Source organism: Typopeltis vanoorti, chromosome 8, assembly GCF_054136105.1.
Source record: "Typopeltis vanoorti isolate ZY-2024b chromosome 8, IOZ_Tvanoo_1.0, whole genome shotgun sequence".
NCBI classification, from domain to species: domain Eukaryota; kingdom Metazoa; phylum Arthropoda; class Arachnida; order Uropygi; family Thelyphonidae; genus Typopeltis; species Typopeltis vanoorti.
This window is the reverse complement of record NC_143556.1, coordinates 22,094,824-22,166,912: the sequence shown is the minus strand read 5'-3', so window position 1 is coordinate 22,166,912 and position 72,089 is coordinate 22,094,824. Positions and strand designations below refer to the sequence as shown.

The following is a 72,089-nucleotide window of genomic DNA, read 5'->3' as shown; positions in this document are numbered from 1 at the left end:
GCAAGTCAAGGCAACTCGTGGTAATGGTGGATAAGCTCTGATCACTATTCTTAATATTTACCCTTAATGCAAAGCCCATCTCTTGGAGGAGATGTATGATGCTATGTATTAAAGGAAACGGGCCACTCCCCAGACCGGTTTCGACCTTATCAATAAGTGAAACGGGCTCTAAAAATAAGACGATATCAAGAGATCGCCCGATCCAGCGTTGTTCCACTCAATGACAGGTTCACTCCATCATCAAGAAGAACTTCTCAGCGTTGGCTCTACCCAGTGACAGGCTCACCCCATCACCAGACAAAGCCATAATCTCACCGGTGGCCCCACTCAGAGACAGGCAAAAACCTGTTCCCAACCAGAGCCTCTCAGAACCCAAGTCTCACCCACACCGGTTTCGACCTTATGAATAAGTGAAAGGGACTCTAAAAATAAGACGATCTCGAGATATGAATAAGTGAAAGAGACTCTACAAATAAGACTATCTCGACAGATCGCCCATCTCCGCGTTGTTCCACTCAATGACAGGCTCACCCCGTCACCAAGAACTCAGCATTGGCTCTACCCAGTGGCAGAGCTCAACCCACCACCATGCAGAGCCATAATCTCAGCGGTGGCCCCACTCAGAGACAGGCAAAAACCTGTTCCCAAGCAGAGCTTCTCAGAACCCAAATCTCACCCGCATCGGGTTTGACCTTTATTGAGGTCTCATCAGTGGGAGCCAGGCTTAGAAATACCAAGATTTTAGTAATACAGAGCTTATAAGTATTTTACCAGAACAAGTTACCATAAGGTGTTTTAACCTTATTAAATAAAAATCTCAGGATGAGAGATAGATGTAGAAAGTATTTTACCTTGGGTATGATAAATGTTAAAGATACGAAGCCGTTTTAAACCTGGTTTTACTTATTTTCCCAAGTAAGCAAACAGACAAGTAAGTCAAGTTTGCGCCTGTAAGTATTGCAAGTCTAGGTAATCCCACACGTAGTGCAAGTCAAGGCAACTCGTAAAGGTGGGTAAGATCTGATCACTATTCTTAATATTTACCCTTAAGGGGCCACTATCCAGACCGGTTTAGACCTTTATTGATGTCTCATCAGTGGGAGCCAGGCTAGAAATACCAAGATTTTAGTAATACAGAGCTTATAAGTGTTTTCCCAGAACAAGTTACCATAAGGTGTTTTAACCTTATTAAATAAAAATCTCAGGATGAGAGTCATCTCCTCCAGGAGATGTGCTTTGCATTAAGGGTAAATATTAAGAATAGTGATCAAAGCTTATCTACCTTTACCACGAGTTGCCTTGACTTGCACTACGTGTGGGGTCACCTAGGCTTGCAATATTTGTAGGCGTAAACTTGACTTATTTGTCTGTTTGCTTACTTGGGAAATGGAATAAAACCAGGTTTAAAATAACTTGGTATCTTTAACATTTATTATACCCAAGATAAAATACTTTCTACATACATATATATATATATATCAGTGGCGTCCCGTGCCCATTTCGGTTAGGTGTGCTGTTGTTTGGGTTATGCAATCTGCGCTATAAATTTCACGTGTATTTCACTGTATGCATGGGCGTGCGTCCGCAGAAAATTTTCCAGGGAAGGGGCAAAGCTTGGAGACAAATAATTACATCAATAAATTTTTATAATTATTGATTTAATTAAATAATTACATCAATAAATTTTTATAATTATTGATTTAATTAAATAATTACATCAATAAATTTTTATAATTATTGATTTAATTAAATAATTACATCAATAAACGTCTTTTAGCACTTTTTGATGTAATTATTTGTCAATGAAACTATAAATATATTATTTTCATTTTACATCGCTTTTAATGATCTTTAATTCTTGGAAAAAAATGTATTCAGAATTAATAGAGTTTTTAGCACAAATTCATATATATAAAAATTGACGGGCATATTTTATTAAAAATCAACTAATTAATTAATCCCCAAATCCTAAATTAAATTATTTTAGTTTAAAAGCAAAAAAAATCATAAACTAACAAGTTAAATAATATTAAATGACATACACTTACATTTTAAAAATATATTTTTCTGTTTAAATTTCTTTCACTATAAAATTTACAAGTCACATTTCACTCAGTGACTCATTAGGCACCGAGGGCAAACGAACTGGTCTCTGTTCATAACAGTAATGAACATTTTTTTCACAAATTAGAAAAAGATGAACCAAACACAGCAACACGGGTTTTATTGCTGCAATAAAACACTTCTTCTATGGGTACCCCACCATGGGCCAAAACAGGCCAACCCATAATAAAATTTTAAGACAGGCAAGGCGTCCCAGTGTCAAGGATGTAAGATTACATATCTCAATCTCTTTTAGGATTATAATTTGGGGAAATTTTTACTCGATCCCGGGGAAAGTTTCCTTCCTCCCCGCCCTCTGCGAACGCCCATGACCGTATGATTGCATTTTTATCGATGTATGAAAGTTTTGAGAATGTATAGCACATCAGCGCTCATCTTAATTGGTTCAATGTAATTAATAGCAAGATAACTTTGAATACTTCTGCATAGAGTGGGGGAACAATCTGTTTGTTTTGGGATTTATTAGAAAAGATTAATGCAGTATTTTGTATAATTCATTTATAAGACATGTAAGAATAGGAAAGAATAAGTGTGAGTAGAAACACTTTCATTAATGGTAAACAAATTATTAATAATTATCATTTGTGATATGTGTGTCCTATAAGTTGCTGGGTAGAGCGAATAGCACGATCCTATAAAGTGTAAACATGAATAAGAGAATTTATGAAGGCATAATTTAAAAAAAAAACTTATGAAGAGAGAGAGAGAGAGAGAGAGAGAGAGAATTTCAGGAATATATATGGTTTGAAAGAGCAGCAAATCATCTAGTAAAATTTCCTTCATATGTTATGTGCATTTCTCTGGTTTGTGTATATTTCGCTCCGTTTTCCAATAATTTCATTTCGTTTTCTGAGGCTCAGTATACATAACATCGATCATTATCGGAATTATGCACACTTTCGAAAATTCTACATTCATTCGTTTGTTTGTTTGTTTTTTTAGTATCGGCGATTCTTCTGTCTTAACAATCTCACATATGCTGGTATTTTGTTGTTCATCAATAACGTCTTAGAATACACAGAATATACATTTTTATTCAGGAATAGATATTTTTTACTGTCTGTTGTTTCCGAAGACTAGAATAAAAATGTCTCTATACCGTTAAGGAACTTTGCAACCTCAACAGATGCTATACTGCACAAGCAAAAGAAAAACAATTAGCATTTTTATCCTAACATCCACTTTCAAATTTTCAGTTCCAGAAAATATGTATAACAGATGTTTGTACGGCCATCGGATACAGAAAGCGCTCAACTATGAGTTGAGCGATTTTTGTATCCAACGCTCACCCAGCCTCGCCTTCTCAGCGGTTTAAAAATACTAAAAGGCTAAGAATTTGACCTACTGTGTCCCCTTTACATCTTTTCGAAGGGCTCAAAGGTGTATGCATTTTGAAAGCACATCTGGACTATTATATATAAATATTCTTTTCCCACATAAAGACAATCGTTCAACGAAATATTTGATTATCTTTTTTTAATATATATATATAACCAAGCATTATAGAAATTGGTATGGAGTAGCCACGAGTGAGCATATTACACCCCCATTACTCAACAACTTGTCATATAATGTAAAAACATCTGAATAGTTACAGAACATTAATTACAGAATATATATATATTCTGTAATTATTCAGATGTTCTGTAACTATTCAGATGTTTTTACATTATATGACAAGTTGTTGAGTAATGGGGGTGTAATATGCTCACTCGTGGCTACTCCATACAAATTTCTATAATGCTTGGTTATATATATATATATATATATAAAAGATAATCAAATATTTCGTTGAACGGTTGTCTTTATGTGGGAAAAGAATTTCATTGCTCGGTCTAAGACCACCTCCCCACTTATAATTGATATATAATTGATATGAATGGGGTAAAAATCCTCAGACCACCCGCGCTACAAAAGGGAAGAAACTCGAAGGTTTACTCACTAAAAAGAGGAGGAATTTCAGTGGGTTTAGCAATGACTTTTGGCCAAATATTGTCACTGATTCAGATTATTTTTTCTGTCATCATTTTCACAGCTGTGAACGGAGTAAAAAAAAAGACGATAGCAACTGCAGTGCTGATACCTTCCCATTGCTTCCAAAGAACGAAGTCTAGGAAGTGCTGATTATCATGACGCTAATACCATAAAAATTACACACAGAGATGATGATTTTAAAATATTGCAAAATTTTGATGCAGAGACAGCAGCAGTAGAACAATCTATGATGTTTGATTAAAGGAAGTGACAGTATTTTTAATGTGGTTGTTTTACTTTGATACTCTTAATCCTACGTCAGCGTCAAAATATAGAAATTACAGGGACAGTCAGTTCGTATTTCTGGAGTTGTTGCTAAAGCTCTTTAAAAAGTCATTAGAACCAGTATGAAGAGGATAGATAGGGAAATGAAACTATCTGAAGGGACTAGATGCTTTCGGGTGAGATATCGGAGTAATTTACTTACCTTACATAACAAATTGTTCATTCATTTGAACAGGACACGGTGATGACAGAAGCCTTAGCAAAAGCGTTTTAAAATATACTGTATTATAGGTTATTAGCTAAGGTAGTGGTGTGAGAAGTTGAGAACATGCTAACTGCATGTAAAACAAAGTAGTTGTCTGACAAATTCTGTTTTCAGGACGTGTACAAGAACTCAGGAATTAAAAAAAAATTAGGTTTCCATTTCATTCTATGTCAATGATAAATTATTTTACTACTTTGTGGCATAATCTGAAGAGTAATTAAGGCATACGGAAACTGTAATCCTTTGGCTATTGCTACAATAATGAATTCATGATAAGCATACGGTTGTGGTCATTCTTGCTCTTTCAAATAATCGTACAGTGTAACTATACGCTCTCTCTCTCTCTCTCTCTCTCTCTCTCTCTCTCTCTCTCTCTCTCTCTATTTATCTATCTATCTATCTCAATTTATTTATCTATTTATCTATTTATTTATCATTTTTATTTATCTATCTACACAGTTTCAGGTACTCAAGATTGCCGACTGATCATGGATACCACTGCACTGCGCGTCGACTCTTCCCACCGTAAGGGTAGTAATTTTGAACCACCCTCTATGTCATAATCATTGTCTACAGACTTCCTCCAATAACTTTGCACAGAACTTTCATGATTTATATTAAACTTTAATTATCCTTTATATCAGAGTCAACGTAGAGTTTTGTCTGTATTCCTGCCATTATGTCAGTAATATTTTAGATAATTGTAACTCTGACTACTTCTGGTGGAAATATCTTGATTAGAATTTCAAGAAAATTAGCAGACGTAAGTAATAAATTTTATTCAAATTTTAACCGCAATCTCACTCAGTATAACAATGAATGTGAAACGCACAATTTGGCTGCAGTACATTGATGATGTCTTTACACTTTAGAGCCACTCAGAACCACAGCTCCACTCATTCCTTCAAAAAATCAACAGAATACATCCTAGTATTACGTCCATATTAGAAAAAGAAAAACTAAAAGTTATCTCCTTCCTAGATGTACAAATCCAACGCAAGGAAGAGGGATCCAGTTCCACTACTGTCTACCGAAAACGAACTTTTTTAGGTCGTTATATCCACAATATATCAGCCCACCATTCATCTCAAGAATATGGCATCATAAAATCCTTAATATCAAGAGCATACAAGATTTGACCTTCTTAAGAATCTCTAAAACAAGAACTGGAAATAATCAAAGAAACACCTCACGAAATGGATGTAATCCGATGATAACTCATACAATAATTAACGACATTCCTGTACAGCAATCAGAGCTCCACAGGACTCCTATACCATATATTAAAAGCATCTCTGAACGAGTGATAAAATTTATGAAAATATATTATCATATTATCTCGTTGCTATCTACAAACCTATAAAACAAATTCGTTGACCTGCAAAAGTTTGCAAGTTATAAATTTGACCAGACAAAGTGTTATATGAAGACAAATAACAATTTGTTTTCTCCTAAAGACAAAAACTACTACAATTATGCTATCTGGCATATACCAAGCGCCATATTCATGCAACGTGTCTTACTATGATGTCAATTCACGTACCTATGAACACCAAGACCATTCTGATTATCATACTTAACAAATCTGTCATGGAATAACATGGAAGTAAAAACACTAACCACACGGTCCGATATATATAACATGCACGTTTATACAAAGAAAGTGTTGAAGTCTTACTTCAGCGACCTACCCTCAGTATTATCAAGTGCCTTATTGTTCCAAAAGTGTGGAAAATGTTTTGGTAAATTTTATTATATATTTGCAATATCTTATATATTTTCTTTTATGTTAATTATTTTCATCCGAATAGTTCAATCCATGAACACGTAACTGCATACATAGAGGGATTCCAATATAATGAATTTGCTCTACTCTTTCTTGTACTGATGACCTCTTAAGATACTTAAGAAGTATAAACCTTCACATTTCACCAGGATTTACTAGCTCTTACTAGCTGGTGGCCAGCAGTAGTAGAATGCTCGTGGAGAAGTATTCACATCGAAGAAGCCTTTCTCACACCGTATGAAAGCAAGGAGGTAATCAGTCTGGTGGCTTGACCTATTAGTGTTAAATTTCCAAATATATTTGTCATGGGTGCTTCGGAAAGCAGATATTGGTGATATCTTATCTGTTAACGTGGACAAATTCTAAATCTTTAACCACTGATGTCACATTCATCAGGACAAAACATTCCCAATTAAAGACTGACTGGCAATTCTCTATCCCACATTTCCATTAGTTTCCTTCGATGAAAAGTCCATCCGTTCTTGAGAGAAAGTCCAATTCAGTCTGTTGGAAGCAACGCTTCTCATAATCTCACATAATGGTAGATTTACGCAAATACTGTTGCCAGTAGAAATGTAATACGAAGTTCTTCTCGGCGATTTCTTTCAGTCGCTTCAAACACTTGTATATCGACATTTGTATATTTTGATATTTGTACTCGAAATTTGTATATCGACAGCACACGAAGTGTGCTGTCGATATACAAATTTTTCATTCCTCGTGAAAATATATTTTGCAAAATATTGATAATTTTTCTAGTGTATTTAACAAATTATTTCACTGAATAACAAGACATCCGGCATTTCAAAAAAGGACATTTATTAATCGCGTGTAACAAGACAAATTGGAATTTATCTTCTTACATGCTTTATAGCAATATGTCTACAAAAACATCTGTCTTGGCAAACTTTAAAGATACATAAATACATAAATGAAAATTAACATATTAGTATACATTAAAAAACAGGAATGAGAGATTAAGAATACATGTATAACTACCAACCACTTGTAGCTATTGCAAAAATAATGGTAAGTTAAAAACATTACAAGAATTGTTCAATAAATTAATAAACTCATAAAATGAGTAATGAAGACTAACATTCTAAGAACCAAATTTCGAAATAAATTATCCCACTGTTCTAGAGATCATAAGTTTAACAAACGATTTACGATTCTAATAATATTTTCAAAATATGAAGCTTGCATTTAGGAAAATGTTCTAAAACAATAATTCAGTTAAGAACAGAATGCAAATCTTGAATGATTCACAGTAAGATCTGTTAGTTATACTTATTGTTAAAAACAAATTAAACAAAATGCATTCATTGGAATGAAGACATTTTAATTAAGTGATGAAAAGAAATGCAACTGAGATTATTGTCTAAGGCAATGTTATTTTGAGACAAGAGCGATGCATTCAATTTGAAACGATTTTGCTAATTTTCTAGGTGAGAGAACGTTTCTGAAGCCATAATAAGAAATTTTATTTAAACTAAAAAAAATATTTAATCGCAAAATATTTAATACATGTTTAAAGGTAAAATCTTTTATTGTATTCGAAAGGCAGAACAACTTTAGAGAACAGCTGTATGATCAAACTAAACATCGAAGACATTCCAGGTAATTAAAAGTGGATGTAGTTATGTAGATCCATTGATTTTTAAGTCTTAAACTTTGTTGCTACAAGTTCTACAAAAACTGTAACTCATTAAAATGAGTTTAATATTTTATCCCTTTTTAATAATAACATCATTTTCTACAAAAATCATATATGTTGAGCGATATTTCTTACATAATAATTAAAATTCGTGTTTTCAAGTTAAGTAGTTTCAAGTTATCTATAAAATTAACATGAAATTTTTCCTGATATTGAATTCTTAATTTCCATTCGAATAACTTGATCACGAAAACGTTTTCAAGATAAAATACTTTCTAGACACAGATATTTCTGAAATTAGAAAAAAATGGTCTTTCCTGACTGCGAGTGTGAAGATATAAATGATTATACCACTTACGTGCTTCTGAAAACAGTGTACTCTTATTTTACAGGAAAATTAGTTTTTATTGAATATGAACCAATAAATGCCTTTTCAGGGTTCGAGACTGTGAAAATGCCTTTCAACAACTCTGACAAGAGAATGGGTTTTCTTGGGTATGAAGTAACAAATGGGTTTTTAAGTTATCTGAATCGGAAAATGACTTTCCACAACTCTCACAAGGGAAAGGGTTTTCTTGAGTATGAACTAACAAATGGGTTTTCAAGCTACCTGACTGTGAAAAGGCCTTTCCACAACAATCACAAGAGAATGGTTTTACTCGAGTATGAACTGACAAATGGGTTTTCAAGTTACCTGAATGGGAAAATGACTTTCCCCAACTCTCAGAAGTGAAAGGTTTTTCTTGAGTATGAACTAACAAATGGGACTTTAAGCTACTTGACGTTGAAAAGGCCTTTGCACAATTCTCACAAGGGAATGGTTTTTCTTCAGTATGAACTAACAAATGGGTTTTCAAGCTACTTGACGTTGAAAAGGCCTTTGCACAATTCTTACAAGGGAATGGTTTTTCTTCAGTATGAATTAACAAATGAGTTTTCAAGTGAATGAACTGTGAAAATGCCTTTCCACAACTCTTACAAGTGAAAGAGTATGAACTTTTCTTGAGTATGAACTAACAAATGGGTTTTCAAGCTACCTAACTGTGAAAAGGCCTTTCCACAACAATCACAAGAGAATGGTTTTACTTGAGTATGAACTAACAAATGAGTTTTCAGGTGAATGGACTGTGAAAATGCCTTTCCACAACTCTCACAAGTGAAACGTTTTTCTCGAGTATGAACTGACAAATGGGTTTTCAAGCTACTTGACTGTGAAAAGGCCTTTCCACAACAATTACAAGAGAATGGTTTCTCTCGGGTATGAACTAACAAATGGGTTTTCAAGTTACCTGAATGGGAAAATGACCTTCCACAACTCTCACAAGTGAAACGTTTTTCTCGAGTATGAACTAACAAATGGGTTTTCAAGCTACCTGAATGTGAAAAGGCCTTTCCACAACAATTACAAGAGAATGGTTTTTGTTGCGTATGAACTAATAAATGTCTCTTCAGGTTACATGACTTTGAAAATGTCTTTCCACATATCTCACAACATGTTTTTGCTTTAGTGTGAACTAATACATGTCTTTTCATTTTACTTGAAACGGAAAAGATTTTGCCACACTTTTCACAAGAGAAAGACTTCTTACTGTGAACGATTAAATGGTTTTTAATGTTACCGGATTCCGTACTCGTCTTGCAAGAGAATGGCTGTGAAAGAGGGGGAACTAGTAAAAGTGTTTTCAAGTCACCTGCTTTCGAATAGGTTTTTCCACCGAAATCAAAAGACATTGTGTTCGATCAGCTTCAGCAATCACAGGCTTTTACAAAAGACAAAATGTTTCTTTTATGTTGGGTGAACGTTCATTTAGCTGATTCACCTAAACTCTCTGTACATTAGTGTTTCGTACTTTAAATTATGTGTTGTTAATCATGCATCATAAAGCTTTTCTTTGTAATTCTCGAAAACCAACCAATTTTACCATGTCTTGCTAGAACAATTTTTACAGACATTGCGTTGCGTAAGCTTTTTTGAGTAATCCTTTTATTCAATTGTGAGAATCTTCTACTAGACCTGGTTAATATAATGTACAATTTTCAATATTATTTTTTTCACATTAAGAGAATTATTCATGAATAACTTGTTGACTAGTGTTGAGAGTAAGGAATCACCTTCAGCTTTTCTTCTTTGCCATGTTTCAGCTAATTATGATTTAGTTTATATCCTAAGAAGGAAATACAAATTACAATAAGCAATTTTAACACAGACGTAAGTTATTCAAACCAAAAATGGTTTCTTAAGTACACCATGTTGAAACATATAATGTTGTGAATATATTAATTAAATATGTTCATTCCATTCATTATGTGAACGTTTCAATATTTTGAATACCGGAATAATAGTAATTAAGTTATTTGAATAAATATCAGCATACTAAATGCCTAATTTCATCAGAGTATAAGCAAAACAATTGCTGCTAACTAATAACATCCATCTATAGGAGTATTTAATTTCATATTCGCTTCACTTCAGTAATGAACACAAAATTACAATGCAGTATAAGCAATAAGTGTAACCTTCAAATTTATTTATAAAAAGTGGTTTATAAAAATGTAAGACACGTGACTATGCAAAGTTATATGAATTTATATGAATTAATGACATAATTTTAAACATTTCCTTTTGCCATTGAAATTAATTTTATGTTGATTTTCTTGATATTATTATGTGCAATGCCCCCATAATAAAATTTTTTAAACTTCTCACATGTGACAGGTCATCCCCGTACAATCTTTATCCAAACAGAGGTAAAACGTTTCTCTGTTATGGGCAATATTATGTTATCACTCTCAAGGCATAGTGCCCCTCCATCTTGTACTCTGTTAAGTAGTTATTACTGGAACGCTACAGAATCGATTTCCAGTTGTTGCATAAATTCCATTTATGCCTTACTTCCTTACATCTTTTTAACCAAGTGCTAGCACTCGAGTATATATCTTTTGCCATATTCACAGTTATTTCACAAAAGAAAGCAGCAAAAGAACACACTCAACATACGTTGTTGACATGCGAAGCCTCTAATTTGGGTAGCTGTAAATATGCTATAACCTACAATAACACCCTTCTCTTTTCATCTTTTCTGCATCTTAACTTAAAATGTAATATTGTTTACAACATATCCCTATTACCACAACGTCCTTTGTCAATCAATTCCTACTATCGCCTCTAATTTCTTAAGTTGAAAGTTTATTTGTACTGAAGACATGGGACTAATAAATCGAATAGTGATGATTAGACAACAGTGATGAACAAAATAATACAAGAAATAATATAGAGTTTGGTATGTTAAGGAAAAGACTTATGAATAAAGATAAGAAAAGAAAATGGTAACAGACTAGAACGAACTGTTTAATGTGTGTAAACAATGCCCGTAGCCACAATTGTTACAATAAAAGTGCAAATGGAGGCAAAATTAAGCCTATGTATCTATGAGGGCACGAGTGCGTGCCCTCATAGATATAGATACATAGGTTTTGTGACAAACAACATATACTTGAGAAATAATATATGATATTTAGAGTGGAATCTTATAATGTACGTTTAAAATAAAACTCAACTTCATTTAGTGCCATGAGATAGTTCCAAATATTTTTTTCATGTTTTTCGTAGGTGATTGGTAGTAAGTACTCATAAACATTGTGAAACATTTCTTTGATATCCTTGTGGACTTATATAACAAAACAAAACATCATGTTATTCTTTCATATATTATACTGTTTTTATTAATAATATATATAATAATAAAATGATAAGAATGACAAACAGGTCACTAATTGAATATGCTAAGAAATAAATAATGGTTTTAACTATGACTAATCAATTTTTGTTCGTGTCAAAGGAAGACTATTACTGTACTAAACTCCACCCCAACAGGCGTACACCATATTCAAGTAAAGAATATACCCATGGATAGTAGCAGCAGCTTAATATATTCCTTTAGTTACAAACATGAACTTATTTCTTCGAAATGAGATATAGGAAGTATTTTGGCTCGACTGTCAATATGCGGATCCAAATACTTTATACTGGTTTTATTTATTAAGCCACAGTTAAAATTTTGAATACCAGTACAATCCGTTTTGCGCCATTTAACAGTAGTGATTAATATATGTTAATGATCTGTGCAAATAAAAACGTTTTCACAAAATATTGTTTGCTGATGATACGATATTAGAATACACCGAAAAGAGGATATAGAAATTCGGATTACACATGATATTTTGAAACTAAATATGGTTTAGCAATAATGGTCTTAAAATCAATGCCGATAAAAGAAGATATATGTACTTACACTAACAGATAAGCTAGATTACAATATAATCTAGATCACGTCATTTATATACAATATAAATGACGTGAAACCAAACGTAGTTACATCCAAAATTATAACTGTACATAGTTATAATTTTGGATGTAACTACATTTGGCCAGATCAAGATAAGATAAGGAATTGTGACGTGATTGGTTGTTCATTGGATGACATCATTTTGTGTGACGTCATGAGTTTGGAATTTCCCTGGGGCCTATGTGTCAATGGGTTCAGTTCTTGTGTTTCGGTTCGCGTATGGAATTATGGGTGATGGTTGAGATAAGGAATCGAGTCATGGGTGTGTGTTATTTTCAGATGTAGATAAGTGACGTCATTTGTTGTTGTCAATAAGTGACGTAATTTGTTAGTTGTAAATATGTGATGTTATTGTTTTCAATGGAAAAGGGTGATATATTAGTGGATAAGGATTCATGTCGTGATTGGTGGGACACTTTTAACCAGATCAACATCAAAAGATAAGGAATCGTGACGTGGATGTGTGTTATTATAGAGTTTGAATGTTTGGAATTTCGCTGCCCCCCCTTCTGTCAGGGACATCACGTGGTGTTTTGGGTTCACGTTAGTATTGTGGGTGATATTTAGAGATAAGAATCGTGACGTTATGTGTTTGGAAATTTCTGGGGAGCATATGTCTCTCTGTGATATCACATGGAGTTTTGGTTTGCCTATGGAATTGTGGGTATGTTTTTGGGATAAGATATCTTGGAAATTTCCTAGGATGACACACATCCGTCATTGTCATCATGTTTTGTCTTTGGTGGTCTATAGATTGCTCTACTAATTTTCCAATACAGTTTGGGGTATTTCTTTCCTGTTAAAGGGTGGGAATTCTTAGAGTAGAGTCGTGATGGCGGCAGTGTTTAGGCTTTTCTGAATAATCTAATTATATGCTGCTGTCCCTCAAACACACCCACACATTAGACATGAAAAGTCTCTAATGCATCAATGTTGATACTCTGATATGTACTCTATGATTATTTTAATGAAAAAAAAACTATTCAGTATTAGAATTATGCTTACCAAAACATACAAGCAGTGATTATTAAAATTATAATTATCAATTGTTATGTTTAAGTTAAAAAAATTAACTTACATTTCTTTCCAGAATGGGAACATCTTGATACTATCTAGGTTTTTTGAATATTCCAAATTTTTGATTTTTAACATATATTCACAGCACAGAACACAAACACAAGTCTGAAAATGCAGTTGACTTTTTCATTATAGGTTACTGGGGCTAACATATATTCACAGCACAAAAACACACAAAACATAGGAGTTGAAAGATATTTCTATAAATAACCAGAAAAGCTAGTTGACTAATTAATTTAGATTACTATCCGATTGGTTCGCTATATTAATTCCTTCACACAGTTGCTCATGCTATGTTTTCCCAAGCTTGGTAGGAAAAGTCTATGCGCTGTTTTATTTAGAGTAAGTGTTATTTCCTATTTCGAATTCAGAGTGCTATTAGAGTATGGAATTCTGACAAGTGAAATGTTTTTTTTTTTCAAATTGATTGTTATTTTCTCTATTTTAGTTTTATAATTCAGTTTAACTGCATATTCTAACAGATTAACTGAGAAAAATTAATAAATAAATAAAATGTATGTGAATTTATTTTCCAACGCTGTAGATTTCTCATTAAGTCTTATATTAAAGATATATCTCTTATCCGGTCATCAATTTTGTTGTACGTAGGTGAGAAATCGTGTGTGTAGGTTGGAACTCTTCGTTCCCATGGGAAATTATTGCTGTAGTAAATTAATACTTTTTTTTTAATTTTTTTTTTTTATTTTTATTTATTTTTTAAAAAAAATCAATATGACTATTAATTTTACCTTCGATTACTTGTGCTCTTAACCTATTTCTGTAACTGAAATTTATTTACTTTATTTATTTTTTTCTTTAGCATTAGTAATTTAAGTAATGGATATGAGACAAACAAGGTTTTGAAATCACCGTAGCATTTTCTTTTAGAAACTTCTTTTGCCAGCACAACAAAAAAATAGTTATGTCTTATTATATCAAATGAATATTAGCTCTGCAATATATGTACTTTGTTTCTATGCTATCATTTATTTGACTGTAATATTATTAACAAATTGTATTTACTGAATCTAACATATAGAAATTAAACAAAGTGAAAAAGGTAGTATTTTTTTTTTCATATTCTCCTGATTTAATATTTGTGCTGATGTTCATAGTGTATGATTTGCCACTGGTGTTAACGTGTAATTCATGTGATTTTTCTCCCTGTGACATTTCAAAACAAGTTGAACTATGGTTTTTACATTGTTCAACTATGTAAAACTCATTTACATAGTTGAACCGTTAGTCCCAATTGACAGTTGTCCTCTCGGCATGGCATTTATTTCACAGTAGGGATATTTATATATATATTTTAACACAATTATTATATTAGATATTCTTTCAAATACAAATAAATAATTATTTATTCTTATTTCAAATGAAAATTAGCTCAGAACGAAGAAAGAAATAAAGAAAAATTGTAAAGAAAAACATGTTTACCCTCAAATAAATATTTATGATCATAGCAAACAAGAAATTCATCAGCTTTTTCAAAGTTTTGAAATTCATGCACATATTATTTTCATCATTTGCTTTCATTTAAAAGAAGAACGGATCTGGCTATTAAGTTCATTAATGTTTTTTAATTTTTCTCTTCCAATGGCGAGTATTTTTTAATATATTCATGTTGATTCACTTGTTATCTGCATGCTACAATACCTCTTTGTTTTTTGTCACTTTTCAGGTGAAATATTCTCCACTAAAATTCTGCCTATTAATTTAATACCCATTTCCTTTTGCTTACAAGAGTTGACACAATTTCACTGAATGGATTTTCAAAAAAAAACGTCTCTGGTTAGTTTGTGGTATGAAATTTCACAAGGAAAAAAAATGTTATGGTCTTACTTAAATTTGCATAACACATCAACAACACCCATTGTGTTCATTTAAATTTATACATTTTATTTGAGTGAAATATTATTTAAAAATTATATTTATATTTACTGAATCTAACACACAAAATTAAATAAAGTGAAAAATACAATCTATTTTTTTGTTCCTATCTTCTTATTGTTAAATTTGCACTGTTGTTCAAAGGTTCTTGCTATGCTTGTGGAATTGCCATCATGTGGTTTTTGACAATGTGACTCTCATCTGAAAGTTAATTTTCATTTGGTGATCGTTGGGAATTTATTACTGTAGTAAAATTAAGGGTTGCATATTTATTTTTTTGAAACCAATACATATATTTCTGAGCATTATTAAAAGCACAGAATCTTTCATTATGTTTCCAAAAGCATTTAAAAGTACACGTTATGTTTTCACGTTTTGGGCATCCAATTTCATTTAAATCAAGAACAGGCCTCCCTATTAACCTCATTAATGTTTTTGAGTTTTCTCTTCATTTGGCAAGTAATATTTGATATTTGCATGTTGATTCTATCACCCAATTTGTATTTGATATTTGCATGTTGATTCTATCATCCAATTTCTTAGTTTGTCCAGAGATAGTGAACCAATTTCCCACTTCAGCTGATGGTTATATTTTATTAACCAAGAATTCTGTTTTAACTCTTTCAGTTAATTCTTTCCAACTACAAGGTGATTTTGTCAATGCATATCTTACAATAATTGCATCCAAAATACAAATTTCTTTAGGAAATAAATTTGAAGTCTTATTCAAAAGAAATTGTATGCCAATTATACCAATGATAACCGAAAATTCTTATTTTTCACCTACTGTAGATTTTGCGTATTCATTTTCCTTCATTCTTCTTCTTACATTACTTCATTTGGCACCACAAATATATAGTTATTTGTTATAATTATTATTATTATTTCACTGATTATTAGCTCTGATCTTATATTTTATGTTAACTTTCTGTTACAAAACTCTGAACAATTAGAACTTTTCACAAAGAACCTTTCAAAGAATTTTGTAATTCTTTGAAATTACAAAGAATTACAAAATTATTTTTACCCATTATTTTTACATTACTAAACACGAAACACCACAACACAATACAACAGCTGCAGTGGATGAATGATTACCTTATGTCCAAAGTCACTCGACTGTATGGTTTTTTCTTATAGTACTGTTTACTGCTACTATGCACTACCCTGACCATTCCTTCAAAAATGAACATTTTGTGCAGATGACTCAATGACATGTTTTTGCATGCTCTTGGATATACTGTTGGTGTGTTTTTATCTTTATTTGTGTGGGGAAAGGTAAAATTTGTATTTGTGTTATCTGGAGAGTACAAATATTTTTTCTATACCAAACTTTAAGAGTTTATGTCACGTTTTTGGGGTAATTATCTGCTGTCTCTCTGTAAAACAACCAAATTCTAACAGTTTGGATTTTCGATTGTGAACGAATTGTTTTCAGATAACTCAAACAATTTCAATAGGTAGCATTAGACAATTTCTAAAATAATCAATTACATGGATATCAGTTTTCAACCCCCCCATTCCTGGCATTAATTTCACAGCAGTGATTTTTTTACAATAATTAAACAGAATGCATTAAGGTACAAAGTTATGGATTTAAATATCAAATTCTAATCAGAATAATTGAGTAAGAAATTCACTGTGGAAAAATACTACAGCAAAAGCACATCTTTGTTCATTTCAGTTTACAATTGAATATTTTATTTGGCTGAAATACTATTTACAAGTATATTCACAGAGAAAAAAATCGAAACATGTAATTATCTAAAAATATTTCACAATATTATGGATATTATTTCTGGGAAAACTCCCTTGTTACTCCTCTTAATAAACTATTATATTTACGGCTATTTTGCCTGCTTCCATTTAGGAGTGCCCCTGTTTAAATGTTACTGGGTTTTTTACTCATTAATTCTTAGGGCATTGTAGATGTACATTTACCAATAAATATATGTAGCATAAAGAAAGAGAAATTTACACGTACCTTTTTCTGGGTGTTGTGGCTTTTCTTCTTTCTATGATGTCTAGATTACTGTGTGTGTGTCGGGGGGGGGGGGTAGGCAATGTGGGAGAATTAAATAGAAATGGAAAAAAAACGGGTTTTTTGAATAATATATATATATATATCTGCTCCCATTCCTAGTAATATAATATATATATGCATATATATTATATTACTAGGGATGGGAGGAGCGTTTTTTTATATTTATATAGGGTAGGAAAGGGTGAAGGGGTTGAAAACAGCATCTCATTTTTAGAGGGGGGGGTGCAGTCCATTTCAACTATACTTGGTCGTCATCTGAACACATGGAGGAAGTGGACACTATGTCAGGTCAGGTAGGTGCTTCTGCTTTTGAAGTGTTGGTGTTACCACCTATTGGTCAGGGTTGTGACCTCAATTTTATGTTGTGAAGCTTCCAAACCTTGGAGATTATGTAGGGCCTGTGGACGTTGATAGAGTTCGCGTCACATTTTATGGCTATTGTTTCCGATATTCTATGCATTCTTTCATTGTGTTGTCTGTCTACTATGACATGTCTACATTTCACAATACTTAGTTTACACTCTTAAAATATTCCAAAGAGTTCAATAAATAAAATTTTCATTACTCACTGTTTCTTGGTTACATTACATCAAAATAGCTGGTCATGCAAGAGTTTTTAGATCATATACCATGGTAAGCACAGATTCATACATTTGATATTGTGTCAGTCTGGAAATGACACCATGACTCCCTAAACTTTCTGTGTATTCTTTTGTCAACAAATATACACAAACAGTTTTCATAAAATGTTCGTAAATATCTCAAAATAAAGAATCTTTATCGAATTGAATAAAATCTTGACAGTCTAATTTTACCATTGATGAATTTAAATGATTAGCGATAATTTTACTCATGATACAAATAGCACGTTGAAAATCTCTCAGCTTCTTAACAACTGATAGAGAAAACTTTACTTCCATCAGCTCCTGTATCACTGAGTATTATTCCCCATCTTGGCATTTCAGAATATAACACTCACCGAGGTCCATTTCATAGTCAACTCTTCTTTGCAAGTAGCCAAGGATATCAGACCACTTCCTGAGTAACTTTTTCCAAGGGGTCCTGGATAAATACATCATAATGTATGTGTCTTCTAAAATAATAATCGGTTTCCATCCTTTTAGAGCTAGGTGAAGAGTTTTGTCTCGTGCTATTTTCCTGAAGAAAGAAAATTTCAATGACTTTTGTGGCTCACCCATTATTTTAATTTACTTTACTGGACACAAAATACCACAACACAAGACGATAACTGCACTGCCTGAATGGATTTACCGTAACTGCAAAGACACTTGACTCGTTTGTTTTTCCTTATAATACTGTTTACCTGACCCTTAACCCTGACTGTTCCTTCTAAAATGAAACTTTCATGCAGATGATTCACGGACATGTTTCTACATGCTGTTGGATATGATGCTAATGTGAGATTATCTTACTTTGAGACATCATAGGGCAAATCTTATCTCTGTGGCTCGAAAGGTATTCTATATTATTTGTCCTTAGTATGTTAAGTATTTTATTCTCAAAAAGTGTTTTTGATGTTAGACCATGTGACTTGTTTTCTCACTCATATGTCCGAAATTGTTGGGATGGTAAAAAAAAAATAGCATTAGGTGGTGGAAGTGAAAAGGTAGTCAAGAAGGTGGAGGTCTTCCCTGCAATTCTCCCCCACCCCACCCCTAACCCCATCATCCCCCTTATTCTCCCCCTCTCCTCCAGAAGACGTCTGCTCAGGCTAGTGGAGATGAGGAAACTCATCATTTGCGAATATCTTTTATTGATGTCACCTCCAACTGATAACTTTGGAGGGAAAAAAATCTCCAACTGATACTGATAAATGCAGAGCGGGGAAAAAAAGAAAGAAAAACTTCCCTGCAATGCTCCCCAACCCCATACTCTAAGCCCTCATCCCTCTCTCCTCCAGAAAATGTCTGCCTAGTGGAGATGAGCCAGCTCCTCATTTATCTAATCAACTAATCAACCACGTTTCCGATATATCTATTATCTGAGAGTGGACTGTAATACCGAATGCTATAAACTCTTTAGGCGTATTCCTTAGAGTTTTTGCATTGGTATATAAACAGAGGAGGGTATTTCTAAGTTTTACCCAAGCCGCTACGAATTTTCGCATCACTACGATAAATGGCCTCACCTAGGAAAGAACACATACATTCATAATATATTACAGACAGTCCATTATACAAGAATATACTTCAGACTACATCCCCACTGTTCAAACAACCAAGCAGATCAACTGGATTTTATTCACTTACATATCTCTGGCACTTGGAACTCAAACCTCTCATTAAGAGACTGTAACGATTTACAGTGACTGTAGAAGCATTATAGACAGCATTAAAAATCAATAAAACAAATAATGGTTTTAGGTTTTACTCCAATATCATATCGCGCGCGTAATCCTAAATTCTGCACTTTGCAATGCAAATCTGTCTAGCACAGCGTTCTATACATAATATTTTCCCTTGAATGATAAGAGTAAATTTGAGTTAGCTTTAATAATCACATAAATTATTGAAACTATACACTCAATAGTGTTACTTCAGAATCTTGCATAAAGTGTGTAGTAATAAAATAGTAATAATAATCATATGAATTAGAGTAAACATGCAGTTAGAATCGACATTGTGTGTACTTAACTGGAGGAAGCTTTATCGAGTTATGAGCACTCTAAAAATACATGTATTCTGCAATTAATATCCAAACCACTTACGTCTTAGATTCCTCTGAAATTCCTATCACCAACACAAATTGCAGGCACAAAAATTACGTCTTTAAGACAACCGTTTCAATAATTTGTGAATCTTTGTACTTGAAACAAACATACCACCATTATCACACATGCGACTTCGTACTTATTAAAAACAGAGGTTGCATAGCGCCACCTGCGTAGTTAAAATTTAAGAATGTATTTATTAAAAATAACATAATTAGAAAGGGTAGAAACTTGTACATATATGAATGCATTACGTAATTGTAGTTATAAATTGACCGTATTGACTTTGTTAAATTCAATAAAAACGTTTTTTTTTTAAAATTTTATATTATTAATTTTGTTAGTTAAGGTGATATCAAATCCCACATTGTTTCAAAACCGAATAAGAAACTCAAAGATCGGAATCAAAGAGTTTCATGCCGAATATAGTGAAATATAAAAGTATTGGCGGATACTAGTGTAAGACAAATCACGTAGTACAAACTAGGGCAACTCCTAGCAATTATTGTTTAGCAGTTTTATTTTATTTTTATTAAAATATAATAGTATTATAGTATATAATTATAATAAATTAATTATTTATTAGCGTAATAATTATTCAATATAATTTTGAGAAATAGCACTACTGAATTCTTGCGATTACTCCTTGGCCTCCTTAGAGGTATCAAATAATAATAATAATAATAATAATAATATTCCCCCGAAGAAACACGGCCTTTTTATGGCGGTGGGGCTTGCGTGCTTTAGTGATGTTGAGAGCTATTCTGCCGGTAGCATAGCTGCCAGCAGGGCCACCTCTGTCAGACAGGTTTCAACTCAGGAACCAGAATAACACTGTTCTATCCCCCATCTTAATGGTGAAAAGGAAGAAGAAATCCATACCGGATCGTCGACGCCTGGCTCATCAAGGACTGCGTCAGATGTTGGGGATCCTGGGCGTCAGGCATCAAGTGGGCTACAGGACCCAGCTCTCCTTGCTGGGCAATCAGGGCAGGAAGCTGAAAAGCGACTGGAAGAAACCAAACGTTAAAAAATGGACCGTAGAAGAAAACAGAGACGTTATGAAATGTTTTTACAGATTAACGCCAGAAAAACGAGGTTTCAGAAAGCGTATGCATTTATTTTGGAAACAGAAATTCCCAGAATCTTCAATAACAGAACAAGACTTATGTACCAAAAGAATTTCACTTTCCGTAACAAAATATTTACTGAACTTGAGCTGCAAGAGTTACGTAATAAATTAACAACTCCAGTAAGAGCAAATCATTAGGAGTAGCTGTCCGCGCGGTTAGAAACTGGGGAAGGAGTGTCCTAGGTTCGATTCTCGTCGATGACGCGAGGAGGTTAAGGATCTTTCTTAGCCATAGCCACGTTAGCCGGTCTTGGGCGTGGGGACAGCAGGGTTTTTTCCACCAGTTTATCTGGGATTTTTCATCCCACAAGCAAGCAAACTGGTCCAGTGAACACACACGGATTACAATCAGGAATACTGACCCATCCATAGGTCTGTTTCTTCAGCTACGCCGGTTCCGGAGCACGGATAAAATTTGGTGGGACTAAGATGGTGCCGTACCTCCCCGTAAAGGGGACTCACGGCCGTGTATCATCATCATCATATTATTATTATTATTATCAGGAGGTAGCTATATCAAACTTTGGAATTCAACTCAATAAACATCAAGATGACGACATACATCAGCATGTTTTGACAGAAGTGCAGTGTAAAATGAAGTCAGGGATATTGGAATATATGAACTCCATATAAGACTACCACTATTAAAAACTTTACAAAAATCTAAGCTAAAACAGCTCTTTTAGACAAATGTTGTAATTGAGACCATCACAACCAACAGTATAAAGGAAACAAATCAACTCCTATCAGTGTTTTTTTTTTTTTAGAAAAAAAGGTCCCGGAACTCACATCTTGTTAAGCTTTTTATTAAAGAAAATGATATTCAAATCTTAATTTAAATCATTTAAATAAATGTAAAATTAAACAAGCAAATTAAAATGTACAACTCAATACCAAATATAAAAGTAAAAGTAAATTTGTAAAAACAGAATATAATTTAAGAGAAGTGCATAGTGTTTTCCAAAGTTTTGTCCAATTCTCGTCGAACAAATCGTCTCGACTGCTTTATTTGCTCTTAATATCTAAGGCAGATTGTCGTCCTCTAAGTAACCAAAAATCAACATACTTTGAAGGATCGAAAAGTCTTAAAGGTGGTCCGACGACTTTGATGATTAAAAGTGCTGAAACTGCTTTAGTCTTCAACGAAGCTCTTGTTGGGGTGATAATTAAATTCGTCTGTGAAAATCCGCGTTCAAATTCACTTGATGAAATGGGAATGGTATTCAGAGCATGTACCAAATGCAACAGTTTTTCTGGGTATGTCTTATCGAGAATGTATTCACGGAATCCACGAATCATTTCTCTTTCATTTAGCTGCAGTCTTATTGACAAATTTCTAATTTCCGCCTCTCGGAATGTTAGCTGAGCATCAATATCTTCAGGCCAATGTTTTTGGTGAAGCACGCGAGCCCAAAGTGCTAGCTCAACATCGCTATAAAGCAACATTTTTTCAATTGACTCTTTCAATTTGGTATAAAATGTTTTTGAGTCAATAGGAGGATTATTTTTTGGAGCTTTTTTGTGAAGTAAAACTCTACGAAAGCGCAGATCACGTACAGCAGCTGCAACACATCTATAATAGGGTCCAAAATTCTGTTTTCTTTCTCGTCCGAGATTGTGCGACTGTGTGTGTGTGTGTGTGTGTGTGTGTGTGTGTGTGTGTGTGTGTGTGTGTGTGTGTGTGTGTGTGTGTGTGTGTGTGTGTGTGTGTGTGTGTGTGTGTGTGTGTGTGTGTGTGTGTGTGTGTGTGTGTGAAAATGATTATGATAATGCATATATTGAAGTCTGTAACGCTGTAGCAGATAACTAGAACGACTTGTTGCTTTTAAGTTACAAATAGGTGCATCCAAAATAGTATGCTAAAAAAAAATGAGCTAACGCTTTTTTTATTCCTGTATAGGGAGTAGGCGAGGCCGGTTTTTAGCCCTATCTAACTTTTGGAGACTGAGTGGGCAGTTCAATCTCCACTGGTACCCAATCAGAGATAGCTGGCCCAAGGCTATCACAATTTAAGTGGCACGCAGTGAAGAGAATGGCTCAACAAGTGCCGCCATCTCGTGGTCCCTAACCCTAACACAATATATTTAATATCTGAAATACTGTGGGTTCTACGGTCGATTTTCTTGAGTTTACGGGACGAAAAACCCGAGTTTCCGGGGGAAAAACCCGCTTGCCTGTGCCAGAGATCGACTAACTCAGGAACCGGTCGAAAAAAGGCTTAGAAAAATTTCCTCTAGTCGCCGACTAGACTCGAAATGAAATCCAATTATATCACTTTGGATACCACTCATCACTTGTCGTTAGCTTCCTAAAGCGTCGTTTTTAAATCTTTTGAAAAACATTACGGATTTTATGCCATTGCTTAACTCGATTGATCCACGAATATTTCGAAGGATATAAACGCCTCCAGACTACTTCCGATTTTTAACAAATTCATATCCTATGAATTAATAAATCCAGAATTATAGGAAACATATAAATACTCAAAATCCACTTATCTGCTATTAAAAGGACCGCAGAACCCTTCGTGCGTTACATGCATGAAATTTACCTTTTCTAACACTTGATTTAGTAGTCAATATAATTGGTACATGATCTTCCTGTAAGCATTTAGCCATCCTCAGTTAAAGATCGTTTGTTCTCACTAATATAAAAAACTAATTTCTTCCTACACATAAATTTATTTAAATCACTTAAGCTAGCCTCATGGCTTGAGTGATATTCTTTGATACAACCTGCTTGAAATATTGATTACTTCTCCTACCATTTAATCGCCATATATCCTCATCATGATAGCGCTTTTAAAACCACATTTTATGCCGACCTTATAACTTAACTTGAGTTTACCTGCTGACCATAGAAGTGGAAAGACTTTCACCTTCTCCTTCCTCATAAACTCCGATTTTTCATCCCGTAGAAAACAACACATAAAATCATAATTAACTCTCATCGTAGACTTAATTGCTTCGACCGTAAATCCGAAAGCATACTTTTCTTGTGCAATCTGTGTAAATGCGGCTAGAAAGGCATCAAGAATGTAGTTTCGTGAGTCTGATAAATCAGGACTCCTCACCAAAGTCATTTATACCACTTCCGTTGAACCCTGTGTGTGGTTCAATGGAAGGGGAAAAGACCAAACAGATACATAAAATCCATTTTGAAAGAGAAAGATTATTAAAAAGATTGGAAGTTTTTATTCAACAAAGATATTTAAAAAGAAATGATTGCTTAAACTTTTCCCAAGTTAGTGGACGTTAATTGATGTATTGATTACCCTGCCAGCTCTGCGAAATAATTGATTTTTTTTCAAAAGTAAGCTGAGTTTTATTTTCAGTGAACAGCAATGGTTACCGACTGAGTTCGCTTGCAGTTTTAGAAAAGAATATTCTAAACACATTGTGATTATTAACAGATATTCTCTTTTATTTTCTCAATTAAAAACGACGATTCCATGAGAACAATCTTCTTCGACAAGTTACTTGTATATGGTGGCTTTATAATTGACATCAGCTATGCAGTGTCTCGTAATGAGCAGGATTCGTTTCAGAAGTTTATATCGCTGTTCATTAAGGATCAACAAAACCGATTTCAACCCTTCCTTAGTTAACTGGAAATCGTCTCCCAAAATTCTGAGTTATCTGCGAGATTACTCTGACCCTCACCGGAGGAGTCGATGGAATCACTCTAAACTCATCACTCTTGAAGGGAATCACTCCACGACACCCACCAGTCGCTACTCCATGTGAAAAGCATAAGCCTACCACCGAGTAGAAGCGATCTACACCCAGAAAGCCCGAAGAGATCATTATTAAAACCTCGTCAGTGGGCAAATTACCAGGAAGATAAAGAGGTCATATCACTTCAGCAATCATGCATTCCGTAAACAAGATATCACATTGTATACTGAAAAGTCATGCTGCATAAATATCTGGATCAGATGTTTTTATAAAGCTTTCCCGAATTAGATAAAAATTAAATTATACTAGACAAGAATTATATTCTTATTTGAATCCTTTACCAAAACGTAAGCAAACAAAACTTGCAGCTGAAATATCTTCAAGATGGACTGATAATATATGGAAGGTTACGTCTATTTATATATATATATATATATATATATATAATATATATATATATATATATATATATATATATATATATATATATATATATATATGTATATATATATATATTTAGGTGAAGTTAATAGCTTCCATGTAAATACAGCCCACCGATAAGATGCTTTGAGGTCAAACCAAATTAAAAAATATTAATTTGGTTTTTAAATAAAATATTAAGAAAATTAAAAAATATTTTTATATTTTTTAATTTTTTCTATTACTGGTTTTTGGTTTGATTCTTTCATAATTTCTTCATTTCTTTTTTGTGATCAAATAGGGTATACTTCGCAGTTTTTCTCATAAACTTCATTTCTGCTGTTATTAATCTTTGTTTGTCTTTCTGTTTTATACTCCAGATTTCGCTTCCATACATTAAGACCGGCAAGGCTAATGTATTGTATACTTTTAGTCTGGTTTGCTTTTGAACCAAGTTTGGTTTAAATATAGAGTTAATTATACCTCTTATTTTTAAATATTTTGCAATTTTTACGTTTATATCTTTTTCATTTTCATATGTGATCATACATCCTAGGTAGTTAAACGAATTCACCTGTTCTAAAATCTTGTTATCTATTACTATTTTAGTTCTTGCTGGATCTTGTCCTTTAAAGGCAATAGTTTTGGATTTTTTTGTTGATATTATCATACGGTAATCTTTGGATATCTCATTTAGATCTAAAATAGCTTTCTGTTAGTTATCTTCAGAATTTGTAATTATTATTTGGCTGTCGGCAAAACAGAGAGTGTTTAAGTTCACTGTAGGAGAAAGTTTAATTCCTTGATGTAAATTTTTATTCCATTTTATTATTATTTCATTTAGATAAATATTAAAAAGAGTCGCTGAGAGGGGACATCCCTGTGGGACCCATTGATTTATCTTTCTCCTATATGATAGTTCATGATTTAATCATATCTGTATTTGATTATTTTCATATATACCTATGATAGCTTTTAGGATATTATTTGGTATTTGTCTTTCTTTTAATATGTCAAATAAAATGCTTTTAACTTTGTCAAATGTTTTTTCAAAGTCAATAAATGCAATATTTGTTCTAAATTGTATTCTCTTCTTTTCTCCATTATTAATTTTAGGCAAAAGGCCGGGTGTATACATGATCGTCCTTTTCTAAATCCATTCTGTACTTCTAAAATAAAGTTTTCGGAATATTTCATTAGTTTGCTATTTAAGATTCTGCTATATATTTTGTAACAGGCATTTAGTATACTATAATGATACCTCTATAGTTTTTAGGGTCATCTCTATTGTATATGATAGCTCGAAATTTAATCTTATTTTTATTTGATTACTTTCATATATACTTGTAATAGCTTTTAGGATAATATTTGGTATTTGTCTTTCTTTTAATTTGTTAAATAATATATTTCTTTTAACTTTGTCAAATGCTTTTTCAAAGTCAATAAATGCAATATGTGTTTCTAAATTGTATTCTTTTCTTTTCTCTATTATTAAGTTTAGGTAAAAGGCCAGGTGTATACATGATCGTCCTTTTGTAAATCCATTCTGTACTTCTAAAATAAAGTTTTCGGAATATTTCATTAGTTTGCTATTTAAGATTCTGCTATATATTTTGTAACAGGCATTTAGTATACTGATACCTCTATAGTTTTTAGGGTCATCTCTATTACCTTTTTAAAGATAGGAATCAAAATTGCTTTTTTTCATTCTATTGGGGGGATACCAGTTGAGTAAATTTTATTTAAAAATAACAAGAGTTCTTTCTTTGAATCTTGTTCCTGAGTATATATAGTTCTAAACCTAGCTTATCTTCTCCAGGTGATTTTCCGTTTCTTGTTTCTTTCAGGCTGATTTCTAATTCTTCTTTAGTTATTTCCTTATCATTTTCGTTAATTGTTTGCCAGTTGTCTTTTTTTTAAATATTTGACTGTCCAAAGTTCCATGTAGTAATTTAGAAATTCCTCTAATTTCAATTCAGTGTTTAATTGTATGTTTTCTTTGGTATCTGCATTTAAGTGTTTCAAAATTTTATATACATTGGGTCTTATTTTATATAAATCATGTTCTAAATTAGAAACGAATTTGTTCCATGATTCTCAATGTCTTTTTCTGACTTGTCTTTTAGCTATGGCTGTTTTTCTTTTATATTCTATTTCATCTTCTAATCTTTTACTGCTTAACCATTTGTGATAGGCTTCTTTTTTCTTTTTGATTATTTCTTTGATTATATCATCCCACATCTTCAGTTTTTTCATTTTATTGAATTTTTTTGTACTTTCCTAAGTTTCATTTTCTGCTGCATTTAGTATCGTTTTTATATTAAGCCATTCAATTTCTATTTCTTCCTTTTGTTTTATTTTATCTAGATATTGGTTAATTCTTTTTTCATATAGCCATTGTACATTTGTGTCATTCACTAGTTTAGTTTTATAAACAAATGTTTCAATTTTTCTTTCTGTTCTTGTTGCTTATAGCCATTTAGGTGGTAATCTTTATTTTACTTTAAAGAGGAAGTGGTCACTGCTTATTTCATATCCTCTGTGAACTCTAACATCTAGTGAAAATTTTGAAGTCTTTTCATTTAATATAAAGTAATCTAATATTGATTTCCATCCTCTTGCTTCTCCAAGTATATTTATATATGTCTTTATGTTTATAGAAGGAATTCATTATTTTTAGGTTATTATAAACTATAAAGTCAATCAATTTTTTACCATTCCTGTTTAGAGTATGTTTTCCATGTATTCCTATATTATTATTAATTTTCGTGTTTCCAATTCTTGCATTTCAGTCTCCTGCTAATATTACGTAATCATTTTTATTTATTTTATTATATATGTTTTGTAGCTGATTATAAAAATCAATATTATCCTGTTCTCTTCTTTCTTCTAGGTCATATAAACCGATTATTGTTAAATAGCCTCTATCTATTTTTATTCTAGCTTATATTATTATTTTATTCCATAATTACAATGTTTTAATTGTTTTGAAAGCGAGTTATGAATCCAAATCATGACTCCTGCTTGTGCTCTTTGGTGGCTGTCGACTTCACTGAATATCACATTAAAATTTTCGGTTCTCATAGTTCCTTTTAATTTCTTTTTTGTTTCAGTGATTACTGCTATTTTAAAATTTCTTTCATTTAATAATTGGTCTAATTATTAAATATATTTCCATAGATTCAATCCGATTATCTTTTTCTGTCATCTTACAAGTAGGATTATGTTCTCCATGTCAGGAGACTAGCCTGACGATGGAATAGTTCAGTGATAGGGCTTCTACCTCAAGATTTCTGAACAAGCCTTCTTCCGAATTTAAACCCATAGGAGGAATAGGGTATATTGAAGGGGGGAAGGAGTAGATTATTGAGGAATTATAGTAAGATTTATAGAGACGGCATAGTTCTAAGGCCAGAAATGAAAAGACCCCATGGCCCTCGAGTACTCTAATAGCATACGGGTCATAAAATAAGAAGAGTTGGCTGATAAGGCCTGATAGGATAAAATTAAAGTAAGTGGATCTTCCTCAAAGTAGAAGAAGGAGAGGACAGATCCAGCTAGGGGTTCATGGGAGTGCCGCTTCCCTTACAATCAAGATGATTGCCTCTTATGGCCCTGTTGGTCCACGAATCCTTATTCAGTATATTCGGACCACCTCACCACACACACACACACACACACACACACACACACACACACACACACACATACACGTACACACACAGATGGTGGGCTCCCTTATTCGCCACCCAGGGGACGCGTTCTCTAGGGGTTACAGGGTCCCCCGAGAGGTTATCGTATATTTATTTTATTTTATTTTATTTATTATTTGCTGCTTATTGCTTTCGAAATGACGTTCTCTTCGCCCCCCCCCCAAAAGAGTACTTGGGTCATTTGAAGTCGTCTTCTAGAAACGATTTCAAAGAATAACTAGTGTTTTAACCCTGCATCTCGAAATGTTGAGTATAGAACTCTACTAGAGACATTCATAAGCGCGCTTGACCACTGGATGGCAGCAGTTGTCTGTCGCTCTAAAAGACGTTTAATTGCATAACGTATATTCGCTTTCCGTACCAATGCACAAGTACCAAACACTATGTATATTTGGCTCCAAAAATCTTTAATGGCTGACCGCTCTTGAAAAGAAACGAGACCAACATGAACACATTACAGAAAGCAGATTAGAGTGTACTTACATTTTTATAAGAATATTGAAAATGTATTTAGAATGAAAGTATAAAATGAGGAATTAACCAATGCGAAATGATTAATTAGTGTTTTTATTCGGCAAGTATACATATGCATGTATATCTTTTATCCTGTAATATATTCTTGCCAATATATTTGTGAGCTCGGCTCTTAAGCATTGCATATTGATTTCTGTCATTGTTATATATTTTATAACTCGGATATGCTTACGTTGTTGGGTTATACACATTTGTCATTGTTATATATTTGTATTTGTATTAAACATATTTTGTATATATTTGTATTAAATTGTATGTAATATATTTGTATTAAACTTTGTATTGTATAGTATTAAATAAATTTTCTTCTTTTCTTCAAAAAGCATTCACAACTCTGTTGGCATGCCATACTACGAATAAAAACACATTTTATGCACAAGAATATATTTAATTCCACAGTTATCCAAAAAAGCCAATGAAATGCTGCGTCGTCCAACAAAAATGAGCAAGTGATGATAGCCATGTGTTTTATATCTCAGCATGATGTTCCTCATCAATTTATCTTCAGTTTCTACAAATGGCTCTTTATCTTTCAAGTATTAATCTGTTAATATAAGTTATTTACAATATCAATTTCATTTCTGGTGTACACAACAGAATGCAAAAACCGGTTGAATACACAAGTTTTATTCGTAGTTTTTCTTTGGGTTCAAACCAGAAATAATATCAATACGTAGTTTACTTATGATGTATATATTCTATTTAAATTTTTTTCAAACTATTTATGATGCATTCTTTGAACAAAGCGGTGGCTTTAAGGAATTTCTTTTCGTTATAAGACAAGGAATTTCTCAAATACCCCTCCTTCGGTGAAATTGAGAAAAATGGGATCCCAAGTGCGGAATTCTCTGGAGCAGTTAACCTCCAGTTACGACTAGCTAAGAGTAAAATGAAAAATTGCTTCTCTAATTCAGAGCCTGTGTAGCTTAGTGGATGTGGCGTTTGCACACCACGGCGCTTGACAGCACGAAGGAAGACTTCTTGGTTTCGAATGTAGTCGGCCACTAGAAGAAATTTTTCTAAGCTTTTTTCGACTGGTTCCCTGGTTAGTCGATCTCTGGCACGGGCAAGCGGGTTTTTTCTCCCGGAAACTCGGATTTTTCGTCCCTTAAACTCAAGAAAATCGACCGTAGAAACCACATTATTTCAGACATTAAATACGAGTGTTAGGGTTAGGGACTACGAGATGGCGCCACTGTTGAGCCATCTCTCTTCACTGCGTGCCGCTTAATTAGTGATAGACTTGGTCCAGCTATCTCTGATAGGGTTCCAGTGGAGATTGAACTGCCAACCCAGTCTCCAAAAAAAGTAAGACTAGGACTAAACGGCTTCGCCTACTCCCTATATATATGGGAATAAAAAGGCGTTAGCTGATTTTTTTTTTTTTGAATAGTGAAATCTGGTTCGAAGAAAAAACAGTAAGATTTCGTCTTTCTGTCATTAATGATACACGAACACGGTTTCTTCTTCTTCTTCTTCTTCTTCTTATTATTATTATTATTATGGGATGACCATGATTTTCCTAAGGATCTATTGCGTTACGGAGCTTTACACATACACACACGTATTCCATCTAATTCCTATTAGCTGTATATTTGGTTTGTTATTTATTTATTTTTTTATGTTGAGAACAGATAGCAAAAGTTGGAACTTGTTTAATTTGGATTTAAAGACTATATTGTCATCAGGGGAAAGACTGTTCCACAATGCAGCAATAACAGGGATGAAGAAGGAGGAGGAGGAAAAGAAACGTGTTATGTTGGTTTCAAGGTGTCATTTGAAAGGATGTTGAGCAGCAGCTGCAGGTGATCCGATGAGCATAGTGCTAAATGGGGAAAATTATTGATGCTATTTCAAATGAACATTTCCCATAGAAATATTTGTAGAATATACATATTGTAGAACTCAAATGTCTGTGTGAAAGTGGGGGCGGGGGGGGGGCGGAGGAGTGAGTTGGTAAGAGATAGATCATTAATAAGTCTAATTCCTCTTCTTTGTACTGAGCCAAGTATTTGAGGGAATTCTTATTTTGAGATGCCCCACTCCAAATGTGAGTGCAGTATTCAATATCTTGGTGAATTTGTGATTTGTGTAAGGTTAACAGCTTTTCAGCAGTGAAGTCACTTCTTGAGCGAAATAGAAACCCTACTTTTTCGGAAACTGAGGATGCAACTCTTGTGATGTCTTTCTGCTAGAAGAGCTTTAATGTCAGGTGTTGTCAAAAATAATACTGGGAGAAAATGGTTCTTTTTTGACAATTCAAATTTGAAAACTTGGTTTTATTAGCATTGAATTTGACGAGGTTATCTGAGCCTCATTGGAGGATGATTTGGAGGTTACAATTTGGGCAGTTGTGGGTAGCATGTTCTGTAGGTTGGAGTCAGTTGTGTAGAGTAACGTTTTTCAAATGAAAGGGAGGAGTGCAATACGCTGTCATCTCCAAAACTGGGTATTGAGTTGGAGGTCAACTGAAATAGGTTATTGATATATAGAAGGAAAAGGGTTGGTGAGAGAAAAGAACTTTGTGGAACCCGGACATTAGTTGGATGGTGAGAGGATAGGGAACCGTCTGCGATAACACATAGTGTGCGTCCAGAGAGAAAGCTGGCAATTCCAACTATAAAAGTCCGGAAACAAACTAAATGATAGGAGTTTCCTTAGCAAGTCTATTTGCCAGACCTGGTCAAACGCTTTGGGGATATCAAGTGCAACCACTTGATATTCGCCAAATTTCTCCATGACATTTGTACAGAGATGGGTGACATATATGCGCAGATTTGTCAATCGGCAGCGACGAAATCCATATTAGTGGTCGTTCATTAGATGGGTGCATTCAAGGTAGTGTAGGAGTTGAGAATTGCAGATTTTCTTCATTACTTTAGGCAGGACTGAGGTGAGTGAGATAAGGCAGTAGATAGAAGGCAGTGATTTGTCGCCCATCTTGAGAATGGGTTGAAATATGGGCCAATTTCCAGACTTCGGGATAGATAACAGTGGAGCAAGAGAGTATATACAGGTGACATATATACATATAGAAGGCATGTGCATCAATTCTGATGCACAAGCCTTCAGGACAGCTGGAAGAATGCCATTGGAACCAGGAGACCTTTTGTGTGTCTAATTTGGACAGTATTTTTTTTATCTCTTTCTGCCAAAAGGATATAGGACGCCTTGTATGTTGAGCATCTGGAATGGTTAGGGACCGTTTATCATTGTAAGTTATGCGTGCATTGAAAGCAAAGTGTAAATCCAGGAGATTAGCTTTTTTTTCTGTTATAGAAAAAAGCCACTTGGACAGGCGACTAGTGTACTGCTTTTTGCTCTTTCTGTTTTGGAGGCATTAGGAGACAAGGTTTCTTGAATCTATTTCGGGCTTGAGTATAAGCATGTCCCTGAGTCATTTACAATTACAAGGTAAAATCCAACCAGTAAATGTTAGGCAATGCCATTCTTTTCCTTACGTAAAATCCATCGAGAATAAATTATGCATCTATGTAAATCTAATTAAGTACACTACAATCCATCATAGTATGGTATATATACATATAGAATGGTTTAAAAATTCATAATTTAATGTTGTGAGTGTCCTTGGAATTTTTGTTTTTCATGGTAGCTTCTTTCAAAGATTCTCTTGCGAATCCTCCCTCTGGTGAAGTGAAGACCAGAGCATTTAGCACACATCAGAAGAATTAGAGTCAGTGCAGTCATATAAGAAGGAAAATAAATATAAAAAATATATGGGATCAGTTAACAGAAGGAATATAAAAAGGATATAAAGTAGAAACAGTACCTCCTCTTTTTCAATGATATCAAGAAAACAATAATTTGACTATATGCGCATGTAATATTGAAACAAATAAAAGGTGCATGACGTAACACATTTATGAATTTCTAGTATATTTTATTATGTTTTATCAAAGTTTGTTCAGTGAAATCTAAGCTCGAAATTCGAAATGTTATTTGCTGCTAAGAAGAATCTTCGAATTCTCAAGAATTCTTGAGAATTCAAATTCTCCAGAATCTTCAAGATTCGAATCTCGTGTTTGCTGAAGAGCATTATTCGGAAATAAACTCTACGCATTTAAATACTAATTTGTTCTAAATATAAACGGAATTTCAAAGCGTATTCAGTGAAAGCATTGCAGATCTCCAGTACATAAACATTTGTTTCTACGTTTATTAACAACAGGAAAATGTACATCGTTAGACTCATTTTACATTTCATATAAATACATCCACCATCAGGATGGTTAATGGATGAACTTCGCTGTTCTACGACGAACAGCATTTATTCCGTAATTAAGCACTTCCCCTGAACCCAACCCACACCACGTGCTTATGTGAATTTTCCAGAGCTTTCCGCAACTGCATTGCGATGTTGACGAATCAACAAATCCTCGAATGCCTCTGCCACATCCGCATTCTACCAAAGCGTCTCCTTCACACCGTGTTCGTAAATCATCAACAAACCAAAGAACGTGCGAAGGCGCTACACACTAAAATGTCTTTTTTGACCCACTCCGCACCCGCTTTTAGTGTTGGCTGGATGAAAACAATGGAAAATTCGCACACCCTCGCCACATCGCAAACCTTTTGGTCTTAAAGAACCCTTGAGAGGAATGAAAGAAAGAAGTATTTGTATTTTAAGCTGTATGAAGACCTTTACATCATACTTATTGCTTACTGCTTAGATATAGTGTATTGTATTCCTCAATCACATGGATCCCGAGACTGAAGAGACCCAGAAGAGGACATGCATTTATACCCTGTTACTAACAATGACGCGAAACCGATTGTTTGTTTTACAATATCTTGGTACAAAAAAAATAAGAAGAAGAAGAAGAAAGAAAGAAAGAAAGAGTCATATTTATCACCTTATTTGTTGCACAGTTGTAGTAGAATTTGTGATTGTTACGTTTCGGAGGTGTTTTCATTTATCATGACGTCAGTTTCATTTCAGTTGATTGTATGAGTGTTTCGATTTAGCTCTTCTACTGAAATGAACTTAGCTCCTAGGAGCAGTATTGCTGTTCTACATTACAAGCTTGCTCCACCTTTGCTATGAGTTGCCTCAGCTTGCACTACCTTAAGGGTCAGTTGCTGCTATCCAGGTATTTGCTTACGCTTGGAATCGCCGAACTTTATATAATTTCTATATTCGGCATGAAACTCTTTTGAGTTTCTTATTCGGCTAAGAAACAATATGGGATCTAATATCCCTTAAATTAAACGTAGAAATCTATCCTATGATTATGAGACATGTTAAATTTGCCTATAATTGATCCTTAAGTGTGTTCTTTCCTTATTTTTATGTGTCTCCACCCAAGAAGAATTATGAATATGTAGTATGTTGATTGTTTCCCAAGGAGATTTTACCATTTTTTAAAATTTTATTATTTTGTATTTTATTTTTACATTATATATTAGTATTGAAACTACCCACATATCCACTCTTTTTTAATAGATTAAGATCGCTTTAAACGAAATAAACCCCAGCAAAGATTTGTAGCTGAGTCATTTACAATAACAAGGTAAAATGAACTCAGTAAACGTTTAGGCAATCCCATTGTTTTGCGTAAGTAAAACCATCAAGAATAAATTATACATACACTACAATGCTTCATAGCATAGTATGTAAAAATCATTTAGAAATTCATAATTTATTGTTGGGAGTTTCCTTGGAATCTTTTTTCATGGTAACGTATGTAGAGCAGCACCCACCTTTCGAAGATTCTCGTGCGAATGCTCCCTCTGGTGAAGTGAATTGAAGGTCAGAGCATTTAGCAAACAGCAGAAGAGTTACAGTACAATGCACTCCTATAAGACGATAAATAAATATAAAAATATAGCAGATCATTTCGCAGAAGGAATATAAAAATAATACAAAGTATAAAGAGTACTTTCTACTGTTTTTATTACTTCAAGAAAATAATAATTTGACCATATGAACATGTAATATTGAAACAAACAAGAAGATGCAATGACGTAATACTTTTATGAATTTTATTATAGATTATGTTTTATTCAAATTTGCACACTGAAACCTAAACTGGAAATTCGAATTTTTCGTTTGAACAAAGAAGAAGAATTACAAGCACTTAAGGAGAGCAAAACAATCATAAGATTTCAGAAAGGTTTCAAATCTCGAAATCAAAGCAAAGTCAACATGATTTCATTTGGAAATTTTGTGAAGGACACGAATCTCGATTATTTATTTCACTCAGTGTTTCATTAGCAAAGTTATAAGGATTTACTTGATGATTGATATGACTTGATTTCGGCGCATATGTATCCGTAAGTATTGTCAACATATTTCAACATCAATCGTACTCACCACTTCTATACAACAGAACTTAATCTCAGTTCTGTCGTAATTCTAACCAATAGAAAACATTAGTTAACTTACTACTGTAAATACACGACCTCTTTTGGGTTTAGAGCTGGCTGGAACAGGATGCGTATTTTTTTTTACAAGTACGTCCACTGTGCTCTGTAATCACAATATGAGCAAAATTAGGACGAGGACCTCTTTCATTTATTAGTCTGATGTGGGAAACACGATCAGTCCTGTCGAGAGTGAAAGAATTCGGAGCTGTTGAAGCCCGATCTATCGCTTTCTGTAAATCCATCGCAATGCTTTTAACGAGTCTATAGAGACATAAAAACGTAACATAATAATGTCTACTACTATCAAGCGCCACCAATCACCCATCACAACCACTAGTATACATTGTTTGTAAATTATGTGTGTTCTCATGGCCGATTTGTCTGTATGACGAAACACCCGAGTTTCTGGGAGAAAACAATCCTACTATCGCCGTATGAGATAGACCAACTCATCTTCTAGCCACTATAAAGATTACAATCAAAGGAGGCAACGTATCGTCGTTCTTCTAATTGTGCTACGAAGGCGCGAGTTCTGTCAACAGAGAAAAGTTTTAAATTGATGAGTGACCTTTCAGCGAAACTATTCCGCTAGTTTTTTAAGACCCCATCATCGAGTTACATTGTAAAATGTCGCACAATAAGTTAATTTAGTGAACTTGTCGAGCTCGATTTTACAAGGGTGCAAAATGAAAATAGTTTAGAAAGTACGATGTATAAATTCTCTTTGACCGTAAATTAACTTCTTTGTGTAATGTATTCCTGTTTCCCGTGGAACTATACTGTTTAAAAATAGAAGAAAGTGATTATGTTATTAATATAGTAAATCAGCAAAAAACATAAAAGAGAGGATATTAAGCTGGCCAGATTAGGGAAGAAATAAGATAAGCAGATCCCAACAAGTTGCGAACAATTAACTACCTAAAACAAACACTTTCGGTGAGAGAGAACCCGAGTGACGTCATCGCGTCGGAGTGTGATCGTGGACACTTCGGATTCCAAGTTAAAGAAAGAAGTATCTAGATCAACGCAAATATTCGAGATGTCCAGATAGAAACGTTGTTCGTGGTAAAGGATTATGTTGAACAAGGTATTTACTGAAGTTAGTTGTGGTAGGAGAAACAGTTATTCTCCATTTCTTGTCTAATTTGTAATCACATTTTTTAAGTTAAAATAAAATGCTTTATTTGAACAACAATTTGATCTGATCATTGCCAATGCACTATCTTAAAAAATTACGGACCTGTGTGTGTTGATTAGTAATTATTAAGAAACTTTTTGACTAAATTTTGCCTTCATTCCAGTTCTTTAATTTCAAACGCTCTATTACTCTGTCGAGTGGTGCAATCGTAAATCAAATAAATTTGTTTGTTTGATTTACGAAGAGTGTGAGAAATAAAATATACCGCAATCGCATAGCCGGTGATAGCAAGAATTAGAGTCTACTTTACGTGCTGTTGCAACAAAGGAAAAGGGCAGGAAGAAAGGGGGTGGGGAACAAAATTGAAGGTAGAGAAGCTTCGTGAACTAAACGTATCGTGAACAAATTTTTCTTTAAACTGGCATAGTCAATGGAATGTTCAAAAATAGGTATTTTATTTTGCAACTATAACTACGCTGTTTTTTTTATTGTTCTTTGTGAGGATTAAGGTTTTAAAATGAGGCCCCCCCCCAGAGAGTGAGGCCCCCATCTTGCGCCTAATGGTAAATGCGGCCCTGTTCGTAGATCTGAATAATATAGAGCTATGAGATCGCTGCACATCACATTTATTGTTAGACGCATCTAACATGAAAGAAAATAAAGCTGACCGCTCGCCGATTTCTACAATACGTTTTTTCCCCCTTCTTCTTTTATATAAGAAAATTAACTCGTGACAAACGTGTGGTCAATGATAGTGAATAGGAAAATTCGCAACGAATCAAAATCCCACAAATTTGAAGTTCTTTTCCAACAAATCAACAACTACTAAAGTTAAGAAGAGTAAGGCAACATAGAGAAAAAATTAAAAGGAGTGAAATTTAGTCACAAGAGGGAGGGGGGAAAGATACATCCCTAAAGAAAGTAGAGTGCGGTTCGTCATTAATACGAGATTTAGTGGCCAGTGACGTAAAGCGTCTCCGTAGCACAGTCACAAGTATAATGTAATATTAGACCGCTGGTTAGGGAAGAAAAAATATCGGATCGAATCCGTCTAAAACTCGAGATAAATGCTATGATATTGAATAGAAGGTTAAATGTCATTTCAGTGGAGAATTGCGTGTGTTTCGTGTCTTAACATTTATTGTTTAACTTATTTCTCTCTGTTACCACATATGGCTGTCGAAGAGGATGTTTTTTTAAGTAAATCATACTCTCCGAAGGATGTAAACTTATCGAACATTTAATACATGGGCTATTGATTAAATAATCTGGAAACCCTAATCTAAGAGACAGAATGTCGAGCTTTTATTCATTTCGTTCAGGTTTAATGAGCTGAATTTCGCCATCAGCGCCATGTTTGTTGGGCACAGTGAATGATGGTGTCAGTTTGAGTTTTTGTTTTTTCGTGAAATATGCAGCCTAGTTCAATCATCAAATAGACCACGTGACACTCTTTTTTTTTTTTTAAATCAGCGAAGCAACGTCAAATACACGAATATAACTGTACCAGCACTGAGAAATTTACATTTCACTTTTCAGAGAGTTATATTTCAGAAATAAAAAATCTTTTATCTTTGCTTCGTCACTCACCTTAAGTTTTCTAGTCTTTACTTTCAAAGGAGACCCCTCAGTTTGAGTGTGCACGGAACGTCTTTCAACCAACTGTAGAGAATTCTGCTGAGCAATATTTTCTTTATAATCCTTACGTTGCTTGCGTGGAAACTCACTCGATTGTTTAAGACCCATGGCAACCCCTGGAGTTCTGTCAGCAAAGATTTCTTCACCAAAGTTCGATAATCGGTCGCTTCTATCCGCACAAAACCGTTTTTGCATGAGCACTGGATGTTCTAGATCCGAAGAATACGGATCTGTGGGGTGGAATTGTTTTCCTTCCATAACACAGGCTGAAATAAAATGAAAGAAACACAATTTGGTTCGTGAGTCAAAATATCTTTCTACCCACAGGAAAGACGAACAGAAACGGAAATGCCATTCCACACATGCGTGATGGTGCTGAAGTTGTTATAATGTTTACTTGCTTGAGGTCTGAAATCAAGGAAGTACACAGAATTAAGCGAATAATTTATTGTGTCTTCCACCAGAAAAAATTGTACACCTACAAGTACATCAATGCCGTAAGAAGAATAAGAATTTCATATATATATATATATATATATATATATATATATATATATATATATATATATATTTAAATCATTTTTATGCATAATCTGGAAACTGTTCTAGTGTCCAAACGTAGAACTGATTCAAGCTACGTCAAGCTTGCAATAAGCGGAGAGGAAGTCTTCCACGGAGAAAGGAAATCAAACTCATCGCCTACCTATAATATCCATGCCCAGTGTGGGATTTAAACGTCTCATGTTAGTTGGGATTGGTACCTTTTACTCGCTAACGTAGGCCGGATAATTGAGTCAGTGTCTCCAGTTATGACTGTTTAATTTTAAAATGAATGCAGGTCATCAACTGTTAACCATAGTCTGCAATCCACATACTCGCAATCTGTCCTCATAATCTAAATCCCATAATCCGAATATAATCTCTGTAACTCTTCTTTGTACCCTTTCCACAGCTTCTTTATCCCCTCGGAACCCGGGAGACCAAATCCGAACACAGTAATCCAGGTGTGGTCTTATCAAAGCCTTATATGAAAGTGGATGACTTAAATTGCCTTGTAATATTAATCGCCTCTGTGAGTGCCGATACATCTCGTGTAGCTTCCAATAAGCTTAAACGCTGATTGTTTTGAATAATACTTTGAAGCCTACATGATTCATTGAAAAATACCCACATTGCTATAACATATACACTGCTCGAAAAGAACTCACCGGATAACATAGAGTGAGGAGCAAACAGCCATGGCGCACATCTTAATAAGATATAAGACCTCCTTTCGTAGGATTGACTGCAGCAATCCTACGGGGCATACATTCCACAAGTATACGATAGCGACCAATGGGAATGTTCGCCCTTTTTTTTTTTTTTTGGAAATGTAATGAGGTCCTGGACTGTTGTGTTACGGACGTCCCTTGACCTCGCCTACCGCTCCAGTTCAGCATACAGATGTTCGATAGGGTTGAGATCAGGGCTCTGTGGAAGTTAGTCAAGTGTTGTGGCTTTCATGTCTACAAAGCACGCATTTACAGTAGCAGCCTTATGACAGAGCGCATTGCGTTGCTGAAAGAGACAATGGTCAGTTGCGTAAAATGTACACAGAGTAGGAAGCATTGCATTGGCCCAGAACATTCAAATACCTGCCATAGTTTAAGTTCGTACCCATACTAACAGCCGTTCGATGCCAAACCAGGAAAAACAGAACCATACCATCACACCACACCTTTGAACTTACTTCACGGTTTGAGTTAAGCACTGGTAACAGACATTCACTGGACATCCGCCACACCTACCCATCCATCTACTCGGTAGAGGATGTAGCGTAATTTGTAGCTTCCTAACACAGCTTTCCAAGTTTTCACGTCTCACTATACAAATCTCTGTGCAAAAAAAGCTCTTTGCACCGATGAAGACGACGCTGCACGCTGGTTCGAGTAATGTAAGGATTTCATATTGCGGTCATACCATGGAAACCCATGTTGTGAGCCTCGGTTCTGAATATTTTTGTGCAGATTCGTGTTCCAGTCGATGCTCGGAACTCCTCATTCAACCTGTTAGCTGACGAAAGGTGGTTTATCATTCTTTGTAGCTCCTTACGTTTACGTCTGATGAGCTTGGTTAGTCTTCCACTGCGGGTAGCACTTGCAGTTGACTCCCTTTACTTCCATCTCAGTATGGTATCACTGATTGCTGAAATGGGATGACTCATTTTGTCAACAATTTGCCGAGCAGATGGGCCTGCAACACGACATCCTATTAAAACGCCTCTTTCAACCTCCATTAGTTCCATTCTCATAGCCATTTCACCGAGACACAGCTGGACACTCACTTGGGACCATCATCTTCCTCCAATTTATCAATTTATACCGGCTACGAACGCATGACTCGTTACATGGCACGATGCGCCTTGCCCATGGAGGTGTCCGTTGATTTCTTTGGAAGCAGTGGAGTTCTTGCAATACAGCTAGAAAAACGAAACACACACACACACACAACAGAGAGAGAGAGGGGGGGGGGGAGAGAGAGAGGGAGGTCATTGCATATTTAATGGAAACAAATTAATTAATAACAAACAGCAGAAATAAACGAAACTAAATCTCATAACAAGAGTTCTATTTCTAAATCAGCCTTATACAGGGTGCCCAAAATTCACACAAGAAGTAATTGTGATAGAAAACACAGATTTTTAATTAAAAATTGTAATTTCGTATTGATTCATAAAGTATACAGTATAGGGTTATGCATGGAATAGCATATCGGGTAAATGGCCTCCACGGCTTTGCTGGCACATACTCACTCTTTTGTCGAAATTTTCCATGACCGTTTTGCATAAATGTGGCTGAATTTCGTTGATACAGCGCTCAATTTCCTCCTTCAAGGCGTGGGTGGTCGTGGGCTTGTTGGCATAAACCTTAGACTTCAAAAAACCCCAAAGAAAAAAGTCCAACGGCGTTAAGTCACATGATCTGGGCGGCCAATTCTGATCACCAAAAGGGAAATTACACGACCAGGAAATGACTCATGCAGTAATTGAATTGTTTCTCGGGCTGTATGGCATGTGGCACCGTCTTGTTGAAACCACATGTCGTCCACATCCATATCTTGCAATTTAGGCACAAAAAACTGGATGATCATGTCGCGATAGCGAGCACCATTAACTGTTATTGCCTTACCAGCCGCATTTTCGAAGAAGAATGGACCGATGATGCCTCCAGCCCAAAATCCGCACCAAACAGTGACACGTTGTGGATGCATTTGTTTCTCAACAATCACTCGTGGATTTTCTGAACCCCAAATGCGACAGTTTTGGGGATTAGCACTTTCATTGCCAAGCTGAAAATTGGAATTTTGTGTGGTGGCCAAATTTTTTATATTTTTTTATTTAGTTAGCGATATCCACGCGATAACGCGTGATCGGCCGTTTGGTGAGAACTCACATCGCGTGATCGCGCGATATCGTTCATTGCCAAGCTGAAAATTGGAATTTCGTGTGGTAGCCAATTTTTTTTTATTTTTTTATTTAGTTAGCGATAACGCGTGATTGGCCGTTCGGTGAGAACTCGCATAACGCGATATCGCGTGATTGGCAAGGAACGTGTTAACGAAGCCATCGAGATGAAAATGAGCCTCATCGCTGAAGATGATTTTGTTCGAAAAATAAGCATCCACTTGTTGTTGTTCCTTAATCCATTCAACGAACTCTCTTCGCTGTGTGTGGTCATTTTTAATAACCCTGAACTGTCAGCTGCCAAGCTGTCTTTTTTTTCTCGTTGGCAACACTTTACCGCACAAATGGCGCTAAATTTAAATCTTGCGTGAATTTTGGGACATCCAAAATTCACGCAAGATTTAAATTTAGTATTTACACGAATGCGTTTTGCAGTGAGCTGCTTATGTGTGAGGACAAACTGATGCTGAAAGATAAAACAATTGAGTTTGTGTAAGGAGAGAGAATTTTGTCAGTGAATGAAGATTTAATAATTTGATCAGCTTTCTGATGCAATACTAAGTTCTCATGCGTGATGATTGCTTGCAGAAATAAGGAAAACGTAATTTGCATTCACAGCTAACTGAAAAGTTAGATTATCGTTAAAATGGTTTTCATTCTGCTCTGCTTATCTTCATCTGTTGTTCACACAATGTGCGGGTTCTTCTGACTAGTTTGTCTGCTTTGTGGGATGAAAAACCCGGGTTTCATTTCTTAAATTTTGATTATCTTTTTCATTTTGTCGTCGTTCTATTGCAGATAAGCGCAAACATTGTATATAATTATTTCATTAACTAAACTTTCTAAAGGAAGGTTTAAAGAAATGTTTCTCTTGGCATCTATCGACTGATCTCCATCAGGGCTGCGTCTGATTGAACCCGTTCCAAGCTCATGATTCGAACTGTTCACATTGAACGTTTAAATTCAAACAGCGCGAACCATGCGATCAGACATCTCTGATAAATTTCGAAATTTAAAATTATTCGTATTTGAATGCAATATGATGCAGTGTCATTAAATTTTTAAAATGATACGTGGGAATAGAAGAATTAGAAAAACAAATCCTTTGCTCACCCAAAGTATTCAAAAAAAAAATAATAAATACTTTCGTGGATGTGAGCAAAAAAAAAAAAAGTGGACTTATCATCTTTTCATTCTAATCGATTTCCATATCAGCCTGAATAAAAGTTTAGCTAAAATTCTTACTGAGGTCCTTCAGTCGATTCTTAGCTTTGACTGTGCTGTGGTTTTCCATGTACCAGACGCGCTTCCGTAGCCTACGCGAGACCTTTCCGACATTTGCCTTTATAATAAGCACTACAAATGCTTACTACTGGGGAGACTAGCAAGGTTTTTTCCTCAAGGATCTCTGATTTTTCATCCCGCAAATCAGGCACACTTCCGGTAAGAAGACGCGTACATAATGTGCTTATATTATGTCTCCTAAATATTAAATATTAAACAGATATTTAACATTTTTTTTAAAAAAGAAACAATTATTTTTCTATAGAACTAGTGCAGATCGATTCATTATTAAAGAGCAATTTTTCTAAAAATCAATCTTTTACGATTATTTGTTTTTCCGCCTTAACCAGTCATATTCTCTTTAATCAGCGTAATAAAATTCCTCGGTTATTTGCATAACGATGTTTAATGATCAGGAAAGTCAGTGGCGCTGAAGCTGTTTTTTGAACTTACGACAAAAGCAGAATCATCTGAGTGTACGAGATTTATACTCGTTAGCTGTGTGGGTTCTTCTTAGACTTTTCTGTACTGTGAGATAAAAAAATTGCCAACTTCAGACGAAAAAAAAATCCTTATGAAGGATCTTAATTTACACGATTCGAACCCAGGTCTTTCCAATCAAAGAACATCAGCCAGAATAAGTGTTATCTAAGGGTTTGGATTTAGTTTGATTGGGATTACGACCGAAGCAACTACATGATGAGGCCATTGTGTTATAAGTTAACTGCCTATTTTATGGGATCAAAAATCTAGAATTGAGTTACCAATCAGTTAAGAAAATATTACTGTGAAAACAACAGTAATATTTTCATTACAATCGATGTTATACGAGATATGTACTTTTTTCTGGCAAGTAAGAGAGAGAGAGAGAGAGAGAGAGAGAGACCATCTAACCAGATTTCATCACAGTGAAGGATTTCCTTACAATTTTGTTAAACACTCCAAAATACAAATCTCATCATTGCTCGTTCAAATATTAAAATTAATAATAAATTGTTGTTTACAATTATAGTATTATTTAAGTTTCTATTGCACAAATATTTTCTATAATTATCACTTACTTTTTTCCGCAATCAGTTGTTTGATGAGAACATTCCTTATTACTTGTTACATTAATTTCATGTACATCCTCTTTGCTGTTTTCAAAGAAATTACTCAACCATCAGTTCAACTGCTTTCTTCTTATTGCCATGACTAAGCTTTTCATAGACCAACAAATATTACAAGGAAAGAAGCATATTTCCTACAAATGCAATCTGTAAGCAGGAAGTAGAAATGCCTCTCACCATAACGTCACATACATCGCCAGTGATTGGTTACTTTTTTTATATAACATTTCCAACGAACATCTAGAAATGTAGATGGCACCACTTGTACACTAAACTACGCAAAAGTGTTTATAATAATGAAATTAGATTAATTATCTTTACTTTTAAAAAATAAATGCGCGTAATTAAATATTTTTGTCATAAATTGAACGTTTATTTTAGACAATTTAGGCTGCATTTGTACTTATATGTCTGAAAACATTTTAGCATTTGAGACTTGCTCAGTGAGCTCAATGAAAGAAAATTGTTTATAGTAACACGAAGATCCAACTCAGGTATTTCCTGTTCGTATAACACAACATCCCGTCATTCTTCCAACTACACTACGGAGATGTTTGGAATTTTAAATAAGACTATTTATTATTATTATTTTTCATTAAACCTCAAATGTTTCGATATTGCGAATGCAATGATCAGCTTAATTTTGAGCGAAAATGTTAAAATGTCAAAACCAAAAATATTTATTGTGGCCCATTTTATATTTCTGACAACAATAAACCAAATCAGTTTTAAAAAACAAATAATTATTGCTTACAAAAGTGTATATAAAAAGAGACAAAAAAATCTTTAAATGAAATAAAATTAAAATAATAAATCAAATTTATCCGAAATGCGAAATAAGATTTTTTATGAAAGCTTTTAGAAATAAATTTATTTTATATACTATTTTGCAATACATTTAAGCGCCTTTTACTTTAAAAAAGCGCATTGCTAGATGATAAATTTCGTTTGTGACTAGGAACAAATTTTTATGTTTCGCTCAGTAAAGAGAAATTTTCTGTTAAGTTTATAATATATGTGTATGTATTTATAATTAGTTTGCGTAAATTGTTTCCTTTAAGCGTATAAACTCGTGCAACCAATAGTTCAAAAATATATCAGCAGGTTCCTTCTTTCTTCATAACCATTCGCCCTCAAGTGACACATTGTGTCCTAAACTCTGCGCAGTTCAAAATTCGTATTAGTAATAATTATAACTATTATACTTCGGCAGATTGTAGGTTGTAGGAGAAAGAAAGTAATACATTCCTTTCCCCTACAATTGTCTCTACTAAGATGGCAAGAAAATCTAAAGTATTCCTCACGTAGTGAGTGGGGCGGGGGGTATACACCAGAAGAGTTATGAGAATCCCTTGAGCAGTTGTAATTTGTCGAATTTATCTAGCATGAGACGAAGAGGAAATGTAACTGAAGTTTCATCAGTTAGTTTAGGACATACATAAAACAGATGGCATAATAAAAAGATAACGACGAAGAAGAAGAGAATTAAACCAATTACAGGAAACTAATTTCTTACTATTCGTGTAGAAGATATGTGGCAGTGCCTTCATCAAATGGTTCTAGAAGAGTGAATTTACATATCTTTAAGAAAGCAAATCAATAGACAGTTCTTAATGCCGGAGTAAAGGTTAATCTAAATTTATTTATAATAACGATCATATTTAGCCCTGTTGTTCATTTCATATATATATGTTTGTGCATAAATATGTGTGAAAAATAATACGCTAACAGAAAATATTTTAAAAATAAAATGTTCTGACATCCATTATATATATATATAGATAGATAGATAATGTATGTATGTATATATATATATATATATATATATATATATATATATATATATATATATATATATATATATATATATATATATATATATATATATATATATATATATATATATATATATATATATAGAGTCATCATAAATGTTCACAATCTTGTTGTCTCATCGCCTCATCTTAGCGTTGAACTTCCTGGTTTCCGATAACGAGTTCTTGGTATCCTTTCTATTGTCCTGTTTGTCCAGCGATATTTGTTGCATTTTATTACCAATGCAATGTCCATCACCTTTGTTTGCTTCCTGATCCACGTGTTTTTCTTTTTATGTAACCTGCTTATTCCCAAAATGGCTCTGTGCATGTTTCTTTGTGTTGTTTTCAGTTTCTCAAGGTCTTCATTAGTTAGACTCCAGGTTTCCCTACCATGGTAGTGGTGGAGACATGCATAAGAGAGATGCTAAAATGAAAAAAGAGGGGAGAGGCATTCGTCCAGCAGAGGACTGAAGAAAGCCGTTCTTGTTGATGATAATGATGATGATGATAGGATTGCTCCTTCCCTGTGATTAAGCCGATCACAGCTGACGAGAGTAATCGCTGACCTGATTACTCACGTATGATTCATCTTCCGTTTACTACTAATAATAATAAATTTAAAAAAAAACTTTCTTCTCCCACGAGACTATTGTACTGTAGGTTAACAAACATTCACAGGTGGGAATCACATAAAAAATGTTAAGGCGATGGTCTTATCTTGTGGAAATGTTATGTCTAATTTCTTCCTTTTATTCAGGTCACAGTGACCTCCGAATAGCAGGGCTCAGAATTGCTGATTGAGTAAGCGAAACTACATCTTCCAGTTGTCGGCAATCCGTGAATAAATTTTAAATGCTTTCAGTTTGGCATGCATGGCACCATACCGAGTCCAATTCGCAGAAGACGAATGTATTTGAAACTCTACTGGGTTCAGATAGAAATGATAGCGCATATGATTAAACCCAACTCATTTTGCATTAGTGTTTAGTTAAGTAAGTAAGTATCCCTTACTAAGTATTCCTTGACGAATTTCCATTCGTCAAGGGATACTTAGTACACTAAAGAGAGCAACAGTTGCATGGCAGCATTATAGGAAGAATCAAAATCCCTATCAAGCTGGAGGAAAACTTACCAAAAGTGTGTGTGTGTGTGTGTGTGTGTGTGTGTGTGTGTGTGTTACAAACGAACCGGTTGGGAGATGTATTTGTTGTAGTTACAAATGCTACAAAAACATCAAACATTCCATAAGACTACAAAATATCACAAATAATTATAATAATTCAAATGGGAAAAGCAAGCCGTCAATTCTCTATAACTGACCTATTTAATTAGCTTCAATATAAAATAAAGAACATAAATTATTATGCACGCGTACGTACATGTACGCGCATGGTATAGTCTAAATATTATGTATAAATAATAAATTGTGATTGATTATTATTTTACAGACCTAATAAGTGCTGAATTACATAAAATCATAATAGTTATTTTTATTCACCTGAAAAAAGCGTTTGACAAACTAACTCGCAACACTTTGTGGGACAAACACCGAAATCGACTCCTGCAGTTCAAGCACCCACGTGACAACAGAATGCCCATCACACGCTTCTGATCATTGCACAGCCAAATGGTGTGCGGCGATCCTATACGCGTGTGATGCGTTTAAAGAACAGCTCCTGCGCAATGCCTTGCAGTTCAATCATTTCTTAAAGTTAGGACATACATAAAATTTTTCGTCTTAATACGAAATATTAAGAAAAAATCTTTCATCGTAATCCCCGTGGAACTCAGTGTTCGAAGGAGTTTCTGATCCCGACGCATTTCAGATTTCGGCGAATTTTCGTTTTAGCCTTTTCGCTTGTTGCTGATACTTATTGAGATGAAGTCTTCGCGAATTAAGAACTCGCACCACACCTTGATAACGATCGCGCATTGCCACATACTAAAACATCCCCACCACTCGCCATTCCCTGCAGTAATCACTAATGGAAACTTCTCTCGTCTTCAATGCATCTCTCGATCATCCTCTCGCATCATCTCAAGTTCCCCCACCGCAGTCCTTTCAAGCTACGCTCCTTAAAAGGATTGTTCCCAAAAAATTGAACACTAAATTCGAAGTGCACTAAATTTAATATCCTAATTTAATGCGAATAATTTTTCAAAGCCCACCTGACGAGTTCTACATTTGTAGTCTTCGAAAGGAAGAGTTCTTTGTACTCGATATTTGACACCGTGAACTGCCTAATCCCAGATAAACAAATTACGAAAGGTACTTGAATGACGTAATATTTCGATTAAGAATCGCAATGACTTCATATTTTTTTAATTAAGAATGAAATAATTCGTAATTTTCTGTTATTCTCTTCAAATAAATGTGACCCCACCCATAGAAGAAATATAGACGCGACTGCACAAAATCTTCTTGGGAAAGACTATTCAAACTTTCGATGTTGTTCATACTTCTCGAGCCTCCGTAACTCAACTGGAGGACGAAGTCCATTCGACGAAGTTGTTTGTTTAGAACGACCTCGGTTCGAACTCTGTGTAGAATGCGAAACACTTTTATCAGGGTTTATCAACTGAAGGCGAGCTAGTTGGTCTCATGTGGACCGAGTTTCCTTCCAAAAATTCGGTTTATAGTCAGAGGAAGAAGGACAAATAAACGTCATTTACAGACAAAACACATCTGTGCCATAGCCTTAGCTACTCTGGTCATGCCAAACAATCTTATCACAGGCCAATCAGAGCAAACATTTAGACTTTCGGTTCCAAGTTGAATATTTTTAGCTCGAAATTTAGCGTGAGTCTACTTCCAACACAGCAATCAAACCAATAGACCAGTTGTTCTCAAAGGGTGCGCCACGGCGCACTGGTGGGCCCTAGAAGATTTCTTGGTGCGCCCTGTGGTATTCCAGAGAAATATGTGTCCAGATATAAAAATAAATAGAGTTACTCTATTATACCTTTTCATTACGGATATAACGATCTTTTTATTATTATGCGGTTAATTATTATTAACAGCGGTTAACTATTAACATAATAATTAACCGCTGTTAATTATTATGTTAATTAACAGCGGTTTTTCTTGCAAAGAGAACAAGAATATGGTTTATTCTTGTTGTGTATATTACTTATTTTAAAAGTGTTGGAAGTGGATGTTATGTGCATATTACTTATTTTCAGATAAATACACCCAAATAAAATGAATAGATTTCTCAAAAAGAAGCGTGATATCGAAGAATCAGATTCTGGAAGTGAGCAAAAGTTAAGTGCAAGTAAGAAAGCAAAATCGCGGCCTACTCGCAAATATAATGAAAGTTATTTAAGCTCTGGTTTCACTTGGACCGGAAGTGAAGATCATCCTTTGCCGCTATGTTTAGTATGTGGATGTAAAATGGCAAATGAATTATTGCTTCCTAGTAAATTGAGTAAACATTTTAAAACTATACGCTCTAATTTACAAGATAAATCAGTAAGTTTTTTTCAAGCGATTGTCTGAACAGCAAACAAAAGCGGCAAATTCTTTAAAAAGTATAATGACTGTTTCTGATAAAGCTCAAATCGCTTCTTATCAAGTCTCAGAACTGATAGCAAAAAATGAAAGATCATACTTTAGGTGAGTCAATTATTTTGCATGCATGCAAAAAAATGGTCATGACAATGCTAGGGAATGAAGCAGCAATGAAAATAAGCAAGATTCCTCTGTCCAACGATACGGTTCACAGGCGTATTATAGAAATGTCTTCTGATATCGAGAAAAATGTATGCAGTAATAAACTTCAGTATTCAAATTTTGCATTGCAAGTTGATGAGTCAACAGACATTACTAACAAGGTGCAACTCTTAGCATTCGTCCGTTTTATTAATGAAGATCAAATAGTAAATCAGTTTCTTTTTTTGCAAAGAATTAAGTGTGTCTTCAAAAGGTGAGGACGTTTTTAACATTTTGAATAGCTATCTTGATAAATGGCAGTTAACATGGAGGTCGTGTGTAGGAATTTGTACAGATGGAGCCACTTCCATGGTAGGCTGTGTTAAGGGCCTTACATCTTTTGTAAAAAAAAAAAAAATGAGAATGTTATCGTAACTCACTGCTTTCTTCATAGGGAGGCCTTGATAGCAAAAACATTGGGAGAAAAATTAAGAGAAGTTGTAGATCAAGTTGTTCAGATGGTAAACTTTATTAAAACAAGACCTGTCAAATCGCGTTTATTCGAAAAGCTGTGTATCGATATGGATACACAACACAGATGGCTGCTTTTACACACTGAGGTGAGGTGGCTGTCATGGGGGAAAGTACTTACCCGTGTACACGAGCTACGACAAGAACTTCTTGCGTTTATTGAAGAGATGAAACAATTACATTTTTGTAACCTCCTTCGGTGCGAATTTTGGATTGCCAGGTTACAGTATTTGGCCGATATATTTCAGCAGCTCAATATTTTGAATACTAGCATGCAAGGGAAAGAAGAAAATATTCTCACATCCACTGACAAAATGAAAGCGTTTCAGAGAAAACTACAGATTTGGAAAAGAAAAGCTGTTGAAGATAATTTGGAAATGTTTGCATTGGTAAGTAACACTTGCATAAATGAAACACTTCCAATAATTGCTGAACATTTAACAGGTTTAGATGAAAAATTGAGTTCTTATTTTCCATCACTTAACACTGAACAATACGATTGGATTAGAAACCCATTTATGGAAACTTCAAGTGATTTTGGTTTAACATTAACAGAAGAAGAAGAACTGGCAGCTATATCCACTGATTGTGGATTAATGATTATACATAAGGAATTGTCTCTTGAAGCCTTTTGGATTTCTATAAAAGAAGAATATGTGTAAATATCTAAAAAAGCTTTGAACATTTTACTACAATTTTTAACATATTTATGTGATTTAGGATTTTCTACCCTCACCACAATTAAGTGTAAAAAGAGAGAAACTCTTCAGTATATTGACGAGGAAATGAGAGTTTGCCTTTCAAATATATGCCCAAACATTGAAGCAATCGCTAGGATACATCAAGCTCATAAACACAAGAATGAATAAACTTAAAGTATGTTTAATTTTATTTTTTTATCGCATTATTTTTTTTCTGTAATATTTGACTTAATTATTATAAATATATTTCTCAGAAATTTGTATATAGTGCGCCTAAAATTATTTGTAGGATTTTAAATGCGCCCCGATTTAAGGCGCCCCGACTTCAAAAAGTTTGAGAACCACTGCAATAGACAATAACTAACTGATGTCATTTTCTTAATAAAAATCTTCGAGGATGCAAGCCGAGATATTCCATCTCAACTGGTTCAACACAAATAAAAAAAATCCATTAACTCTTGAATTACATTTTTTTTTTCCTGCGAGGTGTTAACTGCTCGTGACTATCCATAACAATCTCAGCACGAAAATGCGAAAAATAACTCTTGCTCTCTATTTATAGCATAAAAAATTCTGACGCAATAGCATCAACTACTAGATTATACAGAAATCGGTGGGAATGATAGATGAATGGAACAAAACGAAATATCTAATGATAAACCACAGAAATGAAAACTGTAATGAGAGTAAAACTATGCAATGTTTTTGCTTACATTCGTACATATTTTAACTCATATGATGAAATATTACATGTTTCATTATAGGTTCAATATTTACATATTTTATGGCGTTTCTTATTTTCTTTTACCACACGACAAAAAAACTTTCTGGTATTAATACTGCTAACAACACACAACACTGTTGACGTTATAGGTGTCGCCCTCTTTTGTCAGAAAGGAGAGGCAATTTCGAGACATAGCTCGGTAATTCAATTACAAAGTGAATGTTTGTTTCGTATGATATGTAATATCCATTTAACCCTCATTTCAGATTTTCATAAAAGTAGATTTTTACTTTAACGTTAAATTATATTCAGTATTTCCCTCTCCTTCTATAAGGTGCTGCGAGACACCTCCTGTGAGAGATCATCGGTCTTCTCTTTGGAATCCAGAGTGCACTTTCTAGAGCAGGGTTTCCCGATTATATAATTCTTTTCTACAATCACCTTATTAAGATACGTCAGCTTTAGATTTCAAAATTTTATTGCCCAGTGAGAAGGTAAGAAAGTACTCAATGTTCTTAGAAATCGTAAACTGCATTTCATTAACATTCACGAAGACCTCAAAATATAGAGACATAAGCGGACGACATAATGATAGAAATAGGTAGGGAATAATAACACTCTTATGTAAGGAAAATAGTTGTTTATTAACGGCAGAATTTTGCTTAAGTTTCTTAGTTATTGTGCATGCATACAGATGAAAAGAAAGAAACAAATTAAAACAACGCTTGAGATCTAAGAGCGTGAGACAACAAATGGTATAAATTGCAGAAGAATAACCCCATTCGTAACTGTTAGAATTTAAATAAATACATTTCAAATAATACTTATGAATTCAATAGAAACAATAGAAATGAGAAGTATTATTTAGAATGACTTCTCAAAATTAATAGGGAAAGTTTAAAACAGTCGTTCTGGTTAAGATTGGGTCTGTGAACGTGGACTTCCAAACTTTCTTTGTGTGATCGTTCAAATAAAAACAACTATTAACTACATTCTAGAACTTTAGTTTTATTCCAGTGACTTCTATGCCTAGTGAATAAGGCGTCACTCAAAAACCAGACTTATCAGACTTCTGAATTAGTTAGATTGTAATCTTGATCTTCCTCTAGACGAATCTGAGCTGAATAACCCATTTGCCCTCATTGACAAAAGCTGCACGAGACAGAGAGAATTTCGGAGTTCGATTTGGCGAAGAGGTCTCACAATTCATTCTGTTATTCCCTTCATATGGAATGGAAATTGTAGAACCTTCTTCTGGAGGAGAATTTTCATAAAGACCATAATTATTAATTATTTTGTTCATTATTTTGATGGCTTATCCTTCATAGATGAATGTAGGTTTGATAAGTGGCTTTGAATGTAGCTTTTAAGGACCATTCTCCGTTGTAAAGGGAGATAACAGTTAATGTGCACGATGAGTCAAAGTTCTAATAATTCCATATTTCCTTTCGGTTATCATGTGATGCAGCAATAATGCAATTTCCAGAATGAGTTGTTTTTCTGTGTACAGAGAACAGGAGATACTATCAGGCTGTCGTGGAATGAGAACGTTCAGAAGTGGGGGATGGGAGCAGTTGTTTTCTTTTACTTTAAGGGTAAATTTAATTCTTTGGATTTCCTGAATTAATTTTGTCCAGAAAAGTTACTTTTGAAGTAGGAAAAAAGAATTGCATTCCATTTCTAAAGATTCCTTAGAACAGTCTTACGACAATGTGACATTCACATGGCAGCAATCGAATCAACTTACAAAGTGGAATACTCAGTTATGTTTCGGCATAAAGAGAAATAGACTCTTACTTGAAAACAAAATTGCGTTGAAGTTCAACCTCGTAAAGTCTTTTGAATAAAAAAATAGGTTACAATCGATATCTTATTGACTGTTCACACTGGTGTGAAGAGTGTTTAATAATAAAATTAATAGCATAACGACTTTCGCTTCCGCGCGGTTAGCCTAGTGGCTGTGCGCTTCGCAACCATATGCCTGGGGAAGGAGTGTCCTGAGTACGATTCTCATCGCTGACAGGAGCTTAAGGACCTTTCTCAGACAGAGCCAAGTTAGCCGGTCTTTGGCGCGGGCAGTAGGGTTTGTCCCCAGATTAGCTGGGGGTTTTCATCCCGCAAAGCAGGCAAACCGACCTTGAGAACTCAACACTACGGACATAGGATACACCGCGGCGTAGGGTTGACCGCATTATCCTGTGAACGGTTTGAGGTCCGATGATTAATAAACCCTCCACACCGCAAGGTAAAAGAGGGTAAAAGGAAAATGATGATGAGATTACTTTCGCATTAGACCCAATGAAAACGGTATCATTCTCGCAATGATTACAGAGATATTGGAAGAGAGAGAGAGAGAGAGAGAGAGAGAGAGAGAGAGAGAGAGAGAGAGAGAGAGAATTGTAATCTTGAATCATTCGTCGTCACTGCATTTTTTACATCAAAAATCCAGAATACCTATTTTGGCTTTTCATTAATGACATAGCAGGCATTTTCAGCTATAAGAAGTGAAATTAATTTATACGAAGCGACATCTATACTGATACCGAACCTTAAAATTCTCTTAGATTCATTAGAGCAGGGGTTCCCAACCCTATGCCCGCGGGCACCATGGCGCCCGTCGACCAATTTGTGTGTGCCCACCGCTGTTCAACCGTGGGCTGTATAGTTTGAAATAATCACGCAACAATTCATGGCATGCTATATGACTATATTAAACGCATATAATGTAAAGTAGATGCGCATTCGAAGTTGTGCATTCCAGTTTAAGAACTGGAATATCATCATATTCTCCTAATTATGAAGCACTGGCCAATGAAATGCAATGCCAAAGATCACACTAACTTACATATATATATATATATATATATATTTAAATTTTTATGTAATGTAAACTTTTAAGTAATAAAACATTTGATAATAATGTAAACTTTGTATATATTCATTTAACAATTAACAAAAGAATTCAAAAAATTTGCTTGAAAAAACCCCTGCATTAGAGTATCAATTATGCTTGCGTTGACCCCAAATTAAAGACATTTTTCTGATTTATTTTTAACCAAACAGAGATCCACACATTCCGCCCCTTTGTCGGAATTTACTGTTTTAACAGTAAAAGTAGATGCTAAATCTTTATAGTATTTCATTTATTTTTATTTTTAATTTTATTTATTTATTTATTTATTTTGGTTTGAGTATTATAGTAATTACTTAAAATATCTTTTATGTGAATCTCAAACTGGTGTTTACCAACAAATGAATAATGTTAATATCTGCATGCTGTATCTGTACCAATAGAAATTATTCCTCATAAATACGAAGAAAGTATTTTTATTTGGTTATAAACTATTTTCAACTTACCAAGAAATTATATTCTTATCTACACTTCTTCCAAAAGCCTGATTGTGATGTTTCTTGACGCATAAGATACTTAGGTTGAATTAATATAGAAGATACACATATTTTCTAAATTTAGAATATATATAGTATTAAATATCTTTGTAAGTTTAATTTAATTTGCGATGAAATTAAAACAAAATTTATATCTCCAAAAATCCGAAGTATTTCAATAATAAATTAATACACTTTTTATTTTTTTATATGAGAAATATATTAAAATTAAATTAATTTTATCTTGAACAACCGGTAGAGGCTGAATCAATCGACCGTGAGATGCGGTCGATTGGTTCATTAATGCCCTTGGGGGTGATGGATAGCAACGCAAAGCTGTACCAATGAAGTTTAACTGAGGTTCGGCTGTTGCTGCTACCCCTTTGGGCGAGGAGTTTTTGAGTCCGATCTCTTAAGGTGTTTACCTTAAGGGAGCACTTTGAGTCTCCGGGGAAGGTGTTCTCCGGCACGGCCCGCTGAGGGGCTTTGTCGGTGAATTATTTTCCTCGGAATTTGAGCGGTTCTGCTCGGTAATCGAGTTTCACTGAGTAGAACCAACGCTGAGATTTGGACGGTCTTTCGCCCACGAATGAGTGGCCTAGAGATCGTCCGATATTTTTGAGATATCACATTTACTTACACATTCGGTGATTGGTTCATTAATGCCCTTGGGGGTGATGGATAGCAACGCAAAGCTGTACCAATGAAGTTTAACTGAGGTTCGGCTGTTGCTGCTACCCCTTTGGGCGAGGAGTTTTTGAGTCCGCTCTCTTAGGGTTTTTGCCTTAAGGGAGCACTTTGAGTCTCCGGGGAAGGTGTTCTCCGGCACGGCCCGCTGAGGGGCTTTGTCGGTGAATTATTTTCCTCGGAATTTGAGCAGTTCTGCTCAGTGGTCGGGGAGCCCGTCACTGAGTGGAACCAACGCTGAGATTAGGACGGTCTTTCGCCCACTATGGGGTGGCCTAGAGATCGTCCGTATTTTTGAGATTTCACCTTTACTTACATAGTCGGTGATTGATTCATTCAATCCAATACCCTTGGAGGGTAATGGATGGCAATGCTGTAGCCAATGAAGTTCTGACTGAGGCTCGGCTATTGCTGTTACCCTCCTGCCATGATCAGAGCTTTAATAGCTCAATAACACCTTATCCTACACTGTCCTCTACAGATAACGGGGAATATGAAAAGCATTCTAGCTTCGCCCCTTTAAGCCAGTCCTTATAAGGACTTGAACAACCAGAGATGCGGTGATTAATTAATACCCTTGGAGGGTAATGGATGGCAGTGCTGCAGCCAATGAAGTTCTAACTGAGGCTCTGCTATTGCTGTTACCCTCCTGCGATGATCAGAGCTTTAATAGCTCAATAACACGTTATCAATACACTGTTCTCTACAGATACAGATAACGGGGAAGATGAAAAGCATTCTTGCTTCGAACCTTTAAGCCAGTCCTTATAAGGACTCCTGAACAACCAGAATGAGAGTTTTTGGTTTTGGATCACGAAGGCGGAAGATGAATACCGGCATGAAGGTTGTTGTTGCGAAGAATGTTTTTGATTTCAGTAGTGATTAGTGAGTTTTAGATTTTGTGAATCTTCTTTGATAGCGGAATACAAGGTAAGACTTTGACTTTTGATGCAATTTTCCGGCCTTTGACCGTTCTCTTCGCCATTATAAATATATCTCAGGTAAGTATATTTGAATACTTTTAAACATGAACAGTTTAAGTCCCGACGACTTTGTCCAATCTCTGAATAAGAAGCTGGCGCTCGACCTCCTCAAAAAACTGTTGAAGAAATTTGAGGTAGAGTGGCGAGGGTTTCTAAACCTATATTCAGCGATAGATGACTCCACAGAAGGGGACAACTCAACACCAGGGGAAGAAGGGAAGATGAACCTGATAATCTCTGCTCCCACACCAAAAGACGATACTGAAACTCACGCTCGAAAAAAGTGATAAACGAGGGGAGAGAAGAAGATGCCCCCAACACTGACCTCCCCACACCCAACAATGAAAAAGTTCCTCCAATTGTACTACGGGAAAAAGAACGATGGACGGCCTCAGGCCTATTATGCAAAACCACCAAATTGCCTATTCATGGGCAAAAAACGTAGACGACGGAGTTAAAATCCAGCCTGCCACAGTAGGCGATTACAGACTCCTCACAAAAACAATTGATGAGTTAGATATTAAATATCATACTTACTCACTGAAGTCGGAGAAAAACCTAAAGTTTGTACTCACGGGAGTAACAGAAAACATCTGCACAGATGAAATAACTGAAGACCTCCGCCTCCACGATCTCCCACCTGTCAAAGTCAGCAGAATGTTACGGGCCGACAAGAGTCTAATGCCCCTAGTACTCGTAGAGATACCCAACACACACAAGAACATATACAACATAACAATGATCTGTGGTCTGAAAATCACAACTGAGACACTAAGGAAAAGAACCTCGTCGGGCCAGTGCCATAGATGTCAGATGTACGGACACGCACAGAAACTCTTCAGAGCAGACTACAAATGCCTGAAATGTGGGAAAAACTACCCCACAGCAACCTGCTCAAAACCCAGGACCACACCAGCCAAATGTGCGAACTGCGGGGGCCCCCACCTGGCAAACTACAGAGACTGCAGTCACTGCCCTAAGAATAAAACAGACAACAAAAGGAAACAGATCTCCTCTCAACCCCGCCAGAGGCACCAGAGTCGGCGCCTCCCCAGTTGCCTGACACCCAGCAAAGGACAACAAAACGCCAGCTCTCACAAATGGAAAGCACCAACAGTCTGGAAAGCCACCGTCGAAGCAGGACATACGCTGAAGTAGCCTGCTCATCCAAAGATATCCAGCAGGACCAAATTCTTCTAAACATGACAACAGTCATCACAGCCTCATTGGCAAACATGCTTCAAGACTTCAATAAGTCCAACCCTTCACCAAACTCCACAAAAAGATTTCTAAAAGAAACTGAAACCATATTATCAATTCTTGTTAATGAATAAAACTAGGTTACTCCCAGACTCACTACAGATCGCCGCTTGGAACGCCAATGGCCTAAAGAACAAGACACTGGAGCTACAAGAATTCTCTCACAGATACAACCCTGACATCATCCTAATTAATGAAACTCATCTAAGACCTGCAGACAATCCAAAACTGAAAGCTACACACTATATAGAAATGACCGACTGAACTACAGAGGCGGTGGTACAGCCATATTTATCAGGAACTGCATCAGGCACAATGGAATACTCACCCTCCCCAACCTCCAACCTAGAACTCATCGGTGTCGAAGTCCACACAAACTCAACTGAAAGACTAAAACTCTTCGCCGCCTACAACTCCCCCGCGAAGACCCTGCTATTTTCTGACTTGGATGCTGCACTAGGCATAAATGAATCCATCGTCGTCGCTGGGGATTTAAAATCCAAACATCCCTCCTGGAACAGCAGAACCACAAATAAAAATGGCCGTATCCTCTTCAGCGACACAGGATTAAACAACGCTCTTGTAACAGGACCCATGGAACCAACCTACCACAGCCCAACTGGCACAGCCTACATCCTAGACATCGCCATCCTACACAACATCAAATACCAGCACAGCATTCAAGCACTGAACGAATTATCATCAGACCAAAACCCAATCCTACTTCACTTAGGGATCAAAGACCAGTCACCTCCCCCCCCCCCCAAAATCTCCATTCTCTGGGAGAAACTTAGGAAAGCGCAACTAGAACACATTGGTCCGGTTCCCATATAAAAGCCAAGGAAGAAATAGACACGGCAATAAAAGAACCTCACCAATCAAATCAATAAAGCCATAACAGCAGCCACAGTATCCACGATTACCCACAAACAAAACCGTCTCCCGGAAGAAATCATGGACTTAATAAGGGAAAAAAACAGACAAAGAAAAATATACCGCAAAACACGTGCTCCCCAGGACAAAATAGCCCTCAACAGATTAAACTAATCTGTCCGAGAAGCTCTTCAGAACCACAGGAATCAACAAGCTCACCTCCATCTCCACAGCAGATCATTCCATATGGAAATTCCTAAACAACCTCAGGAACAAGCGCAACCCCTCCCCCCCTTGCAAGCAGAATAGCACCTTGCATACACAGATACTGACAAAGCCGAAACCATACCAAGAAACCCAGAGAAACAATGCAGTCCTGCATATGAGAACCTAAACATCAGCCACGTATACAACATCCATCGTAAAGTCAGACTCACAGTGAATCGTCCCGATGTCAATCCAAGCCCTATAATGCCTACTTCACCTATCGAAATAATCAGCATCATCAACCATCTCAAGATCAAAAAAGCCCCAGGTCCTGACGGCATCACTAACAAAGTCATCAAGGCACTACCACGTAAAGATATAGCACATCTGGCAAACATCATAAACTCCATCCTCAAATGGCAGCACTTCCCCTACCCCAGTCATTGAAAATAGCTGACATCATCCCAATTCACAAAGCAGGCAAAGACCCACACCTACCTGAAAATTACCGTCCCATCGGCCTGCTATCCAACTTAGGGAAAATAGCAGAGAAAATCATCCTCATCAGACTCCAAAATCATGTCAACCAACTAAATATCATTCCACAATAACAATTTGGCTTCCGTCAAAATCAAAGCACCACTCAACAGATCCATTGACTGGTAAAATACATCACCACAGGATTTAATTGGAATCAGCACACTGGAGCCGTCTTCCTAGACATCTGAAAGGCCTTCGATAAGATCTGGCACCAAGGCCTCCTCTACAACCTTATCATCGCTAACCTTCCACTAAACATGACACACCTGATCAAATCATGCCTCTCAAACAGGAGGATGCAAGTCAAAATCAATGAAATAGTCTCAACACAACGGAAAATCCTCGCTGGAGTTCCTCAAGGATCACTGCTAGCCCCGATCCTGTTCAATATCTATATGGCAGACATCCCTCAAACTCCTGCCACATCCACCATTTACCTTTATGCAGATGACACGGCTATACTAGCCACATCCCGACAACCATATCTCATAACCAAAAAACTACAAGACACCATCCTGAATCTAGAAAAATGGTTTACAGACTGTCGACTACAATTAAACCCCCAGAAAAGCACAACGATACTCTTCACAAGAAGACGAGCATCCCCCAAAGGAGATATCACCCTGTTCAACTCCAAAATTCCCTGGAAAACTGAAGCTAAATATCTTGGAATACTTCTCGATAAGCGATTATGCTTCAACAGCCACATCAAGAGCACCTGCACCAAAGCTTCAAAAGTTATCACCCAGCTATACCCCTTGATCAACAGACACAGCAAACTAAGCGCAAGAAAGAAAATTCTACTGTACAAGACAGTGATCCATCCCACAATTATATATGCTTCCCCAGCCTGGAGAAATACCTCCAAGACAAACATCCTCAAGCTACAAAAACTACAGATCAAGTGCCTGCGAATGATACTGGACGCCCCGTGGTTCATCAGGAACGCCCAGATCCACCGGGACATAAATATCCCTTACATCTCTCCACTACTACGCTCCTTAGCAGAGGAAATTCTTTACGAAGACATCTACGCATCTAAACCAACCAATACAACAAGCCGGAAACTAACCACTGGAAACATAAAAGACCGAAAACCATCCTAACGCTCAACGACGAGTAACCACTTCTGCCCACTCAGGGCGAGCTAAAATAGCTCATAAATCTCTCCCATCACTGCTCCCGATACAGACAACAGGGAATATGAAAAACGTCAAGCTTCACCCTCTGCGCCATAAATGTCCTGAGTCCTGCGTCTTGGACAACTAAGTTGTGGGAAAAACAGCGTCGTTGCTTGCAATTAAGTCTCAAAATTTTCACCAAAAAGCGAATGTCCCGGCTATCACAATCCTTTCAACAGCCGAAACTTTTTTGCGAATGCATTACATTCATGAATAGGCCAAGCAATGGACTACTACTACGAAGACGTTCTCCAGACACAAATGTCCAAAAACCGCATTGTGCAATTTTAAATATACACTGCTAATTACTCCCCAATGGACAAGCTAAGTGCTCACAAAACAAACTTAATCAACATCTTTTTTTCTTTCAGAAACCAATAAAGGGATAAATAACCAAAGATCGATTAAAATGGCTTAAATGCTACTTTTAATTCATTAAACATACGGAAAAATATCTTCTTGTCATCCAACATTTAAAGGGATTCAACACGTGAGAGTGAACTGGGAAAGCGAACATAATGAACATAGAAGTCATACGCAATTAATGTTTGTCTGTCTGCTTATTACTAATATGTACTAATTATGCATATTTTATTATTTTTTTGAAGTACTGGATCGCGTATGGCTGATTTAGTTTACAGATTTGTTTCGTTGGGTTGTTTGGAATAACGGCCGAAAAAGTTAAGGATGTGAGGTTAATTAAATCTATTAATTGCTGATGTTCTTCCTGCTGTTTTGTTGGAAGAAGAATCGAACTTCCTCGGGAAAAATCCGTGCCTCCTCCGAATAACTCCAGTTTACGATCTGTTCTCGAAAAGACATCACATGAGTATATATGACACACACGCATGCACACACACTACTTCTAATAAAAAGAAAAGCGATATTGAGCACTTTGTGATTGTAATTTAAATCTTTTTCGAAAAGTTATTCCCATATGGATTTTATTTTCTTTGAATCACTGAATACAATGTGTTATTTCACCATCTGTCGGCGAGACAGAGTAGTATTATTTCAGTTCCCATGTTTATCAAGGATTTGTCCGTAACTCTCCTCTCTGTATGAGCCAGCTTTGTTAAGCGAATTATCAGGCTTACACTTACACTCTTAGGTGCTTTCGGAGCAATGAAAACAACGAAACCCAACGTCGATGCAGTGGATAATATTTTAACAGCATTATAAAAATCAAGTGGATATTAGATCCAGCATTATTTGAGCTCTTTATTTTAGTAAATGTTTTAACCACGTTATCTAATCAATCAGCTATGGATTCCCCCCCACCACCACTGTGTTTGTTTACGACGTGTTTTCGATAGTCGATGAATTAGGGAATATTTAAAGACAACTGTTTAACCAAGATCTCGCTTTTGAAATCGAATATTCGAAGAATGGCAAGGTCTGTTACTATCAGATGATTTAAAAGTCTGAGAATGACACATTTCAGTGATGGTTAAGGAGTTAGTTCAAAAATATATTTAAGACACTGACAGCAGGAATTTGATTCAACCGGAATCAACTACAGAGAAGAGGAGAATTAATATACGAAGGCATTTTTACGCTTAGAATACGGAAATAAAAGCGACTGCTTCGAAAACTGGTTATAAAAGTGATGCATTCGCGCTTTAAGAACGAATTAGATTATTCTGGATGGTTCATACGATTCGCTTACAGTGAGAGGAAACGTTTGTGCTCCTACCTCCCCCCTCAAAAGCATAAAACTGACATTGAACACATTTGATAGTAATTATTATATTAGTATATAAATATATTATATTGCAAGCTTGTCAAAGTAATATGTGTGAAATAAGCGATATCTCTGAATGATTAAGTTTACGTGGGAGGTACTTTTTCTCTGAGTGTTATCAGCCCTTTTGTGATTCAAATGCATTTACTCGATTATACAATTTCCTCATAAATCCCGTGAACATCACAAGATTATTGAGGATTTCCGAGTCAGGTTCAAAAGGGCCTTTTTAGTAGTTTAAAGATAATTGCGAAAGTTTTGCATTCACACTTGAAAAATAAGTCGTTAGGAAAATATATTACGTGCAAAAATTCTCTGACCATTCAATGGTGAATGAATATTTCTAGTCTACATAATTATGATAAATATGTGTTAGAATACATGCAGTTACTTGACGAATGAAAGGAAAACATAATATGATTTCAATCAAGGAGATAAAAACCAAGTAAAGGTGTATTATTATAATGAATAAAGGATACACACTGTATAGTAGATTTTCGAATTAAAGGCATTCCTGGAGCAGCATCACTGCTTCTCTAATCAATAACTTTCATTTTAGAAGCCATTCCTAATACCGAACTTTGTCGATGAGCCTTGTAGTTGGGTCAAAACAAGGTCAAAATGTTTCTTAATTTGCAGAACTATCAAAACCTGATTTTAAGACGATACTCTCCAAGCTTATCGAAGTCATGTTTGTGAAATAAGCGATATTTCTGAACGATGATTAAGTTTACGTGGGAGATACTTTTCAGCTGAGTATTATCATCCCTTAAGTAACCTAGGTGCAAAGCAATATGCATTCACACGGTGTTATACAATTTCTTTATAAATCCCGTAAACATCAAAAGGGTATTGCGGCTATCCAGGTCGGTTTCAAAAGAGCCTTTTTAGTAGCTTAAAAATAATTGCGAACATTTTGCAAATTTCTAGAATTCCCAGAAAGTAATGACATCATGTACTTAACAAAATAAACAACCACTTTACCAACTATGGCAGTTGTGTTTTCGACCCTGCAGAAAGGGTAAAGTATGTGAGTCACCTTCCGTGGATTAAGAATTCCATGTATCTACATGTAGTAAACGAAAATGAAGTAAAGAGTGTAGTAATCGGATTAAAACAAGGGAAAAAATTGGGATGTGACAATATAAATGTTAAAAAACTAAACATCATTAAACACAAATTACAGGTCTTTACAAATATCATTAGTAAATCCTTGAACATGGTAAATTTATAAAACACTTAAAGACTGCTTCAGTTGTGCCTCTATATAAAGGAGGTAACAGAAATGAATTAAAAAATTACAGACCAATATCTATACTATCTATAATCTCAAAGGTTATTGAAATCCTAATAAAAAACGCTTAATTAACTATCTAAATACAATATATCCTTTTACGCAACTAATCAATATGGGTTTAGATCCGTATACAATACCGAAAAAGGGCTATTGGAGTTTCATAAAACGGTCTGTAGTGGAATAAATAAAGGAATGTACACAGCACCCGTTTTTCTTGATATATCTAAGGCGTTCGACTGTGTTCATTATGATCTATTGCTACTGAAAATGTCCAAATATGACAGTAGAGGAATTACTAATGACTGGATCAGATCCAATCTGAATAATAGAAAACAATATACCAGCTATGGCACATTTAAAAGCGCAACAAACATAATAAAATAAGGAGTCCCGAAAGGGTCGGTACTCTGACCCATCCTGTTTTTGATTTAGGTTAATGATCGATGTAAATATTACCTTTTTGACAAAATGATATCCTTTGCTGACGATACTGCATTAGTATACACCAAAACAACCATTAAAGATCTAAAAAATGGGATTAATAGTGATACATTAAAACTAAGTATATTGTTTAGTAACAATGGGCTTAACATTAATACAGATAAAACGAGATAGATGTACTTCACATTATCAAACAAGTTAGACCACAATATAACTATAAAATGGCATGAAAGGAAATGTAGTGACATTCTAAATTGTAAATGTAGCTTAATAAAAAAAAAAAATCCGTCAAGTATTTGGGCCTCCATATCGATAGCAATTGGAAGTGGAACTCCCACACCACTTTCTTAAGAAATAAATTCAGGTTCATAACTAACAGAATATATTACTTTAAAAAATGTGTAAATGCAGCATTCTTAAGATGTCTATACCATTCCTGGGTAAATTCCTCACTGCAATATGGCATCACCTGTTGGGGTGGAGATTATTACAACAATCTGCTTCCATTAATAAGAATACAAAACAGAATAATTAGAGCCGTAGACACTACTGACTTCGCAGATTCAACTAACGATCTATTTGTCATGCATAATATTCTACCACTACAGAAATTATCTCTATGGTTGTCTATTATACGTAAAAAGGAAAGTTGAACGTTTCTTGGTATATATAAAGTAAATTATGGATTACGTTGTGTTCGAAATATGCTGATAGTACTCAAGGCAAACGAAGACATTTTTCATAAATCCTTCGAGTACCTAGCGACAAGCAGCTGTAATGAACTTATCCTTATAAGGACTGGCTTAAAGGGGCGAAGCAAGAATGCTTTTCATCTTCCCCGTTATCTGTAGAGGACAGTGTAGGGATAAGGTGTTATTGAGCTATTAAAGCTCTGATCATGGCAGGAGGGTAACAGCAATAGCCGAGCCACAGTTAGAACTTCATTGGCTACAGCATTGCCATCCATTACCCTCCAAGGGTATTAATCACCGCATCTAACGATCGATTGACCGACGTGAAATAGTACTTCCAAATGAAATTAATTCTATAACCTTAGAATATATATTCAGAAAAATATTGAGAAACTACCTCATGGGATTAAACAACGTTGACATTTACTTTAAATGTATAGTATAAGAGATCATTATAACTCATATGTCATAACCAATTAACGTATTGATGTACAAATTAATTCATTCAATTAGGTATTAACATGGATATCATTATAACCGGTACGGTGGCCATCATAGATGTGGTCCATGGACCCTCAGTGACTGTTTTTGAGCTAATTACTTCTCTAGTAACCAGTATGGCTACGGCCCTTGGTTACACATAAATACATAAACTAACTTACATTATCACTAAAACTAGTAACTTATTATAAACTACGAAATCATTCGAAATATATTATACTCTACTTGCATATGAGAAAACATTTTATTAACTCTAAAAAATAATAGCCAAAAATAAGTGTTAATACCAACAGAATATGATAGTAACACTTGAATTTTATTCCATAATACTGTATTGTACATTGAATTGTATTGTGAAATATTGTACATTGAATTATATAAGTTGAATAGTATAATATGTATATCTTGTATGCGTGATGTTACTAAACTCTTAAAACTGTTAGAAATGTTTCGTTGAAAATTGTTTTTTCTCTTCACCAGTGCACAGCTAAGAGGGTCAACATTATACACCGAAACAAACACTGAATAAGTTATGTTATATCAGCACTGCGATAAGTGTTCTATGACAACTTAAATAATTCATTTTGTGAAACATACTAAACGATTGCAGCGCCATCTATTGGAGAAAGAAATGTACAATGTAAACTTATCGCTAGGTATTTGCGTGTAAGTGAGGATTGAACTTGGCAAGTAGTGGATTTTGACCTTTCTGGTTGCTGCACATAACGGAAATAAGGCTAAATATTCGGAGAAATGTCACCGACAAATAGATGCCACAGCTAAGACGAACATTCTCATCAGAGAAGTGAAATACAACACATATTGATAGTTATTTAGAATGAACGAAACTCGTGTAATCGCAATTCTTGTTCCGCGTAAAATCCAGCTCCAGACTGCAAGTTGGTCTTCAATGTCTGTGGGTGACGACATATTAAGGTATTTATCTTCCTAGTTTACATGTATATATAACCAAACGGATGAAGTGCAGAGACAGAAGTGCGAGCTGCAGACTTAAAGCTTTGCCAGAATAGGTTATTGGAAATAAGAAATAAAAAGTAAAAGGATGTCGTGGCTGAGATGTATTCTTGCTTGCTTCCTGAGGTACTCTGATATTCAAATTACAGTTTACTTTGCTGATAGATCTGTTGTATTTGTTTAATAGTTTACATGCAGAAAAATGACTTCAAAAACCTGCTGTAAAAAATAATAATAATGGGAATTTCAGATAATTGATGAAGATCAAATAGCCGTTTCTGTTTCTGCTATAATGGCACATGATGTCAAGGAGGAAGGAGATTCATAGAGTATCGTTCCTAGTTGAAAATCTTACGGAATATTGTCGTATTGTCAACATTTTTCAGAGGAAGATTTTTAACCTATTTGGGGGACGTTTTATAGTTACAATACCAGACTGTGAACTCCTACTTTCCCTTTCTGGGAGAGTCATGTTTCTTCCTTTTTCTTTCATCAAAATCATCCGATATATTTCTAGTTCTCAGTTCGTTTTGGAAACACATTTTTCCATTCTGAATAACTAAAAAGAACCTTCCTGGCTGAGTCGGTTTCGATGGAATCCTTTGGTTGGAATGCCCTCAGTTCGAACCCCATCCAAGACGCAATAATCCTTTCTTGCGACTTAACTGAAAGTGAACTAACCTGTCTCTTTCAGGAGTGTGAGGAATTTTCTTCCGGAAATATTTTTATTAATATAATTTTTTTATAATAATTCAGTTTATTTTAACTTTTAGTGACGTGTGTGGTGCAATGCAGGAGTGCTCCTTTGTCCAGAAAAAAAAAAGACAAGGAGAACCGGTGAGTTCTTGTTACTTAATAAGTGTAACAAATTATTAATAGTAGTACTAATTTAGATTTGTTTATTTTTTCCCTTTATATTTTAATTATTGATTCGCATGCTGTAGTTAACGTTAAGCAGTATGACATCAAGAACACACACACACACACACACACACATGTTAATAATAACTTTGATAGGATTTTAATGCCAATGAACAGCTCCCATGTTCGATTCCTCTACCTCCACAGAACGGACATCCATTAAAATGTAAAATAAACAGACTGGCCGAGTCGTCAGCATAAGCTCTTTTCAACGAACAGGATGCAGATTCGAATTCTGGGGGTGACGTGGATGTTCTGTTAATGTTTATAGGTGTGAGATAAACTTCATCGCCCAGCGTGAGACCACCGCCTCGCTTAACGAAGGTCTAAAGTGTCTTGAAAAAGTTTCATGCTTGGTCTCTAGCGCAGGGTTTTCGGACTATGTAAAAATAAATAAAATACAAATTCAAAAATCCTTTCCCCCTACATTAATAATGCACAATAGGTCTACAACCTTCCGTGAGATAGAGTTACATACAAAATGATCAAAATCAGCTCGACTGATGCGGAGATTTACAGGAACAATTACAGTCGCGCCAGCCTCTTAGACTGTGTGGTTTATCACAAACTTCACAAGCAGGCACACACATTTCTGCCCTACAGCAGACAGACTGACTTTTCCGACTTACCTCCAGTGTATGTAATGTCTTCATGTACTGATGAACCCAAAGGGGGGGGGGAATCTTTATTTTAATTTTCACTGTATACAAGAAAACCTATTGTTTTCTTCTAAAGGGAAAAAAGTATACATTAATCTAACAATACTGCGTAGCTTTAAGTTAGTATGTCTGAAGGCCACAAGACATAGCACACTAGTGCGGTGTGGGGGCAAGAGGAATAGATAAAAGAGAAGCCCCTATTTCTTATTGTCCGATAACATACTGGTTCAAAACCCTTCTCCAAAACCATTGTTAAATTTTTACATTCTTCACTACGCTAAAAAATAGAGAACGATTTGTATTCTGGAGGAAAATGTTGATAAAGAATGAAAGACATTGAGTACCGATACAAATTAATTATTTCTAAATTGTTACCCGAACAGATATTTGTAAATTGCTTTTATACAGATAACCCATTCTGTACGATGAGGACCATCTCTTTACGTGGTTTTTCATGAGGGTAACTTTCTTCAGTGAACGATTTTTGACATTGAAATCCGCTTTGAATCACTGCCGACATTTCAAATTGTTGTTTCGATCTCCAAAACGCCGTGCTTTTTTCCCACAATATCATACTGCCAACAAGATCTCCTGTTCCTGTAGGTAAGTGTCACATAGGTCTAACTGGGAGGCGTGAGCAAACTCGTCAAGGTGAACATCGTCACGGAATTAACAGGCTAAACTAATGTTTTCGTAGAACACCATTAAGCAAACTCTATCCGTTGCAAACTATTACCGACATTTACTTTCTAATTTAAGTTTCTGAAGTTTGTCCACGATTTAGAGGAAGTCACTGGAACGGAAAATATTAAACTCAAACTGTGAAAATTGAAGTGCATTGTATTATTTAGAAAAAAAAAGAGAAATATTTACTAATAAATACTTCTTAAAGGCATCTCTTCAACTAATATCTCAATAGATTTCATCCAGAAATACAGTCTATAATCCATTTCTTCGATAATTCTGGTGATCATCACAAAACGGAACCTGATGAATGTAAATTTCACCATAACAATGCACCTGCACATCGGAAGAAATTTGGATGCAATTTTTGCAAAACTTAACTGAAAACTCTGAAATGCAAAATATTTCATCTAAGTGTAATTATAAATTCTTACATAGAAGAACTTAGTTCATCTAAGTAAGAATTATAAATGAAAATGAGGGTGCCATATACTGCTGATGCTAAAATGAAATGACTTCGAATCTACCAGACATCACTGATAGATTCGAAGTCATCAATATTGCGTGCACTTTACTCCAGCTGCACCTTACTACCTCCAAGTCATATTTACTGCAAATGTTTTATAATTTATTACACCCGTAGACTGCACCGATGAGGACATTTACACTAGAGTCCAAAACCTAAGGAAGAGCGCTATTTCTGAAGACTGCAATCGCAAATTCAGACGAATCTCACTCAGCTTGTGACAATTTGAAGGAATAAAGTTGCAAACTCGCACAGCTTGTCTAATGTTCAAAGACATCATATAGATGAATTCACGAGGGGAAGAATTATTGGAAAGCTTGAAGAAGGCCTCAGAATCACAGATATTGCAGAGAATTTCGAATTTCACATAGCCTTGTATCTAGGTTTGAAACATTCATTTTGAAACATTTTTTTGAAACATTTTGGTTTCAAAAAATTTTGAAACCAAAATTTCGTCTTCACGCTCCGTGGTAGAGCGAGTGCTACCTCTTAATAAACTTCTGAAGGACATTCCATTGGTTTGAAACGCTGCCGACACCTAGGGTGTCGGCAGCGTTTCAAAAACACTTCAAGCGTTTCAAAAACAAGCGTTTCAAACCAATGGAATGTCCTTCAGAAGTTTATTAAGAGGTAGCACTCGCTCTACCATGGAGCACGAAGACGAAAGTTTGGTTATAACAGCAAAACGTGATCAACGCCACAACGGCAGATCAACTTGCAAGTCTGCTCCATTCAAGCACAGGTATGCGAATATCTTGACAAACTGTGGCAATGCGTATGCGACAAGTTGGGCTGTGTACGCCTAAGGCCTGAAGTCTGCGTCCTTTTATCCACAGTTCATCGTAGTAGTGTTTTAAAAAAATAGACAAGGCACAAAGGGGTAATGTACTCTTTACAGATGAGAGTCGTTTTAGTCTTTCCTCCGATTCTAGACGACAACTGATCTGGTGTGAAAGTGTCACTGCTTATCATCGCTAGAACGTTCTTCAAAGGGGAGATATGGCAGTGCTGGGATCATGGTGTTGGGAAGGCATTATGCTGAATGGACATGCCAAGCTACAAGTGCCGGAAAAAGGGACCATGACTGGTGAACGATATTGCAACGAAGTTCTTTAACGTCATGTTCGATTGTTCTGGTGCTGTAGGCGAAGAATTCATTTTTATGGATGACAATGCCACACCCACATCGTCACGAGCAGTGGAGATTTTTCTAGAGATCGAGGATATTAATCGAATCGAGCGACCAGCACGCTCCCCAGATCTGAACCCCATAGAACACGTCTGAGATGCAATAGGGAGATGCATTTCTCCTCGAAATTTCCCTCCCGAAAACAAATAAGGCCTTATCATCACTTTGAAGGAGTACTGGGCCATTTTGCCTCAAGAACTCCTGAATCACTTGGTGCTAAGCATGGTGGCTACGACTTTGTGGGAGCTGCATCGCAGTTCTGTGTGGAAATATTCCATACTGTAAACTATAAACACGTTTTTACTTTTATTCAAAGGGCTGTCCTGTACAATATTAATCTCATTACTTAACGGTCACACTGTGTTCTTCACTCTATTTGATTTTACACTATAATGATAACTTTCTCATAGTAGAAGCAAATTCACTGAAATGTGTAACGTTTGAATTCTTTTTCATTATTATTTTAATCATTTCTTTTTTTACAAACGCACTAAATTCTTATAATCATTGATGGTATTCCTGATTGCACAATCATAATGAAATACTCGTAACCCCATAGATGCTTTACTGATCACGACAACCGCACTGTTGGTGTGTTGGCGCTTTTAGCTACTGTACGTGGAAGTCGGGTTTGTTTGATTGACTTTTAAAAGCGCGGTGAGAGTATAAAGGAAAATATCACTTTTGCAACACGAAATTTCAGCTGGGCTGTCACCAATACAAAAACATTGTTTGTGACATTTGTTTCATTAGAAGCCGAGTTATAGTGCCAAGAGTGACAGTGTGTTTTGACGAACGGTCGGTCGTCACGATATTCATACCGTACGCGACAAATTCTCGCCATCAATCGCTTCAAAACTTCGAAATAAAACTCACTATTGACCCTTTGGCCCGGAGGAACGAATTCTTTGTGGACAATGCTCTTGAAATCATAGAAACAAATCAGCATTGTCTTTACTTTTGACTTCTCCAAGCGACTTATTTTCGGATGACCCTCTTCTGGTGGTCTCCAGTCAGCACTCTGGCGCTTTGTTTCGGGCTCATACTCAAACACCATGTTTCGTCTCCACTAACGATCGTTTCAGGGAAGTTTGAATCCTTACTAGCAGTTTTAATGAGGTCCTTGTATTGTTCAATTCGATACATTTTTTGGTCATCGGTCAACGTCTGGGGAACCAATCGCGAATTTAATTTACGAAGGACCAAACTCTCGCTCAAAATGTTGTGCACAGTTGATTTTGGAATCCCCAATTCATCTTCA

At 35.3% G+C, this 72,089-nt stretch overlaps 1 protein-coding gene across 1 annotated transcript; it reads right to left on the bottom strand.

The window, feature by feature from the left end:
- Nucleotides 1–35,210: 35,210 nt before the first annotated feature.
- On the bottom strand, nt 35,211–44,747 carry LOC150103823 (uncharacterized). Its single transcript, XM_090397158.1, has 3 exons — nt 44,609–44,747; nt 38,774–39,087; nt 35,211–35,475 (listed from the first exon to the last, which is right to left on the bottom strand). The coding sequence occupies exons 2-3, from the start codon at nt 39,077–39,079 to the stop codon at nt 35,458–35,460; spliced, it is 324 nt and encodes a 107-aa protein (XP_090253284.1). The 5' UTR covers nt 39,080–39,087; nt 44,609–44,747; the 3' UTR covers nt 35,211–35,457.
- Between the last annotated feature and the right edge of the window lie 27,342 nt (nt 44,748–72,089).

Coding starts and splice junctions, on each gene's coding strand:
- LOC150103823 (XM_090397158.1), bottom strand. CDS start 39,079: ATGGAAGGAAAACAATTCCACCCCACAGATCCGTATTCTTCGGATCTA.